Genomic DNA, 65,882 nt, shown 5'->3' with positions numbered 1-65,882 from the left:
CCAATATTATGTTTTGTCTTTTATTCCCTTGTCCTCAAACTTTGATGAATTGGTATAGCCTATTTTCCAAGAGTGATTGGCCAAAGCTGGTGGCTGTGGGCAAATTGCTTAGCCTCATGAGAGGGTTGGATTACATTCTCTCTACCTTTTGGCTCTTAAGAGTGATTGCTTCCATTTGTGTTAATTAGTAAGAGCATTGGCTGGGTGCAGTGGCTCACGCCTGTAATCCCAGCACTTTGGGAGGCCGAGGCAGGCGGATCACAAGGTCAAGAGATTGACACCATCCTGGCCAACATGGTGAAACCCCGTCTCTACTAAACACACAAAAATTAGCCAGGTGTGATGGCGCATGCCTGTAGTCCCAGCTACTCAGGAGGCTGAGGCAGGAGAATCGCTTGAATCCAGGAGGCAGAGGTTGCAGTGAGCTGAGATCATGCCACTGCACTCCAGCCTGGTGACAGAGCAAGACTTTGTCTCAAAAAAAAAAAAATTAGAGCATCATCTTTCCAACACAGTTTTGTGTCTAAACTTAATTTTTTTCCCCTACATTATTTCTGGTTACCAGAAATTCATGTTATTGAACCATTATTCATGCCAAGTTAAATTGTCTTAAGATTACTGCCTGGGTCCAATTTAAGTTACCACTTCTTATGCCTGATAAGGATATAAGCGGATGACTTAGATAATAAGTGCCATCTTTGTTTGTATAGTCATTAGTTAGCTTCATTTATGAGATGCAATACTTACTCTACCTTCCACCTCCCTGCAAATAATAACTGGTCTCTCCATTGGTACTGTTACAGGGCTTTAAGGCTTGATCACGTACCCCAAGCTCTCTTTGCTCCAGTAGCTCCTCTGCCCGGGAGATAAGTGTCAGATATTTAATTGAGAGGAAAGAGTGGCAGAGGTATGTTCTGACTAGCACATTCCCAGAGTATCCTTTCTAGAGCTAATTATAAAATGCTATAACACTCACAATGTAACTCCAAAATTAAATACTGAGCAGATATCTACCAATAAAAGGTGAGTAGTAGAGAGCACTCACACACTGGCTTCTCAGACAGCCTTTTTAAGGAAAATTCATGGAGCTGAACAACATAGGTATGTAGTCAGACTCGATGTCAGACCCCAGCCCTTGGGCTATGGGACATTTTTGCTACATAACCAGAGATGTGCCAGTCCCTTTCCTGGTATAAAAAGAGGCAAGGGCCAAAGGGATCAGTAGGTACTTCACTCAATTCGAGGGGCCTCTGATCCATCTGAGGTGAGGCCACTTTTATTTCACTTCTGACACCATTTTGTGAACCTAAATAACGGCAAGAGTCTCTAAAAGAACATAATATTTGAGAATGGGTCTTGCAATGAGAAAATAGTAAACTGTGTGTGTATTCAGGGAGATAAAGGAAGACAAAAGTTTTTAAAAGAAAAATGAAGATGACCTAATTGTATTGAGATAATTAACCTTTACTATGTAAGCCAAAAATAAAATTGTAAGCCCTCCCCATCTCAAACCTTCTAAATGGACACCCCCTCTTGGCCAAGCGCATTCTAAAGTTAACCTGAAAAACTAGTTCAGGCCATGATGGGAAGGGAGAGTTGGACATAACTCATTATACCCTCCTCCCTTTTGGAATTCAGGAAAAGCTGACCAGCATTAAACTTGAGTCTGATAAGAAACATTTACAATCTATTCTCTCTGAAATCTGCTACCTGGAGGCTTCATCTGCCTGATAAACTTTGGTCTCTACAACCCCTTATCATCATAACCCAGGCATTTCTATTGATTCTGGGTCTTTGGATAATAACTTAACTCTTTCAACAAATTGCCAATCAGAAAATTCTTAAATCTACCTATAACCTGGAAGCCCCCACTTCAAATTGTCCTGCTTTTCCAGATTGAACCAGCGTACATCTTACAGGTATTGATTGATGTATTATGCCTCCCTAAAAAATATAAAAGCAAGTTGTACCCTGACCACCTTGGGCACATGTCATCAGGACCCCCTGAGGCTGTGTCATGGGCACATCCTTAACCTTGGCAAAATAAACTGACTAAATTTATTGAGATCTGTCTCAGATACTTTTGAGTTCACAAATTGGTGATGAAGGGATTCTGAGTGGAGGTGCCCCTGACCTTTGATGAATCTATTGGTGCTTGGTACCAGCTTGAGCTATCCTTATGGCTCAAATCAGGAGGACAATTTGCTGAGGCCTGGGAGTTCCCCCTCCAGAGAATCCCTGATCTCTCAAAATTTGGTCGAGATCTAAAGCTTACTTTGCTGTACAACTCCTTTTCTGGAGTTTTATGTGATTCCAACAAGGAAAGCAAGTTTTTCTGCTTCCATGATGATGCATAGCAGGTAACTCGTTTCTGGAGTTTCAGCAATTTCCGACAGGGAAGGCAAGAACATTATGTCTGTTCCTGTGCACATTTCCAGGTATTTTTCCTGCTTCTAAGATGGTAAAGAGCAATCTTGTGCCAGGGCTCTATTCCTAGGTAAGTAGCAAGAATTGGGATTTTTTTGTCTTGGAAATTCTCCTTAATGACTACAAGTTGAAATTGACAAGCAGCTGGTTTTAATTTCTCCTTACCATTAGAGCACTCAGTAATCATATTGTTGGGGTTTTTGTTGTTCTGATCTTTCTCCCATAGGATTTGATCAACTATAACAGACTTGGTCAAATTCCAATGAGAATTCCAAATTAGGGGAAACAAGGCCTCTGAATTGGCTAACATTCCTAGCAGCTGCACAAACAAAAACAAAAACATGTGCTTGGTTTCTGTGTTCACTTCCTTTCTTAAAAAAAAAAAAAATTATTCTTTTGTTTACTTTTGTTCCACCCTATTCTTCCTTCCCCCTTCACCATCTCCAGTACCAAGAAAAATCTACAGGATGGTTCTAACGACTCAGACCCCTTAAAGAACTCAGAACAAAGGCACCACTCCCACCCCCTTTTGGGGTGTTCTGTTTTCTTTGTGGAGTTTTAAGAGTCATGGGCAGATTCTTCCTAGAGTTAAAACTCCGCTTTCCTGTATTGCATTACCTGACCTTTACCTTGTACTGTGAGAAGATTTGACCTTGGAGTGTGTAATGGCAGACAAGAGCTATAAAGTTAGGAGTGGCTGAGGACAGTTTACAGCTGGTCTTAGCTTTTTCCGCACCCCCCACCAATGAAGCTGTTGTTTAGGATCCTAATTCTAGTTCAGAGGTGCATTCTAATTCTCATTGTCTTTTCTCCCAAAATTAATCTCGATTGGCTTGTCTGTGTATTTGTGAGAGCAACTAAACTGTTGTTTTTGTAGATAAATGTCAGACTGAGTTTCCTAAGCTCTGAAAAGAAAGGGAATTTTGCTCCTTCCAGCCAAAAGGCATCCCTGGATGACTGGGGTGGAGCCTAAGGGGTTGACTACCAACCCCATGAAATGCAGCCGCCCTACAGGGAACCCCCAGCAAAATTAGTTTAAAAGGGTTCATCTAGGAAGCTCATATAGGAACTCTGTGTTTTGAGCCCTCGCAGGTCTAAACCTCCAGAGGGAGAAACTGAGATACATAAGAGGGTGGCAATGACTCACTGGTGACACCCTGTGGAGCCCCACCCAGAATCAGCAGATTTTGACCCACTAAACTAAAACCTAGGCCACAGCTCAGTTCCTCCTTTTAAGAAAAAATGTGGGGCACAAATTAAGGATATGGAAAAACAAGGAGAACAAGGCCTCTCAGGCACCTCATTTGGTTTCATGGTGCCTCTACTTGCAAGTGGTTGTGTAAATGGAAGGGCATCCCAGGTTTTCTAATATTCCAGCTGCTTACACATTAGGTCTGTTCCTGTGCACATTTTCAACTGATGGGCAAATTACATCAAGGAAAATTCAGAACCTAAAGTTCAACCTGCAACTCTAAAGTTCCTAAGTTCTCTATCTCTGTTTTCTTTTCCACCTGCTTTGTCTGCTATTATTAACACATTTCTACTGAGATAAAAAATCCACTGTTTACACCCAACCGTTTCTTTTTGTTATTGTTTTTGCAAACTGGTAAGTTTATATTAATATCTCATAGCTAAAATTTTGAAGTGAAAGCAACAGGATCTTTGTATGAGTGTGTATGTGTGTTTATGTGTACAAACACGTATTTTATTATGTGCTTTTGGCCACAAGGTTAAATTGGCTTAAAGTTGAAGGGTACTCATACATTAAACAATAAGCCCAAATGCTTTTCAAGTTCATGTGACAAGTAAAACCTTTTATAAATAAACTGGCTTAAAATTATTGGTAAAGTAATATTAGAAATGTCTTATGAATTGTCAGCATATATTTTTGTTTGCATTTATCGATCAGCAATTTCATACTTATCCCTGCCAAATACTCTGTGTCAAAACTTGGCATAAAGTTTATAAAACTGTTAACCCAACCATTATGGTTGGATCTGTATCCCCATCCAAATCTCGTGTCAAATTGTAATCCCCAGTGTTGGAGGAGGAACCTGGTGGAAGGTGATTGGATCATGGGGTAGTTTCTCATGGTTTAACACCATCCCCCTTGGGGCTGTCATGGTGATAGTAAGTTCTCGTGAAATCTGGTTGTTTAAAAGTGTGTGGCACCTCCCCAACAACCTTCTCTTCCTCCTTCTCCAGCCACGTAAGACATGCCTGCTTCACCTTCACCTTTCACCATGATTATAAGTTTCCAAGCAAAAGCTGCTATGCTTCCTATATAGCCTGTAAAACTGTGAGACAATTAAATCTCTTTTTTTATAGATTACCCAATTTCAGGGTTTTTTTTATAACAATGTGAGAACAGACTAATACACCAACCCAAAACAGAATGATCTTTGCTTGTGCAGTTTTTGACAAACAAGATATCAAATATTGTTGGTTTAATGAAAACAGCTAAACTTGGAATTATTGGTAAAATAACCATATATTTAATCTTGAGGTTCTTACTTAGGTAAACACCTGAACTTCATAGGCCATAAAAATCGTTGACAGGGAAATAACTTTAAATGATGACTATCACATTTTTCATAAATAGTCTATGTAAAATATTAAAATACAATAATCAGGTAAATGTAAAGGGATAAATACCTGTAAACAAACTTGTCATAATTTAGAATATAAAGTTTTATTAAATTCAATAATAGATAATTAAATATCTGGGTATTTTCCAATTCAAAAAATTATATTTTATTCTTTCTTAAAAATATGTTCTTATTAAAAGGTAAATAATTTTTGTCTGATTCAAAGCTTATTTAAAAGTCATGTATAAAAAAGAATATGAAAGGAACCAGGAAATAGAGCAATATAAAGAAAAGTATAGATATAAAGAGGTACTTTGGGTAAGAAAGCTTAAAAGAAAAGTAATTTTATATGAGAAACATATTGTTTGGTGAATTTTTGTCCTAAGATAAAATGACCAAGTTATTCAAGAAAGAGTGACACTTAGGTCAAAGCAGAAAGTCCAAGCATGTTGTGAATGGTCTGTGTAAGTCATAATAAAGTTAGTAAAAAAGAAATTTATACAAATGTTATGTGATTAAGTTGTCTATAATTACAGAAAATTATAATCTTTTTTTTAAATTGAACTTTTATGTTAAAAATACACTAGGCTAGGCACGGTGCTCAAGCCCGTAATCCTAGCACTTTGGGAGGCCGAGGTGAGCACATCGTATAGGTCAGGAGTTCAAGACCAGCCTAGCCAACATGGTGAAACCCTGTCTCTACTAAAAATAAAAAAATCAGCTGGGAATGGTGGCAGGTGCCTGTAATCCCAGCTACTTGGGAGGCTGAGGCAAGAGAATCACTTGAACCTGGGAGGCAGAGGTTGCAGTGAGCTAAGATCGCACCATTGCCCTCCAGCCTGAGCAACAAGAGCAAGACTCTGTCTCAAAAAAAAATACACTAATAAAAAACTAAAGAATTGGTTAGAACAAGATTTTGTTTAAAATATTGAGTTACTCTTAATGCACAAAGTTTTTAATTTTTGAATTCTGTAATGTTTCTTTTTGAAATTATTCAGATTGATATCTCAGTCCCTTTCTCTCTTTTGAGAAGGCCTACAATGGTAACTCTCTCCTTCAACTTCTGTTTGGTCTTATAACTTTTTTAAATTAATAATCTAAAGCAGGGGAGAGAATTTTTGAAAAGAGGCAAATGAAAAATCTTTTGGACCTGCCGTTGTCTATATGTCTGTTATATCTATATGTTTACATGTGTCATGTGGAAGTGATATTTCACTAACAAGTGGTACAAAAGAGCTGTAATCAATTGGCTTAGAGAATGTTAATGCTTATCAGACTGATGGAAGCTAGCTCAGATGCCTTTTAGCTCACACAACTAGTAATCTTTGGTAAGATTAATTTGGTAAATTTAATCTCAATTCTTTCTAGTAATGTAAAATCTTAAAGTCACGTTATGTTTAAATTAAGTAAACCTAGGTTACTTTTTTCCCCCACTGGGGATTTGGGTTAATAAGTCATGTAATATTTAAATTAAGTAAACCTATGGGATTTTTTCCAGTGGGAATTTGAATTAATAAGACTTAAGCTAGTAGGTGAATAAAAGGTGTTTTTGGTGAGGTTTCTGAAAACACAAGGATGTAGTTTTTGCTAAGGAAAATGTAATTTTTTTTCTAGGGACTATTTATGAGTCACTCTAAAATAAAGGAAAAAATTATATAGATAAAACTAAATGGATAAAGAAAAAAATAAAAGGGTGTGAAATGAGAAACCCTGACTCTTGAGTAGCCATGTGGTCACCCATCTTAAGGAGCTGCAGCTGGGCTATAGTCAGTTAGTAAAAGTTACCAGTGGAATTAGAGATGGCTCCTACTCATACTCCCAGGGAGTTAGTTCACTGAATGCATAAGGGAAGGCAAGCTAATAAGGAAAAAAGAAAAATGTTTCATCCTTTGGTTATCATCTGTAAAAGCTGAAACGAGAGTAAAAGAGTGCTGGGTTGGTCCTTAAGAGTGGACCAAGACCAGAAGTGGGTCTGTCCCAGCTCAAGCCTCTAGCCTCCAAGCTACTCACAAAAATTAAAATTAAACTGGGGCAACAAAAGTTACCTCTGAGACCTGTGGTTACCAAGAAGATAGTAAATGTAGGAGAAGGGCAAAACAACTATTAAAACCGGAGGCTATAATGTAAAGGAATTGTTCCATTTTTTAGATTGGTATAGTCAGCTTCCTGAGACACTTTTACTATAATGGATCTAAAAATAACTAATTTAAGGACAGAATCCCTAATTTTAAATGCTACAGAGTGAAAGGGCTTCTTTAGTTTGATCCACGACCCACAGCTCACTATTAAATCTAATGAGTATAAGTGATCCAAATGCATAGGAGGTTATTCCTGAGAGAGAACATCCAACCCTAGTGGACTGGATAAATGCCACTGTAAAGTCTATTTACCCCGAGAAAGGGACTGCCCAACTCTCCCTATAAAATGCCAAGTGGAGTAACCCAGATGAAGCAATTGATATGATTCATAAGCAAGCCATGTGGTACTGGCTTTATGATTACCAGGATATTCTCCCACTGTATATGCCTATTACCCAGGTCATGGTAAATTTGGGGGTTAAAGAGGTCCCTTTTACATAGGCATCCCAGGTGACATTTCTCCAACAGAACCATACAATTGTTTGACAAGTCTTATCAAATTTTCTGTCCCTTGTGGGTCTTACAGATCCTTAATAAAATGTTGGGGTAATTTAAAAAACAAAGAGAAAGGCAAAAGAGAGTCAAAGGAGTTGCCCCAGAAGGGTGATAGAAATCTTTGAATGGTTGTTAAGAAATGAAATAAATAGAATGGAAATTGAGAGGCTTAAAACAAAGGTCTTTTAAACACTATTTGTCCATATTGGAAAATTAAAAAAAAAAATCAAAAGCCAAAAGTTATAATGAGAATGCTGACATTGCCTGGGTGAGTAAAATGTGAACCCAGAACATTTCTTTCCCTTTTGTTTCTGAGCTTTCTTGTCCTCAGGTGTTTTCTAAGGATGGGGGAAATTGCACCCCACCCTCCAACCCCCCATTGCTCTCAGGGGTCAGGAACATTGGCCTCAGTCCAACCCAGTCTTTTCTATGGCATTTTCCTTCTTTTTAGGGGGACCGTAATGGCACCTATCTTTTCTTTTACAATATTAGGGGTGTTCCACTCCCAACCCAATGGCCACAGGCACATGTGTAGGATGGATAGGAATATAGCATCTCCCTATTCCCCCTTCCCTCCTGGCTAGGGCGCATGACTGTGTCTGCTGCATGTGCATGCGGTGTCCAACAGCCATCCAGAGCAGGACTGAGCCACAGCTGCTGCCCCGGCCCCAGGGTGATCTCAGAGGCCTGGGCCCCATGCAGCCAACTGGCCAGTGTCCCCTGCCATGTATCCACGGAGTCTTCCCCACCCCCAGCCAAGGGGTCCAGCTCAGTGCAACAGCAATTAAAAGTTTCTCTGCCTGTTGAAGAAATACGTTTGCACAAGAATAAGAGGTTTCTTCCTCGGGCATCTTTTTCTTTTCTCCTTGTTAACCTTGTCAGCAGTTAACACAGCCCTGCATTTAAGCTGTTGTTGTTGTTGTTGTTGTTGTTGTTATTTTCTTTTGCCCACCAAGTCAGGAGTTAGTAGGCTGGTGTGAAAGTAGTTGTGGTTTTTGCCATTACTTAGAATGATGGGCACCACAATTGCTTTTGCACCAACCTAATAACACAGCCCTGTGGGTAGAGGGGACTTCTCTATGCCAGAAGTTTTCTTCCTTTTGGAAGGCATCTTATTAGACCAGGACCCTAATTCACAGGACACCATTTTCCCCCCCTTGTTTGAGAAGGACCTAATTTCACAGCTGCACCTTAGCCTTCAGCTTATGATAAAGCGGCAGCAGCCAGACGGGTGAGGGACATCTGGGGATTGGTGAGTCCATGCACCCCCCTACTGAGGCAGTTCTTTTGTCCCAAACTAAATTCTAAGCTTCATGTTGAAGCCCTAGGAAAGATAACTGCATCAGAGGGATCCAGAGGCAGACAACAAGAAAAGAAGCACAATACAGGTGAGCATGACTAATTCCTGCCAATTAAGCCAAACCTCTTGTTTCATGGATAAAGGTCATACTAGTATTGATGGCCTAAATGAGGTCTAGGGCACTTGAAGGCTACTGACAGCAGGGGGAAAGGCAGTTTGTGGGGAACAGTGGATAATCCCATCTGCTAGGTCCCCTGTTACCATGGGCGAGAGCCGTATTGGCACCCATGGGTGGCACCCTATCGAGGTTGTCAGGACTTGGGGACGTAAGGACAGAAGGAAAATGGATGCTTGTTCCTACTTTCCCTCACATACTCTGGCTATTTCCTAGAAAGAGAAAGGAACCAGGGATACCTGGCTTCCCTCTTTCTAGATGAGTAGCCATTCATCTTCAATCTGTCCCCATTTCAAATGCACCTGAACCCCTGGGAGCCTTTGAAAAAAAACCTTTTTTACTTTTTCCTCCTTTGTCCTCTCTTCACAGATGGGTGATTGTGTCCCTGTACTAAAGGACATTCCCATAGGATGCATCCTCCAAACTGAGAAAAGTTAATTTCCCAAACTTTAAACTGGTTGGCTTAGAATTGAGCTCAGGGGAAGGGAACCCAGAAGCCTGACATGCCAGCAAAAGGATACAAGTTTTTTAACCAGTCAGACTTTTGGCCTCTCTCTCCCTGTGCAAACTGGTGAAAAGAATGATAAGGATCACTGTTTGTATTCTCTGTAAAGTTTTCACTAGTGAAAAAGGTTTTATGAGGCTAGTCTTAAGGTGTAGCCAATCTGGTGTGCTTTGCGTGTCTTAATTGAGGCTTGTTGGTTTCACCTTGAGGTTCTTTTGATAAACTTCCAAAGCCAGAAATATTGGCTGCTTGGCATGGCTAAAGTCAGGTAATGTGGGATTTAAAAGGACTTTCTTAAAGAGAGCTCAGCTTAATTAAAAGTAGATATCCAAGTTATACATATATTTGAAAGGCCTTTATGTTTTTCTCTTCTTGGATCTTGTTTTGCTGGAAAAAGGTTTTTTTCTCAGTTGACTGAATTACTTTTCTCCACCTTGTCTTGCCACTCTTAATGTACACGAGAGGCCCTAAGATAATTTCTGATGGCATAGGGCTCCTTGGTAAAAGCAGAAAAGGCACCATGGATTCTATTTTGGGAGAAACCTCTGTTTTCCTCATGGAACCCCAGGAATTAGAGGCAAATAGGTCGCTCTCAAAATCCGTTTTTGTCTTCCAGCTATGCCTGTTTATTAGGCCCTAGAAACTGCTTGCAGCTACTCGGGAGGCTGAGGAAAGAGAATCATTTGAACCTGGGAGGCGGAGGTTTCAGTGAGCCAAGATCTCACCATTGCACTCCAGCCTGGGCAACAAGAGTGAAACTCCTTCTCAACACAAAAAAAGAAAAGAAAAGAAAAAGATAAAAAGAAAATAAACTGCATGCTTTCTTAGCCCTGCTCTTAAAGGGTCCCACCCAGAGACCAAGAATCCAATTAGGAGATGGGCAAATGAAAAACCTTATAGCTACTCAATCTTCTTCTCCATCTGTGTAGGTATAAAAAAGAGCTTAATTAATTGGCTTAAAGAAAAATAAGCACTTAGATCAAATATTTTTGGAGGAAAGATAAAAGCTATAATGCCTTTTAGTTCTTGTGACTTTAATCTTTGAGAAATAAAAATAGTCTTAAAGATAATTGATAAAATGCAAATGTTCTTAAAATGTAAATAGGTGGTCTAAATTATGCAAGTCAGGTACTAGGTTGCTAAATGTTTTAAGGTTGTAAACTGCTTCTTTGGCCTTTGAAAACTGTTCAATCTGCCTGCTTTACAACTTGGTAAGGCCTGGGGACATATGGAATTAACCACACCCTTAATTATGCTGGAAGGAATCAAACTTTATCAGCACCTAGTGTGTAATTAAAATGACTTACCAGGTTTTAAACTAAAGTTAAAAAGTGCTAAGAGGTACCATTATAACATGTAATTGAGACCACTGAAAATAGATTTACATGCAAGGTATGTAAGAACAGTAAAATGTGTTATTAGTCAAAGATTATAAGAATGCATGGAAATGTAAATTTTTGCCTAAGGTTAAAGGACTGTTATAAATTAGATAAGATAAAGCTAAAGGTTTAAACAAGTTGTGGAAGGTTTCTAAAAATTAATCTTGCAAAAGAAATTCTGTATGTGAACACTGATTAAATCCAAAACTGTATTATATGGTTTTTCTACAAACTGAGCATTGAAATGAAAGCACAACAAAGTTTTCTTAAGGCCCCAATCTGCTCTTTAGCAGATTAGTAAATTAGTAATTTGTAAAGGGTTATAAAATGTTTATAGGAATCTTACCTCATGATCAAACTGGTTAAGATTGGATAGAATTGTCTATAAGGTTTCATTAAAAAATTGGGGTTGACATTAATAGTAAACTAATGTGAGGGTAAAATTTGGCTTTCTCTCCCTTGTATAAGATTTTCATGTAATAGTAAAGGATAATTAAATATTTCAGTTTGTCTTCCAGATAGACTGCCAAGGAAATGAAAATGAAGACAGGAGACAAATTCTTTGGAAATCTAAGTCTTCCCTCTTAATGAGTAAACGTTTTTGGCTTGTTTTAAAATTTTTGAGTCATCATTTTGGCAAAATAAGTAACTTATGGTAATCTGGAATTCTACTTCATAACGTTTTAAAACTCTAACATATTTAATGGGCTTCCCAAAATCAAATGTCAGCTTCAAGGTTGTCTTTCCTGACCCCTAGCATCCCTGGAGCATCCAGAAGAGAGGTAAACAGGATTACCTGACAAGCTTACATACATGGGATTGCCAAAATGATGTTTAATATTCTTTGGGTTATATTTTAGTGAATAATATTAATATATGTTCCAAAACTGTATGGGATTTCTAAAATTCTAATATCTGAGTATATGCTATCAATCACAATTAATGGTGTTATGTTAGGTGATTATAAGCCACAGAGATAACCAAATTTCTTTGTCAGTTGTGTTTTTGACTGTAACTATCATGGACATTTTGTTATTCACAGACAATTGTTTCGTTTTGATCTTCTTCAAAAGAGGATTTATAATCAGCTATAGAAACTTAACAGGTGTTCTCAAATGCAGGTTTCTGATAACTTTGGAGAGTGTGACATTGGAATAATGAAAAAATGTACAGGACTCATGAAGAGCTGAAATGTTCACGAATATCAAGCAGAACAAGAGTTAACTGAACAGACTGAACTAATAGAAAATTGAAGTAATCTTTTTTAAGCTTTTGCTTAAAACATTGCTGATCTTTTTTTTTTGAGCTATTCACAATCTTTAATGATTGAGTAATGTCGACTCCTGTGAACAAAATTTGGCATGTTTTTTTTCTCTCTGCCTGCTTCCTCCAGAATTTGGAAACTATCTGTGAGTATTCTTAACTTAGGGCAATACGGTTATTTGCATCAGTGCAGTAAGGATCCACTTTCTTTTGCAACAGGATGCAACTGGAGAAATTGGTTGCTTTACCAACCAGTAACTGTAACTTTAACTTTACCAACCAGTAACTATAACTTTGACTGGAAGGGTATGTTTCCCTTTAAGGAATCAAGCTCAACTTGCAGAGACAATAAAAGTCCCTTGGGTAAACCAGCCTCATACTTTGTCTACACAGTCCCCATACAGGATTTCTAACCTGTAGTGAGTAAAGAATGTCACTTTCTAACAGGGCCAGGAACCCCATATTCTTGGGACCTCAAGAAGAGAAGAATTCACCCAACTCATAGGTATTTGAGAGTAGAAACCCATGGCTGGGCTCATTTTTATGAAGTCCTATCTGAAATTCCTTGTGGAACAGAGTTCCATCAAAGCCAATTTTAAAAGCCTATGTAAAAATAATTATTCTTGTACTTTGTGCAAATAAGTAGACCAAGTGTAAGACTAAAGTTTATTTTACAAACAACTCATTCCTATTATGATTTGTTTTTAACAAAAATGAGGACTGGGGAGAAAGAAATTATGTTGCAAAACTTATCATACATTTGTCATTAAATTCTAGACTCATTAGTTGTTTTTAAGTTTTTTGCCTACATTTTAAATTAACCTTGCTAATTCCTGTGAACCAACCAGTGATCTCTGGCTGCAGCTCAGAAGAAACAAAAGGCATGGTAATGTAAAAATCTGGAACAGAACATTATTCTAGCTCTGAACAATTATCCTACAAATCCTGCCAGATAATGGGAGTAAATAGGGTGCCCATAACCCAGAGGTTTCTTTTTTGGGAAAATAAACTATGGGAGCTAACCAAAGCCAAGTACCATGCACCCAAATATTAGCAGGCACAACTATAGCCACCAGTTATCTGGGCATGTCAGCAGCCTCAGGATTTTTGAACTGTCCTTACCCTTCCCCCATTTCATTTTGGTACACATCTTCTAATAACCTGGTTTGTCTCTTCACACCTTCAGGCCCTCAAATTCCAAACAGTTATGCAACTAGAGCCTCGAATGATGGTCCCTTTTACCAGATACCCTTAGATAGGCCTCTGAGGGAGACCCAACTGCTGTCTTTCCAAAACAGTGCCCCCTATCAGCAGGAAGCAGTTAAGATCGGTCTTTGTCTTTCTCCTTATCCTTATTCTAATGGCAGTTAGATGTACTTCTTTCGAGCAGGGAATGATAGAGGCAGAAGACAGCCAAATGCCATCCAGGACATTGTGCACAGGGACCTTGCCTAAACATGCCCATGGTGAAAAATTCCATCCCTTAACACATGCTCAGTAAGGGAAATAAATCAATGTAGAGTGGGTTCAGACTAAAGGCCTGCATGTGCACTGGGAGAATGGGGTGGAGCCACTGGGAACATGCAAAAAATCCTGTATTGCAAGCGTCCTCCCTCTAGGCCCAGGGACTGTTGCAGAAGAGGTGGGCACATGAGATTGTAAGGACTGATTTGGAAGGATAGAATTAACTCAAACCCTTCAAATCAAGGATGAGTACATAGATGCCTAAACAGCTGGTAAAACAAGGGACTTTGCCTTCTGAGCTATTACATGGCACCTCTTCATCCACTCCAACCATAAAGAATTTACTGCTTCCTGTAGAATTAAAAGAAAATGATAAGTAAAAGGATAAAGATACCAAGTGACAAAGCCTCCTGGTATAATATTTCCAGTTATGAGTCATGCAGGTATATATTTTTTAATTTTTCCAGAACAATTCTTATGTTTTGTATAAATAATTGCTATGTCAATAACTAAACCCAAGATTACAGTAGCATAGAAGTTAAAGAAAAGTCAGTTTTGTAACCTCACCTTTGACTTTTTGTTTGTTGACTTTTTACTTAAAAAATAATTTAAAGGCTAACGAATGTCTGTCCGTGCCCATTTAATTGAGCATCTGGACTAGAACATTTAACTGGCTATAAGTCACTTGATTCTGAGTCCCTGAGCCATAGGGAGTCCCACTTAGGGACAGGATGAACCCAGGGCAGGCAGCCATGCCACCCCAGCAACACTATGGGAAAAAATAAAATTTTGGTGGCCATTGATCTTGCCTCTTATCATTATTATTATTTTTTTTTGCAGGGGGCCGAGGGGAAACAGAGTCTTACTCTGTTGGCTGGAGTGCAGTGGCACAATCATGACTCACTGCAACCTCCACCTCCCAGGTTCAAGCAATTCTCCTGCTTCAGCCTCCCAAGTAGCTGGGATTACAGGCATGTGCCATTACACCTGGCTACTTTTTTTGTATTTTTAGTAGAAACGAGGTTTCACCATGTTGACCAGGCTGGTCTCAAACTCCTGACCTCAGGTAATCCACCCACCTCAGCCTCCCAAAGTGCTGGGGCTACAGGCATGAGCCACTGAATGGACAGCACTGATTATTGCTGGAGAAATCCTTTTATGGGACTCTTACATGATTATTCATAAGAGGATGAGAAAAGGTGTTGCTAGTAAGCATGTCCTTGGTGGTCTTCTGGGTGCACACGTGCAGTAGCTGTACATGCTTGTTCATACATCACATAACTCATTAGCATCTTAAATCTCCACGTAGGGGTGTGTTTTTTACTATTATCATGAGAACAGGGTCAGTTTAGAAGTGGGAAAATCAAAGTGCAAATGCTGTCTACGGGAAATATTCCCTGCAGGAGATAGCTGTGCTTGCATGAGCTGGATTACAATGCGAATGCTGGGGCTCATTGTGTTAACTGCACTTACTTCCTTGACTACCTGTCCTGCCTCATCGTCACTCCATTGTGACCCTAACAACTTTCACATATAATTACTCTCACTTCCAATTTTTTCTACTTAATGCCTTCCAGTGGCTTCCCCTTCCTCAGAACGCACCCAAAGTCCTTCCATCATGTTCAAGTCCCCCGGATCAGGCTGCTGGGCCCCTGACCTCACCACCAACACTCTGCCCCTTGCTCCCTCCTCTCCAGCCACATCGCCTCCTGCTCCTTCATCTGGCCTCAGCCTTGGGGCTTTCCTGTGCCCTCTGCTCAGATTTTCCTCCTCTGATGTCTGTGTGGCATCCTGCCTCACCCAACTCAGACCTCTGTTCATATGGCCCTGTCCAGCAAGGCTATTCCTCACCCCCTACCTGCAATGGTATCTTCCCATTATTCTCCCTCTCTGCACCTACTGTTTCTCCATGGCACTTAGCACCACCTGACAAAATAGTGATGTGTCAGTTTATTATCTGCCTCCCTGCCACAGGCACTAGGATATCAGCTCTATGAGAACAAGAACTTGTCTAATCCCTGTGTATTCCCAGAACTTCAGACAGTGCCTGGCACAGGACAAGTGCTCAATAAATATTTGTCAGCTAAACATACTGTCTACACAACCCCCTCCATTTCACTTATATTCATGTCAGTTTTACTCCTCTATTATGGTTTTACAGTTTACCAATAAATATGTACTTATAAAAATAAAAAATATATTTCTATATATATTTATTTATGTTATTATATATAACCTATAATATTAATATAATTTATTTTATGTATTAGAGAGAAACATGTCTGTTTTCTGTGATTCCAGAAATTTTGAAAACTTCTACAGAAGAACTGCAGAAATTCTTACAAGCCAGAACTGATTGAAAGTCAATAAAATATATGGATAAATGTACAGGATTATAGTCAGATTGCAAAAAGCTAGATAAAAATCAAAAACAAAAAACCAGCTATAACAGCTTGCCAAATTCAGTGAATTGACTTTACCTCAACAATTCTACCTATGTTACTGCATCTGTAGAACTGCTCATTTCCCATTATTTTAACTTCCCCTCTGTAGGACTGAGAATCAGGTATGGCTCCCTCCTGGGACCTATGGAGACTCCTCTCTCTCCACACACCTTGATTCCTGCTTGCAAGTTTGGGAAACATGAAAGCAGCTATGGGTAGCCTGGGGACATGCTCCGGCAGGAAGAGGAAAGAAATGGGAGGGAGAACTAATGCGCATGAGCCTCTACTATAGGCAGATGGTTGGCAAAGTTTCTCTTATTGACACTCCTAGCTATCTGGTAAGGCTAGTATTATACGTTTTTTTCAAGTGAGGAAACTGAGGCACGGTGTATTAGTCCTTTCTCACACTTCTAATACATACCCAAGACTGGGTAATTTATAAATAAAAAGAGGTTTAATGGATTCACAGTTCCACATGACTGGGTAGGCCTCACAATCATGGCAGAAGGAGGAGAAGCAAAGGCACATCTTACATGGTGGCAGGCAAGAGAGTGTGTGCAGGGGAACTGCCGTTTATAAAATCATCAGATCTTGTAAGACTTATTCACTAACATGAGAACAGCATGGGAAAAAAACACCCCCATGATTCAGTTACCTCCCGCCAGGTCCCTCCCACAATATATGGGGATTATGGAAGCTACAATGCAAGACAAGATTTGGGTGGGGATACAGCCAAACCATATCACACATGAAATTTAGAAGTTGTTTTGCTGTAATTTAGAAATTTAGAGAGATATGTCTTGGGAATACAATATAGTAGGAACTCAGAATGCAAATAAAACATTGAGGAGGCAGGGCTGGGGTCTTGTGGATGAAGGGTGGGAGGGAGGGATGCCTCAGGCTGGAACAAGTGCAGCTCAGAGGACAAGGAGCCAGCTAAGGGCCTAGAGGGGAGCCCAAGGCCCAGCATGGCCCTTGGGCAGGAGCCTCTGCCAGGGTCTTTTTGGGCTAAGCAGGGAACATGGATGGGGAAGATGGTTGGAATCCTTCCCATGGCTGAGGTGGAGCCCCTATTTTAAGGCATATGGGATGTCTAAGTGGATTCAGTTAAGGAGTCCAGAGACCCCAGAAATCAAATGAAGTTTGTGAGTACTCTGGGTTTGTGTGGGAGCACTTGGGGGGAGTGAGAAATGGCATCTTACATGCCTTTAAGTACCAGGATGGGGACCCCAATGCAAATGGATGAAGCTCGAAGTACGTTTTGAGAGAATTGAATTCAGGTTTCACCTTTCTCCAAAGTGCATGCTTTTCCACTGTTGCCTGATGTCTCCAGTTTCCTATATTTCAGAAAGAAACATTAGCTCTTCCACTTGCCTTTGGACAATATGCGTCACACTTTATTTAACTTTGACAAACCAGCAGCCACATCCAAAAATAGCCTTAGGTGAAGCTAGAAATGCAAAATAAGTTAGTTATGGTGGCTGCTCACATGCTACAGTAAAAAAAAAAAATTAAGTCACTGTTTTAAAACGTAAAAGGTATTTTTCTTATTCTAAGGCTCATGAAGATTTTTAAATTTTGTTTAGAGCTCCATGTACATCTTGTTGGACTGATACACTCCTAAGCAGTTGTCTGGCTACACTTTATCTTTGTTCTTAAAGAGTAAATTAAATAGTGAATCTAATAGTAAATGCTAATCCACCTCCCAGAAATCAAAGGAAAAAGAGAGGGTATTTCCAAATTGAGCATGGTTACGTAAGTCAAGCATCTTTTTTCTTCTTCTCTGGATATCATGAAAAAGCAACAATGAGAATTAAAATTAAACAGCCCTTCCATTTGGAATTTTTGCTTTTCATTCTTTCCTTAAAAACCCTTGGGTGAGAAAAAGAAATCTAAATTGCAGAATTGCTAAAAAAAAAAAAAAAAAAAAGAAAGAAAAAAAAAGAAAAGAAAAAAAGAAAACATCACATTTTAGAGCCAATGAGGGAGCTTATACATTTCAGAGAAATTCCTAGTGTAAAAATTTGTATTGGTATAAAATAAAGAATAAAACAAACAAAACAAATATCTGACTTAGGAGATTTTGTTTTTTGAAAAATCTAACAAATTAAATAGAAGAAAAACAAAAGGAAGGAAGTTTTAAAGGTAAAGGAGATAAAAATGAGACATGACTTTTTTTAAGTAGAATACAAAACTACAAAATTTAGTTCCTTGAAAAGAAATTTGAAGATAAATAACCAGCCAATTTACTAAGAAAAAAATAAGAAAAGAAGGGGAAAATCATTACTCAAAACAGGAAATTATAAAAGGGAAGTCACAGAAACAGGAGAATTAAATAAATCATAAAGGAATAACTTGCACAACTCTGTACCAATAAGTTTAAAGGCATGAATAAAAAGGATAGTCTTCTACAGAAAATATACTTTGTAGAAACTGAATCTAGATGAGATAAAAAAAATCTAAACACACTAATTACCATAGAAGAATTAGAATTAGAAAATTGTCAAATAATACTATCCTGTATTTTCTGCCCCCAACTTCCAAAAGCACCCAGATGATTTCTCAGGGAAATCTATGTATCCTTAAGAAGCAGAGAATTCCTACGTCACTCAGATTAATTTATCCAGCTGATGAGTTGACTGCAACATTGCATGATTTTGCAAAAGTCATTGTTGCCCATGAGTGTCTGAGCTCGTGAGTATCTGACCATAGTAACCTCACAGTAAAGAGAATCTCAGCCCCTTCCCCTCAGGACTCCTACTTCAGACTATAAAAAGCAGAAAAGCACCTTCCGCTTCCTTTAGCTTAATTCTTGTAAATTCATGGCAGTTGCTAAAATCACATTCCTTTTTATTGATTCACTAGACATGTGATAAGTGCTTACTGTGTCCCCAGCCTTGTCCTAAGTGCTGGAGTTAAAGCAGTGAACTAAACACATAACATCCCTGACCTCGTGGAGCTTATATTCTAGTTGGGGAGATAGACAGCAAGAATAAAATAAAATATAGCCTGCCAAATGATGATAAATGTTTTGGAAAACAAACAGATAAAGGTGCCAGGGACAGCTGGTGGAGAGAAGTGCTGCTATTTTGGGTGTCATAGAATTCACTGATAAGGTAATATTTGAGCACAGATATGAAGGAGGTGAGGGAGTGAGCCTGGACATCTCAGGAAGAGCACTGGAGCAGAGGGAACCTTGCTAATGTGGGGTGCGCCTGATATGTTTGAGAAACAGCAAAAAGACCACCCAGGAGGGAGTTAACATGGGTTGGGAGGAAAGCAGTAGGAAATAAATTTAGAGGTAACGGGACCTGGTTATATAAGGCTTAGTAAGGGACTGTAAAAATGTTGACTTTCATTCTGAGTGAGATGGGAAGGCATCACAGGGTTCTGAATAAAATGTTCTATTCTGACATTTAATAGGAACACTCCACCTGATGCAGAGAACGGTGACAGAGGCAAGCAGACCAGTAAGGAGGCTGTGGCCACAGTCCACACAAGAGATGATGATAGCAGGTTACCCAAATGGGTACAGTGGAGGAGGTGAAAACTAGTTGGATTCTGGTTATGCCATGAAGATCTTTTCAGGATCAAACAATACATAGAAACATACTGGTGCATGGGCATAATGATTGATGATATCTGGTAGGGGTTTCAAGGTGACCTTAGGTGAAGAATAATCAAAGCTACATATTGGGTACAATGTACATTACCCGGGTAAGAGGTGCAATAATATCTCAGACTTCTCCACTGTGCAATTCATCCATGTAACCAAAAACCACTTGCACTATTGCACAGCTATATGAAATAAAAATAAATAAATATTTTTTAAATGTTACCACTCCTTCATGTTTTGGTTTTCAGAAATAAATTTAAAAAAATTTTTTAAAGAATAATCAAAGCAAAATCAATAGCATCTTTTATCCAGAAAAATAAGAGTGAAGAGCAGGAAAGGTTAACCTCATGAAGCCCTATGTCCTATGAGTGGAGATTTGAAATAATGTATTAGCGATCACAGTCCAAAAACTCAGATTAGTCACTGTGCTTATCACCTGTGTTTGAACAACAATGTTTCTTTTTCTTTTCTGAATTCAAGTTCACAAACCATTTTGAATTTTTGCATGCCAATTATTTCCAGAATGCCGAACTGCTTAAAGGACATGGATATTACTCGGTGGAGTTATTAAGGTCCCAGCAAATAAGAAAGAACAAGTTGTTTCCCTGTCGTTGGCTCTACAGCTCTATAGTTTTCCAGAGAGGGAGAAGGGTGGTGTTCAGATTATCATTCATGACGAAACTTTTAAAAGATGCTCAGCTGCCCACCAAATCATAGGATGAAGGAACGGGCCTAGCAGAAACAACAGTTGCTCTGACTTCCCTTCAATGGACAACACCAAAGTCATACTGAACACCAGTTTTTAAACACTTTTCTGAAAAACAGTAAGAAACACTTAGCCCTTTGCTACCAAGACCTGGTTGAAGAAAATGCTGTTGGTTCCCTGAGGGCTGGCTCTGCAGTCTTGTTCATTTCTGCATCCCTGATGTCTAACACAGTGCCTGGCATATAACAGATACTCAATAAACATTTGTTTGAGTGAATAAACAATTCGAGAAGCCAATGGACAAATGTTCTTTGACATCATTCTATCCCTTTATGGAATGTCTATTACAAGCGAAGAATAACACAAGAGGAGTTTTATAATACTCCCCAGGCCCTGAGGCTAACCAGATCTGATTTCAGCCCTCACTTTACCACTACTCGCTATGAGCCCTGGTCAAGTTCTCTCCACCTCTCTATCTATGTCTCAGTTTCTTCATCTGTAACATCAAATGAATAATAATACCAATCTCCTAGACTTCATAAGAGGATTAACAAAGACAATATATGGGAAAAACGTAACATGGTGTCCTATCATTATTAGATCTTATTTTTGACACTAAAATGGCATTAAAATTACCAAAAGGAAGACAGCGTCTTGTAGGTAAACTTTATTTGTTTATTTATTTATTTATTTATTTATTTATTTTTTTGAGATGGACTCTCACTTTATCGCTGCCCAGACTGGAGCGCAGTGGCACGATCTCGGCTCACTGCAAACCCCACCTCCTTGACTCAAGCAATTTTCCTGCCTCAGTCCCACTGGGTAGCTGGGATTACAGGCGCACATAGTCACACCTGGCTAAGTTTTGTATTTTTTTAGTACAGACGGGGTTGCACCATGTTGGCCAGGCTGGTCTAGAACTCCTCACCTCAAATGATCCACCCACCTCCGCCTCCCAAAGTGCTGAGATTACAGGTGTGAGCCACCGTGTCTGGCCACATCTTGTAGGTAAACTTTAACAATCTTTTTTCTTTGTTACGAACAATTTTAAGTATATACAAAAGTAGAGTATAATAAACCTGACACCCAGTTTCAACAATTATTGGCTCATGGATGGTCACCCCCTTTCCCAGGCCTTTGTATTATTTTGAAGCAAAACCCAGACATGACGCCATTTCCTCTGTAGTACTACAATAGGTAGCTCTAAAAAAAAATAAAAATAATAACCAAAATTCCATATCACACCTAAAAATAATGAATAATGATTCCTTAATTAGATAAATGGTTGGTCTGCTGGAAGCCACAAGAAGAAAGGAAGAAGAGAATCAAGTCTGTTCAAGACAGGGGCTTAAGCAAGTTCTCTCCAGAGTCAACAAGATGATGGAAATACCCGTTGTCACCGTCAAGGTGGACTCTCCCTGCTGCGGAGTGGGGCTGAGGTTGGGGGAGGGCAGGGAATGAAGCCAGCATTTCATGCCTGAAAGGAGGCAGAGCGGAGATCCCCTAGTGATTAAAACTTTCTTAATTCCCAAACAAAACAGCACTTCATTTGAAACAATTCTGTACAAATTCTTCTGCTTCCAGATTGATGGGAAATTAGAATTGAATTTTATCTTTTCATCTACCTTGAGGCCTTGTTGACAGTGTTGGCTTTTATGCAGGTTCTATTACACAACTAGAGCTAATTGAACAGTGCCAGAACTGGTCTGGTTTGTGAAATTTAACAGAGCACCAAAGCTCGCGTTTTGGGGAGAATTCAGTTCTTAAATATGTTTTGCTTATCCCACTTCCCCTAATTTCCCCTCATTTGTTTGACAAAGTCAGCGACCCAGTGGAAACCTCAATTTCATTCTCTGCTGCTCTCATCATAAAACCTTGAATTTAAATATTTTCCTTTTATTCTTAGCTGGAACTTGGAGCAATTTGGTTGCTTCAAAATGAGGTCTATTGGTATTGAAGCTATTGAACATCAATAGTTCAAACCCAGATTATCATCCCCCATTTAAATACCAAAGTCAATGCGAAGTGGGCAACATTAGCAAGGAAGTGAATAACAATGCTGAGAAGGTTGCAAGCTAAGGAGCATGAAGAGATGAAAAGGGAACGTAAAATGTGCTGCATGTTTCTTCTTTCAAAGCAGAAGCTACCTTATAAGCACCAAAAACTTCAGTTGGAGGAGATAAAGCCTGGATTCAGAAGACTGCCATAGAACAGAGGCACTGGGAAACCTGATGTTATCCGCACAAACCTTTCCATGTAGGGCTGGCCTCAGAAAGCATGCATCGCAACTGCCCTCCAATAACTGAAATTTGTTAAATGACAAATGAGAGTGGCCTGGTCCACTGGGATCTGGTTTCTGAGGAAATTTCTGATAGGCTGTCTTCTAAGACCTTTGATTAGGAATAAGGTTTTCCCTGCATGGCCCCAGCTCCACTCAAGGCCTCACAGTCTCAGGCACCCGAGTGTCTAGAAATGTTCACAGGTGCTGGGCCATGGGGTTGGGATGGAGGGTCTACACTTGAGAAAAACTCCTCTGCTCCTGTCTGGATGCGGAAGGCCATCCTTCCCTTTCTCTTTGAAGACTCTGCCTCCTCCACATCAGTGGCACCCAACCCTCTCCTTTTAGCACTTTCATTTTACCCACTTCCCCTCCTACATTCTAGTCTTGGTTAATGGCTGTGATGGAGGGTGGGAGGCAAAGTGGCTTCGCAAGCCGGCTTCTGAAACTTTTCGTCTCCCATTTAAGAAGGAGAATAAAAAGACAGAGAAGTTTAGATGAATAGAAGATGTGACCCTATTGTAGGTCCTTATTGTCTACTTTTCCTTTGAGGAGAAAGCTTAAGGAAGGCAGGGGCAATGTCTGTCTTATCTGCTGCTGCATCCTTGCTGCTGAGACTAATTCCTAGTTTATGGTGGGACAGCAAATATTTGTGAAATGTTATTGGATAGGTGCACGGATGGCTACTGCTTAGCAGCCATCATCATTCCTTACTAAAGGAGCTATTCTACCAAGAACTTGAAAGAGACTATACAAGAGAAAATAGAAACCAGGATACATTTCCCCTTTTGACCTAAAGAGTCTCTCTTTTTAACAACAACAAAAAAAAACCTTTATGACTTGTGGAGGCCGAAGCAACTTCATTTTTAGATGCTAATCTGCCATGTTGTCTTCTGATTAATCCTTTTCCAGGAAGGCTTCTAAGATTTCTAGTTTATCTATTGTTCCTTGTATGAGGACACTTACTTGTCATAAGTCCTGTACGTCAAAACCTGCCTGTACGTCAAAACCACCTTGATGTTATCATACTTCAATTGTCATATACATCCCTTCTGAATCACGCAGGCCCTTTCCCGGTGGTATGTAAGCCCTGGGTCTGTTGTGGGATAATCAAAGACTGGAGAGACCAAAAAAGGTTCAGGAAAGTTTATTAAATTAAGGTGATCACTGGCTCAGCTAGTCTGAGCCCCAAACAAAGGGCTTTTCCTACTTTTAAATATCTTAAGGTGGGAACTACGTGAGGCGGGAAGCGAGTTAGAGAAGCAAGAAACAAAGGCAGCATTACAACATTTGTTACATTTTGAGAAAGACATGTCTTGCAACCTAAACTTATCAGTCTTGTGACCCTGCAGTCGTGCAGGAACTCACTGGGCCTGTAATAAACTTTGAGGAATGTGGAGTTGGGGAGTATAGATAAGGTCCATTGTCCACAGAGAGAAGACAGGCTGTTAATATTCCCTTTTAACCTGAGTGTAAGCGGGGGGTCACATTTTGCAGTAACTTTAAAAGGATTTTAAAATTTCTATTACTACTACTATTAGGTTATAGTTGATTTCATTAATTCCTTCTTCATTTCCCCCTTTTGGTGCTCTACACAAATGTAGATTAATAAAGAGCACCACAGTGAGCTATTTCTTCTTGAGGGGGTACATACTCATCTTGGGATACCGGTTGGTACTTTTGCAGAGCCGTTATTTGGGTGGTGGTATGTCTGTCTACCATTGAGTCTATGGTGGATTGGATGCTTCCGATTAGAAGTGGCAAGGGACAGGGAAGCAGTAGGCACCCAGCTATTATGGCCACAAAGCCTATTATTAAAGTTTTAAAGCCTCCAAACCATGAAAACCATCCTCCAAAGAGTGAACTCGGGTTCCAACCAGACCATGTCTGGACCAGAACATGAGCTAACTTCTGCATCCTGGCAGTGATTTCCACGACAGCTTTTCCATTGTTATCAATTTGTAAGCAGCAATTTGTTAAATTAAGTTTTCCACAAACCCCCTTCTGAAGCTAAAAGATAATTCAGTACTAACCTGTTCTGATAAATGGCATCTCTCATCTGGGTCGCCTGTATGGCTAGCAAGTCTAAGGCTCGGGCTGTTTCATTGACTATCATTTCCAGAACTGCTTGCAACCTTATGATGTGGTTTGACATATAAATAGGAGTACAGTATCCCCATGACTCATCTTGTGCCCAGGTGGCCAGTCCGTAGTATTTGACAATTCTTTCAGGTGGCCATTCATTATCTTTCCAGCCCCCTATTTCAATGTCCTTTTTAATGTTAGTATTTATTTTTTCCTCAGTACTTATTTTTGTAAACACATTTCTTTTGACTCTTTTTCTACCTTCATCATAGACCAGATAGCTTAGATCTTCCCCTTACTGCAGGGGGAGTAGCAAAAAGAATGGCCTTATTGTTCCTAATATACATGACCCTGTCCATTTATCGGTTAGTAATTGATAAGCCTTTGTTCCACAGATCCAATATAACCCTGCAGGTGCTCTCCAAACAGTTGGAGCATCTAATTGGTACCATGATTGATTTAGTGTTGGGAACTGCAAAAAGGGATTAAAGTGACACAGAGGAATTGTCTATAAAGGTTCTCCATTGTGTTCTGTTCTCAGATTCTTAAAAATATTGTTGACCTAGGCAAGTTGTTTCCCCTACCTGGTTCTGAAAGGACTTGCCCCAACAGGCGATACAGTATTTTCCAATGATGGGGTTCCTTAATAGCCAAACACTTGGATTTGCATTGAATTTTGTAACAAATTCAGGCAAGGTAAAATTGTCTTGTGGCATCAATTCTCTGGCTTCCCAGGGCCACTGATGTCCCATATTAGTACCTCCACATACATAACATGAAGTAATTCCTAAATTGTTAGCAATACTTTGGGCTAGCTGGACAAACAGATTTTCAGTTGATATAGGAGGAATTTGAATTTTTGATACTTCAGGATTATTCATTGAAAGATTTATAAAACCTGAACTGTTGTATTGGGCTAAGTTGAACTTGAGTCCTTTGGGTTTTCTTTGTGATGACCAGAGGAATACCAAGTCCTAGGAGAGCTCCCGCCTGATCAAAGTTTAGTAATCCTTTATGCCCTTTAGTCCAGAAAGGCATATTTGGCTTTAGTATTGTCAGATTGAGCTGGTAGCTCAATTGTGTACCTTGTCTTCTCCTCTTGGCTGGCAAACAGAGCAACCCTTCCTGTGTATAGGTGCTGATTAAATTCATGTGTGGTCCACTGATTATCAAAATCAGGGCACTCTTTTTCGGACTCTCCTATTATGGCCTTGGTGGCTCTGCTGCTGACTCTTTCTTGTCCTAAATTTTTACAGATGGTCTAAATATTATTTAGTTTACTGAGATGTGCAGCTTGGCAGGCATCAAAATATACGGAGACAGGCCCTTTACGCGAGTGAGTGAATACTTCCATTTTGTTTACAAGTTTACTGACCCCAGTTTCTGTAGGGTTTGTATATGATGGCGTTAGGGGTTCAACAAATTTGGACTTCAAATAAGAAGTCATAGGGCAAGAACTCTGGGTCATAACATATTTGGGGCTCCCCGTTTCCAGGATCACAGACCGAGTAACTAGTCTGGTTGTAAACACAGGTTCCTGTACGAGTCCCTGTGCACTCACAGTAGGTCTGGTATAACAGAGTTTTAGTCACACCTTTTCCAGACCAGGCTTCTATCATACAGTGATGACAGTCATCCTGGTCCCCTTTTATAGCCATAGGTGAAAGTGTCAGTGGCTTCAGTATTACTAATATTATTAAACTTATACTATGCATGGGCACCTTTCTGGGCAATAAGCTTGGCAGCATTTGCAAAGATAACATGACAGCAAAATAATTACCACAAGTGAGTATAACTATGTTTGTAAGTTTAATCTACATTTACTTATGTATCGTTGACTTCCTCAGGCTTCAGCCATGCATAGACTAGTCAGCTTCTGTTTGTGTGACTAGAACAGGGCTCAATGTTTCCTCAAGCTTCAGCCGTGCATGGACCAACAAGCCTCCGGTGTGGTAGGAGCAGGGCAGTTGTCGTTGTCAGCAGTGGCTTGGTTTCACCACAGGATCAGCCATGTTGGGTGGTCTGGGTTTTGTTGACTGGTCCACTGGTCCTGGGCGGTGGCTGCTGCTGGTTTCAGCCAGCTATGATGAACCCAAGGTGTGATACCTGCAACTTTAACAGCAGTGGGGGTAGACAAGTTCACAATATGGGGACCATCCCATAAAGGCCCTAAAGTGGCTGGGTTCCATCGTTTGACCCAGACAGAGTCTCCAGGTTAGAAGGGATGTACTGCATCTGTGAGGCTAACATGTATTCTTTCTCTTACCCACCCTTGCATTTCCTGCATGGCCTCACCTAAGGCTTGCATTTGCCTTCTTAAGCTTAATTCCCCAATTTTTTAAATCCCCTTTTATCTGAGTTATGATCAGGGTGTCGGCCAAACACTATCTTATAGGGTGAATACCCAGTTAATTTAGTAGGAGTGCACCTGACTAAGAGAAGGACCATGGGCAGCGCCTGATCCCACCCTAGATGAGTTTCACGGCAAAACTTTTTTAACAGCTGTTTGAGTGTCCGGTTTATTCTTTCAGCTGTCCAGAACTGTGGGTAATAAGCTGTATGCAGTTTTTATTTGATTTTTAACCTCTGTGTTAGCTGTTGTACTATTTCTGTCACAAATGCTGGGCCATTGTCTGATCCTAAATTTAGAGGCAGTCCAAATCTAGGAATGATGTCCTTTGTTAAGATTCTGGTTACTTCCTGAGCTTTCTTTGTCCTGGTGGGAAATGCCTCGACCCACCCTGAGAAAGTGCAGACAAACACTAGCATGTTCTGGTAGCCTCCAGCTCGAGGCAGCTCAGTAAAGTCCACATGCAGGTTTTCACAGGGTGTAGCTCCAGTTTCTTGAATCCCTGGGGGCCATGTTGGCCCCTGCTGTGGATTGTTTGGGGCACAAGTTAAACATTACTAATAAATGGCTTGCGTGATGGCAGTTAGGCTCAGCAATAGAAATGCCGTCCTACAAGAGTCTCTAATGCAGTTTTTCCCATATGTGTTCCTTGATGAAACTGTTTTCTGAACCGGGTGCTGTTGCTTCTGGGATGGCTGGTGAGCCTCCTGTTTGAGAACTTCCACCAACTTCCTTTCTGGTAACTTCCTCTTTCCTGTTCAAACCAAGCCTTTTCATTAGAGGAGTAGTTAGGGGGTTCTGTAAAGGGAAGCTGCAATAAGGGCATGGTAAGGGTTTCCTCTTCCTTCTTAGTTACCGCTGTCATTGCAGCTCTTTTGGCTTCTCTGTCCACCTTTCTATTTCCTCTAGCCTTGTCACGTCCTCCTGTTTGATGCCCTTTGCAATGGATGACTGCTACTTTTTTGGAGCCCATACAGCTTCTAAGAGCTGCTCTATTTCCTTTTTATTTTTGATTTCCTTTCCATCAGTAGTTAACAATTCTCTTTCCTTATATATGGCTCCATGGGCATGCAAAGTGGCAAAGGCATACCTTGGGTCAGTATAGATGTTTACTGACTTTCCTTTGGCCAAAAGCAATGCCCTAGTGACAGCTATTATCTCAGTTCTTTGGGCCAAAGTTCTGGCCGGCAGAGGGCAGGTTTCAGCTACTGAATTCAGTGTTACCACTGCATATCCAGCCCATCTGATAAACCTTTAGATGTGAAGCTGCTTCCATCAGTCAAGTATTTAACATGTGGGTCTTTTAAGGGCTAGTACTTTAAGTCTTTTCAGCTTGAGAAAACTTCATCCACAGTTTCCACACAACAGTGATACCCTGGGCCACACAATGGGGGCTTTCCATGCTCCACCCATTCTACTGGCAGCTGTGTGGCTGGATTTAGAGTATTCACAGTCTCCGAGGTTATGTAGGGGATTTTACACAAAAGTCCTTTATATCTTAACATCCTAGGGTTAGAAAGCCAGCGATGCCCCCTCTGCTCCATCAGGGTGACAACCGTGTGGGGCACCCGACTTATTACCATTCCTCTGTTGTTGGGACAGTAAGGGTCGTTATCGTGGCTTTTCTTTGACCTAGATTTAGAGTCATGTCCACTTCTGGTGTAAAGGAGATTTGTGCTTGCAATTTCTGGAGCAAATCTCTTCCTAACAAGGGCACCAGAAAATTTGGCATTCATTCTTCTAGTGTCCCACCTGCTTGCATCTCACACATTGATCTCTCTTAAGCCTAGGTTGGCCCTCTTGTCCTGGCTTAGCTTCCTGGTTTTGCCTAGTTTGTCCTCTATCATGACCGCGACCATGACCACATCCTCTCACAAAACCAGTTTCTCTTCCAACTAACGCTGCCGCCAGCAAGTCTGCGTTTTCCTTAGCTCTGCATCTAGTTTTGCTCTTGGCCTCCTCATTCTGATTTACAAACACCTTAGTAGCCACCTGGATAAGCCGGGTAATATTCACGCCTTCAAACACTTCTAACTTCCAATGTCTTCTTGCGCCTGGCTTACAAATGCCACATTAACCATACACTGATTACCTGCAGCCTCTGGGTCAAGTGGCACGTAAAGCTGGTAAGCCTCGCAAAGCCTCTCATAAAATTCACTGGGACTTTTATCTGGCTTCTGGCGGACCTCTGAGACCTTTCCGATATTGGTGGCCTTTTTCCCTCCAGTCTTTATTCCATTTAGGAATGCCTCTCAATACCGCTGCAAACTTTGTAGCCCTTGAGCCTGGTTAGGGTCCCAGCCTGGGTCAGCCTCTATCAGGAGTGCTTGTTGTGTATACTGCCTGATATCTCCTGTGCCTGCAGGTGCATTTTTCTCCAGCCACTGGAGAGCAGCTTGTATAACTCTATGGTGCTCTTCCATATTAAATAATGACAGAAGAAATTGCAATCAGCCCAGGTAGGATTGTGAGTTAGGAAAATGGACTGCATTAGATCTATAAGAGCCTGAGGCTTCTCTGTATAGGAGGGAGTATGTTGTCTCCAATTTAAGAGATCAGTAGTAGAGAAGGGCTGATAAACGAAGAGCTGTTCTCCCCCTTGGACTTCATTCTGTGCATTCAAATAAATTTGTCCCCATGTTTCTCAGAGTGGCATCTGCATTGCTTGGGCACGGACCGATCTAAGGCTGCCAACCTCATCACCCTGGAGTTCCTCCCTTGGCTTTTCAGGCAAGGGCTCTGGCTCCTCTCTGCGTGGTGTTGCCTGAGGGGTGCTTTCTTCTGAGTCTGAGGCTCTGGAGGCAGCTGGGGCAGCCTCCTGTCTAAGCCTTGCCAGGGGTGGATTAATTGGTGCATAGGGGGGTGGAATTTTTAACTCTTCAGGTGGGGCCTGTAGGACAGGTTTTTTCTGCTTTTCCGGTGACTTTTCTTTTTCTGATGCCTTGCACTTTCTTTCTATTGTTCCTGGTTTTGTCTTGGTCGTTAGAGTCTTACAGTAGATCTCAAAGCAGAACTGCAGCCACTTAGGGTGGGTCTGAATTACGTTTAGCCAGGAGTCAATATACAGAAACTGATCCAGGTGCCCGGGCTGTTCTCCAAGCCTGGTGACCACCCAAAACACTCAGCCAATTATCTCCCTGTCTATTGTCCCCTCGGCTGGCCACCCTACATTAAAAGATGGCTATTTTATCTCAAAAAAGGTTCTCAGTATCTGTGGAGTTAGCTTAACCCCATAATCACCATTAAAACCTTTTTTTAAAGTTTTTCAGCACGCACTCCAGTGGAATAGGCTTTGACGCTTTTCCTCCCATTTCCTCCCTCACGCCGCGCTTTCACTCTCACTTTCACTCTTGGATCCACCAGACTGAGTCCTATTACAGAAGGTTTGGACACTGCTTAGCCAGGAGCATGCCTTAATTCCTGTCACAGCTAGCTGTGGCTGTGGACCTGGTCCTATGGGCCGTATGCAGTGTCCTAGGTCTGGTTTTTCCCACACTCACCTGGGAGCACACAGTCCACACTAAGAGATCTGTGCCTCCCCACATCAACCCCGCCTTGGTCTCTCCCGAGACCATCTCTTTCACACACTTTCACACACCTCCCTTGTCCCCAAAATGGTTTTCCTTTCTGACTGACTCATGAGCCCCACCTACATCTGGTGTCAGTAAGGGTGTGAGTTTCATCTGAATCAACGGGCCTCTCCCATTGTCCCAACCCCCTTGGGTCAGACTAGTTGTCATGCCCTTGGAGGTGACCAGGCTCCCCTTCCATCCTTATGGGACAGGTCTTGCCTTAGGGCCCAAACCTTACCGTGGTACATATGTCTACGTGCTGTTCCTGTGACTGTCCTGCAACCCTTTCCACTGGTTCCATTTGCACTGTTGGAGGAAGGCTCCAGAATGTGGAAGGGCTGTTCTCCTTCTGGGCTAAAACTCTCCCGGTGGCACCAAGGACCCCAGATTTCCCGCATCCTGGGTCTCTAGCCCACAGGCAAAGGAGACAGAAAATCTGCCATCTCCAATCCCGGACTGGCCCCCAGAAATGTTGTGGGACAATCAAAGATTGGAGAGACTGAAAAAGGTTCAGGAGAGTTTACTAAATTAAGGTGATCAGTAGGACATATGTCCAGAAAGTCTGAGCCCTGAACAAAGGGCTTTTCCTACTTTTAAACATCTTAAGGTGGGAACTACATGAGCCAGGAAGTGAGATACAGAAGCAAGAAACAAAGGCAGCATTACACCATTTGTTATATTTTGAGAAAGACATGTCTTGCAACCTAAACTTACCAGTCTTGTGACCCTGCAGTCGTGCAGGAACTCACTGGGCCTGTAATAAACTTGGAGGAATGTGGAGTTGGGGAGTATAGATAAGGTCCACTGTCCACAGAGAGAAGACAGGTTGTTAATATTCCCTTTTAACTTGAGTGTAAGGGGGTGGGGGGGGTCACATTTTGCAGCAACTTTAAGAGGATTTTAAAATTTCTATTACTACTACTATTAGGTTATAGTTGATTTCCTTAATTCCTTCTTCAGGTCTACAGGGTAAAGGCATGAGGGTCCACCATATTGTCTTGCCATTGTCCAGGACGCACACATGGCTCTGTTCATAAGTCCCTATTAAATGTTTCTTTCTGAGAAACTGGATATGTCAGCCTTTTTCTTTGGCCTCTCAGCTTCCTTGGACTTTAAGGGTAGGTTTGCACAGACCTGCTCACTATGGAACATGACTTTTTTGTTCTTTCATGTATAATTTTAGTACCTCTAAACACATGTAGTAAAAAAAAATGGTAAGAAGAATGATATAATGAATCATAGACAGAGAACAGATGAGCTGGTTCTATCAGATTTCAAAGACAACGTGAAAATATCTAATGTAGCTCAAAAGGAATGTCTTCCCCATTCATCTTTTTAAGGAATCATGTGGTTTGACAGGCTCAAAATCTTTTTCCAGCTTGCTGGAGACTGGGTATGAAAATGGAAGAGGAAGAGGCATTAGCTAAATGGAACTCAGGACCACTATGGAATGGGGAAGGCTGAAGAGTATGGCAGGGAGCCCCGTGAAGAGCCAGAGGCAGCAGGAGGGTATAGGGCATAGCAGGGAGATTAATTGGGGAGCTACCAAAAAGGGAGGAAAAGAGCGAATCAACGAGAGAACCCTCTTGCTTTGAACCACTGCCGGGGTCCCGATAGCTGCAACTGCCAAGCATATTATTCAAAATCATCCTGGCAGCCGAGTCCTAGTCCTTGGCAGCCTCTCCGCCTCCTGGGGCCAGATTCCCTTAAGGCCCCATGAGTCGTTTCATTCACTCACCTGCTTGCCACTTGCACAATCCCTGCACTGCCCTGCCCTTCGGGTCTGCCCATCCTCAGTGTTTTGCCTTTCCGCAGCTAATGAAGCCCCAAAAGAAAAACGAGCTTCCACATAAAAGTGACAGCAAATGCTTTTTGAAGTGATTTTTATACTTTCATATTTCTCCTAAAATAAAATAATATAATGTAGTATCGAAATAAAATTGTAGTTACTTCAAGGAACCATCTGCCTTAAACCCAGGAGTGATTGTCTGTTTGTGGATTTTACAGTTTCCTCTTTGGTCCTGAGCTGGTTAAAGGGAACACTGGTTGCCTGAACAGTCACACTTGCAACCATGATGCCTAAACATTGCTTTCTAGGTTTCCTCATCAGTGTCTTCCTTACTGGTGTAGCAGGTAAGTGCTTTGTTTCTTTTTAATTGCTCATAGCTTTGTCATCTGAGTCTGATCAAGGATCTGTTAAAAATGGCACTGGTACTTTTTTGGACTTTATAAAGGCTGCAGCTTTTGAGGTCACTAAGTGATCACAGCAGGCATGGGGTTAGTGTCTATCTGCAGCTTGAATGACCCCACATGTACTTAATGAGTACCCACTAAAGAAAAGGCTCTCTGGAGGGTGCAGAGACTTCATACAGAACAAATATACATCCATTTCTCTCTGTCTCTCTCTCTCTCCCCCTCCCTCCCTCTCTCTCCCTCTCTCTTTCTCTCTGGCTGTCACTCACCTTAGAATGTCTTTTACCTTGAAGGAACACTATATCATGGTGGTTACCAGCACAGGCTCCTAAGCCAAACTGTCATAGTCTGGATTTCAGATCTGCCACTTACCATCTAGGAAAACTTGGGAAATTTACTTAACACCCTCAATTTCCCCATTAGTAGAATGGGGATTCTAGGGCACTGTGAAGATTAAATGAATTAATACATGCCAAATGCTTAGAGAAGTGCCTGGCACAGGATAGGGTCCACAAACAACAGGTGAGAATTTGCTTCTTGTATTCGTGGAGGAAACTGCAGGAGTGTAGAGCATCTTATTACCACCGCATACTTCTGAGCAAGCCTGTAAGAATCCAAGTTAACAGATGGGTACCTCTCAGTGTAAGCAATTTAAGTAACTTGCCAAGATGGTGCAGTTGTCCAGTGACTAATACATAAAAGCAATTCAAGCCTTCATCTTCCAGAAATGTTTGGATTTGAGAAGACTCTGGTCCTTGGTAACAGCAAGGGCACATTTAGCAAAATATGGCAGGAATTCAAATGCTACCAAAATGTTCCTGGCTCTGCATCTTACCAACCCTGTAACCTCAAGTAAGAGATGCAACTTTTTAAAGCCTCAGCTTCCTCATCTGTAGAATGTGATAATAAATATATTTACCTTCCTTGGTGGTTGCGGGAATTAAGCAAGTTGTAAAGCTTTGAACATAGTGCCTAATACAAGTTAATGTTCATATATGTTCAATGTTTGATGAATGGCAGCCAGAAGGAGGAGGAGGAGGAGGGAAGAAGGAAGAAGGAAGAAGATAAATTATAGCCTCAGCTTCTAATTGGTCTGCCTCTTTCATTAGCTCCTCTCTCCCAAGGCTTTGCTCTTGGTTTTCTGCTGGAGGGAAACGGCCGGCTCTGCACTCAGATTGTCTGGGTACAAAATCAGCTTCACAATTTTCTGCCTAGCAATCTCCTTCAGGTCTCCAAGGCTTCATTTTTTCAGTCTGTAAGAGGAAGACCATAATGCACAGTACCTTCCTCATAGAAGAGCTGGGCAAATTGAATGAGTGAATGCAGATAAAATCCCTTAGTGCCTGGTGCAGTGTTATTACTGTTGGTGGTGTTAGCACTGATGTTACAAAAATGAGAGAAGAAATCCATAGACAGAGAGATAAAGGGCATTAAGCCATCTATCTTCATGTTAGCAAATCAATTCTAGGCAGACCTTCAGGAAATTGTGCCTGTCATCTCCTGAAAACTTCTGGAATTTTTATGTTCTAAAGATGATTGATCAGGCAGTGATTTTTGTGATCAAAGTCAATTGTGGCTATAGACTCTTTCCAAGAACACGACACCATTTGATGCACTGATGGTGGTCCAAACAATAAAAGTGAAAACAAATTAAAAAACAAATAACAGTATTCACACGATTTGGTTGGTAAGAAGAAAGGCCTGAGGAGATAGTCTTGTTCATTTGAAAATAACAAATCTTGAAAGTTCAGAGCTGAGACCAATGGGCTTGGGAGTATTTTTTTAACCATCTCAATAACTTGATACATTTGAGCAAAGACTTGAAGGAGGTGGAGAAATGAGCCATGTGAAATCCAGGGGAAGAGTAGACCAGGAAAAGGGAAGGGCCAGTGCAGAGGCCCTAAGGCAGAGTCATTGGGGTCATGGTGGAGCAAGTGAAGGAGTCAACACTGCAAACACAGGGGTCGGGGTGACAGAAGATGAGGTCAGGGAGAAAACAGAAGATACATTCCCTGGCCGGGTGCAGTGGCTCACGCCTGTAATCCCAGCACTTTGGGAGGCCTAGGCAGGCAGATCACTTGAGGTCAGGAGTTCAAGACCAGCCTGCCCAACATGGCGAAACCCTGTCTCTACTAAAAATACAAAAAATTAGCCAGACGTGGTGGTGGGCACCTGTAATCCCAGCTACTCAGGAGGCTGAGGCAGGAGAATCACTTGAATCCGGGAGGTAGAGGTTGCAGTGAGCTGAGATCATGCCACTGCACTCTAGCCAGAGTGACAAGAGTGAAATTCCGTCTTAAAAAAAAAAAAAAGATATGCTTCCTGATTCCTTCTCCTTCTGCCCAACTTCTTATCCCTTATAAAAAACCTTGAACCCTAAATAAAATTTTGCCAAAGTTCTCTTGCCTCCATACGACTAAAGGCAAGTGAGGTTGTACCACCCATGTTGCATGATTTGAGGAAGAAAGCACAAGTCATGCCAGTGCAAAATTATCCCATCCCATGCCATGATTAGTCCCTGAAACACTAGCCTCCCAGCAGGGTCTTGGGCAGTTTTCCTCATTTGCATGGCCATTTCATCTGAGGGATTATGCTTGGATACTTGGAGCCAGGATGCAGGCAGGTAAATACAGCCATTCAGGAGTGGGACTGCAAAGGCAGACCTACCCGGAAGCAGGACCCAGAGATGGAGCAAGAACCTGCGAAAGGAGGGACTGAGTGCTGGGCTGAGGTCCTGGAGCCAGAATTGGTCCCTAGCAAATTTTGCTTGAGTAGTACCAATATAGTGGTTCCTAAGATGGTTGGTGGTCTTAGTGTGGGTCCTTCATCTCAGTCATTATATTCCATCACTATTTGGGAATAAAATAAGACCAATATTTTTTTTACTGCAATTTACTTCCCCCACAGCCTTGGAAATAGGATGGGAAGATATCATGTAGATGTTTATGATCTGGAACTCATCATTCTGAGACTTTAGCATGCATCAAAATCATTGCATTGAAGATTCAAAATGTTGATTTCTGGGCTCCACCTGTACTATCTGCACTTAGAGCAACTACGTTAGGGAATCCTGATGCAGGTATTCCATTGAAAACTACTGCTGGGAACAACAGTGCTCCAAGCAACGTTCAATGTTCTTCCTTCTCTTACTATCTTAGGAACTCAGCCAGCGCATGAGTCTCTGAAGCCTCAGAGGGTACAATTTCAGTCCCGAAATTTTCACAACATTTTGCAATGGAAGCCTGGGAGGGCACTTACTGGCAACAGCAGTGTCTATTTTGTGCAGTACAAAATGTAAGTAAATTGAGCCTCCTTCAGCTGATAGAGATGGCACTGGGATAACATGTTCTAGAATGCAATGGAGTGTTAGGATCCGAGCTTTTGTTCAGTTTCAGAGGGGTTGAGAAGAAGCCAAGGTCAGGATAGCAGTGACTTGTCTCCCCTGAAGGCTGCCTGGGGACTCAAAATACATGATGGTATGCAGTGCACTGGGCAGATACTTCAGCCCTAGACCTGCACCAAGACCTCACAGGCTCAGCCTTCGCCTCCATGGTGGAGCCTGGCACATGGTGGGTTCTCAATACAGATTTGTCAAGCGAATGTTGGAAGCAACTTATTTAGCACATAGCAAGTACTCAGTGAGTGAAACTATCGGTAGTTGAAAAAGAAGTTGTGGCAAACATGGAGGTGAGTGTGTAAAATAAGGTTTTAATTTAAAAGTCACTTTCAGAGTGGATTTACTATTTAGAAAATTCCTTTCAAAAACTAATGACTCTCGTAAGCATGAACACAAACTGGAACACGCTGCTGCATGTTCCTCTTGTGTGATCCTCAGGCTACTCCTGCTGGATCACTGCCAAAACTCAGATATAATCTACTCCTTTCCTGGCTCAAGGCTTGGAAACAAACACTCCTGACTTGAAAATGTCAGGTTTTTCCACTCATATATTTCTGGGGGGTGAGGGGGGTTGAGGCTCAATCCTGTCTCCTGACAGTGAGACGGGAGATATTACAGTTTAGCTTTCATGGTTTTTCACTAGAAATTCAGAAAATCAAATGCAGCTATGGCCAAAATAGCAATTTTTATCCCATAAATTCATCCATGTCTCTCCAGCATGGGGTAGGTCCTAGGTCAGATTTTCCTGCTAATTAATTTCAGAAGGAATATCCCCAGAAGCATCTCCATCTTTAACCGCTGCTACTTCTCTCTACATATTTTATGTAGTGATTGTAAAATTTACAAATCTTTACAATGAACGTTTCTCCATTACAAAAGTAGACATGTGCGTCACTGGAGATAATTTCAGCATGTAGGAAGTAAAGATTGGTACTCTTTTTATACTTCCCCTTGAGCAGTATAATTAGGTCAAAAGTGGACCTATTTGTGGTCCGAAGTACTAAGAAGATTAGAAACTGTTTTACCATGAATCTAATGAAGATTAAACTTCAGGACCCCAATGCAAGGATTTTATATTTATAAATCTTTTCCTAAAGAGGACTCCCAAGCTGCTATGGTTTGAGTTTGTCTCCACCAAAATTCATGTTGAAATTTGATCCTTAGTGTGGTGGTGTTGGAAGTAGGGCCTCGTAGGAGGTGTTTGGGTCATGGGGACGGAGTGCTCATGAATGGCTTGGTACCATTATTGCTGCAGTTGAGTGAGTTCTCACTCTTGCAAGACTGAATTTGTCATGGAAATGTTTCTATGAGAGTGGTTGTTGTAAAGCCAGGATGCCCCTTGAGTTTGGCCTCTTCACGGGATCTGTTTTCCCCATTGACCTTCTCCAGCATGTTCTCATGCAGCAAGAAAAGCTCTCACCAGAAGCCAAGTGGATGCTGGCAGCACACTTCTTGTAACTTCCCAGGCTGCAGAACATGGGCTAAGTAAACCTCTTTTCCTTATCAATTACCTAGCCTCAGGTGTTCTGCTATAGAAACACTAAATGGACCAAGATTATATAAATTTCAGACCCCAGAATACCTGAATCCATTCCTGTCTCTAAGGGAGTTTCAACAGCACAAGACAAATTTATAATTTTGAAAACTTTCACTTTGGTGTATCCAGTTCATGGGCTATAATACTGTTATATCCGTCACATTTAGAATAGGATAAACAATGAGATATTATTTTAAAAGAGAAGTCTGCCATTACAGCTAAGTTAAAGACTTATATAAATAAATAATTTTAAAACATCAAATTATACTCAATACTTGTTGTGGTTCTGCTTTAATTGTGATAGAATGAAACTGCTGTCACCATGTAGATTACTGAGTACAGATACCATCGATCTTCCTTATTATGTGCCTAGAAGGCTAGATTTCAAGTCTTTCAATAAATATTTTGGGAAACCTTCCTCCTCACACTCCAATTCCTTCTCTGTTCCCCACCATCACTTTGTTGCATTGGTCTGATTTATGGCAAGTAAGGAAACAAAGCGTGAATCTTCCCTTTGACTATTACACCATCCTGTGGCCTCAGGCTGAGTCAACTTCTCTGCCTCTTGCCTCACTACCTTTTTTCATGGGTTTCCCTCCCCATCTCCCAACCTCTAATTACAGGGCTCCATATATAGTCCTCACTAAAAGTTCCCGTCAATTTTCAATAAAGAGATTAGTCATGTATATTGGGTAAGCAACACCTGAGATGAAAAGTGGTAGCAACTTCTCAGAATCAGCCACATTACTCAACAGCAAGCTGATGAGAAGTGGAGAAAAACCACAAACAGCCAAAACTACAGAGCATTAAGGATGTGGAGAGTGAGTATTCAAAAATGGAAGTCAGTCCACACACCAGAAAGAACATTTTGCCAAGTATTAAAAAATAAATTAAAACCCTTATGTTAGTGATACAGAGAGTGTCAGGGATGTTTATCTTCCAGCAAGACAGCGCTTTAGGTAATGCTGTGGTTTCTATGTGTCCCCCAAAAGTTCATGTGTTGGAAACTTGATCCCCAGTGCAGCAATGTTGAGAGGTGGGACTTTGGGGAGATGATTGGGTCATGAGGATTCTGCCCCATGAATGGATTCATCCATTGATGGATTAACGAATTAATGTGTTATTGAGGAAGTGGGCTAGTTATCACAAAAGTCGGTCTGTTTTATATATATGTGTATATATATACATATATACGTATATATATGTGTGTGTGTGTGTATATATATATATATATATGCCATCTCTCTTGAATCCCTGTGACATCCTCTGCCACCTTAAGTCTCTGCAGAGAGTCTCCACCAGCAAGAACGCCCTCACCAGATGTGGCTCCTAGGCATTAGACTTCCTAGCCTCCAAAACTGTAAGAAATAAATTCCTTTTCTTTATAAATTACCCAGTCTCAGGTATTCAGTTATAGCAACAGAAAATGGACTGAGATAGTTAATAAGAAGGAATTTTTTTAAAAGATTCTGAAGAGTAGCCATAAGCTATCATGGTGGTGTTGCTACTAGAATCAGGTATTAAGAATTATTAGTCTGAAAATACTGAAGACTCCTTGAGTGGAGAAAAGAAACTCAGATCTTTGCCTTTTCCCTGCTACAGATATGGACAGAGACAATGGAAAAATAAAGAAGACTGTTGGGGTACTCAAGAACTTTTTTGTGACCTTACCAGTGAAACCTCAGACATACAGGAACCTTATTACGGGAGGGTGAGGGCAGCCTCGGCTGGGAGCTACTCAGAATGGAGCATGACACCGCGGTTCACTCCCTGGTGGGAAAGTGAGTTCCATGGAGTTTCTTTGCCCTTGTTCTTCCTGCTTTTGGACAGCCCTCCCGGAGCACAGCTAGTGACCAGGCCTTGTGCTTTGCTGAGGTCTCTACATCATTATCTCATCTGGTCTAACTCTCAGAACAGCTCTAGGATATAGCTTTTATTACCCTAATTTTCTAGCCCAGAACATCAAGATGTAGAGGCTTTAGTCATTGCTCCAATCTCATGACCTGTATTATCCAAGTCAGGGTTCAAATTTGCTACATCTGACTGCAGAGCCTCCACTCCATCAATTTGTTACCTTTTGTGTGTGTGTGTGTGTGTGTGTGTGTGTGTCTCTCTCTCTCTCTCTGTGTGTGTGTGTGAGACAGGGTCTCGCTTTTTCACCCAGGCTGGAGTGCAGTGTGTGTGTGTCTCTCTCTCTCTCTCTCTCTGTGTGTGTGTGTGTGTGTGTGTGTGTGTGTGTGTGTGTGACAGGGTCTTGCTTTTTCACCCAGGCTGGAGTGCAGTGGCACGATCTTGGCTCACTGCAACCTCTGCCTCCCGGGTTCAAGTGATTCTCCAGCCTCAGCCTCCCGAGTAGCTAGGATTACAAGTGTTTGCCACCACCCCTGGCTAATTTTTGTATTTTTAGTAGAGATGGGGTTTCACCATGTTGGCCAGGCTGGTCTCAAACTCCTGACCTCAGGTGATCCGCCCCCCTTGGCCTCCCAAAGTGCTGGGATTATGGGTGTGAGCCACCATGCCCAGCCCCCAAAAAAGTATTTTTAGACAGCAGAATTTTTCATAGTGCCCTAATCCTTCCCCAAACATGAGGGTTAAGTTCATGAAAATACTCATTAGAGGAATTTTCTGTTGAGGAAATTAAGACTTTTAGTCACCTCCCCAAAAAGGCAGCCCAAAAGTGCTTTCTCAGTATCCATCCTGAATGATATTTATTCCTCTTTTAGTTTAGTCACAATCATAGAATAATACAATCTAAGATATAGGTGATAAAATTAACCATTACCAACAGACATTGGATAAAATAGTAGAGAAAAGAAACAGAGAGAGAGAGAGAGAGAGAGAAGGGGTTTAATGTATAAAGATGTGCATAAATAGGACAAGAAAGAAAATAAAGATATTTACCACAATCCTCATAATTGCAACTAGTCATGAAGCTGTAGTTAATATTTATGACTTCTTCCTTCATTATAAACTCAACGTTCACTTTCTTTTCAGCCAGCACTTCAGCTCTTTGTCCATGAGGAGTTTGAGTCCTTTTGGTGTTTCCTGTCTCAGCTCAACCTAACCTTACATTAATTTTTAATCACTGAATAGAGAAGCTCTAAGAGGCACACCAGAGGCTACCAAGAATTCTTCCACCTGACCCCATTGTATTTATAACTGTGTTATGCCTTGAAAATCAGAATGAATCACCCTAGACAATATAAGAACCTCATTTTCTTTTTGTTAGTTAAATGGCACGAGGTGCTCCAAATGGTCAGGAGAGAGCCTCGACTTCCAATTTTTGCAAACCATTTTTGTTATAAACCAGAAGAATTCAAGGCCAAGCATATGGGAAACAAAAACACGTCATGAGTTGTTCACTACAGGTAACAGTCGGAGTTGCCCCTCTCACTTCTACTTCTTATATCCTAGACCAGTGAATTCTGTCTATGGAAGAAATAGCACCATATATTGGCCCTAGGCTTAGTGAAGCATTTACCAATTGGAGCATTTACCAATTCATATGCCAATTCACAAGACGTCTCTCAAACTGAGTTTTCAATTCTCCATTTCACCTTCCTATAAAGTCATGGATTTCTGAGTGACAAATATATGATATATATTTGTCCTATGGGTCTTGAGACCTTGCTTCACTCCTTTCACATTAACTTAAGTTCTTTGTCATAAGCAATGTATTGTGGAGTACTATGCTCATGAATAAGGCATTGACTACATCTATGGGTGTATGTGTGGTCCCAGGGGTGGTGAGAGGTCTGCTAATAAAAGCATTGAAGCAGTAAATAAAAATCTATAAACAAAATCTGTAACCAGAATCTATACCCAGCAATAAAGAAAAACTATAACCAATGTCTCTTGCTCCCTCCCTTTTGGAAGGGAACAAAAATAAACCTACCTGCAACGAGATGGAAGATGAGAGCCCCTGGAATATGGCACTATACTAGGGGTTCAACATTGATCTTCCTTACTGGAAAGTTGGACACTCTGCAGGTCAGACCAACTTTGGTAAGAGGAGATCCATATTGTTAAGTCCATATATAGCCTCCATCATGCAACTATTTTGTTCAAGAGCCCATAGAGCAACTATAGGACACTGGGGAAATAGATGGTCACTGCATCCACTTAGATTATTTTAAACAGCCTTATTGAGATATAATTCACACAGCTTATATTTTAAGCATATAGCATACAGTTTAATGGTTTTTACTATATTCACAAATATGTACAACCATCACTCACAGCCAATTTTAGAACATTTTTATCACCTCAAAAAGCAACTCCATACCCTTTGGCTATCACCTTCCAGTCTCGCCATTCCCTTAGCCCTCAGCCCTGGCAACTACTAATCTTTCTGTCTCTATAGAGTTCCCTGTTCTAGATAGACTCATATAATACATGATTTTTTTGACTGGCTTCTTTCACTTAACATGTTTTCAAAGTTCATTCAGATTGTAGTATGTATCAGTACTTCATTCCTTTTTGTGGCCAAATAATAATACCTTATATGGATATACCACATATTATTTATTCCTCAGTTGATAGACATTTGGGTAGTCTCCACTTTTTGGCTATTATGAATAATGCTGCTATAAACAGTCATGTAAAAATTTTTGTGTGGGAGTTTTTTTGTTTTTTTTCTTTTTTTTTTTTTTTTTGAGAGACAGGATCCTGCTCTGTCACCTAGGCTGGAGTGCAGTGGCACAATCATAGCTCACTTCAGTCTTGAACCCCTGGGTTCCAGCAATCCTTCCACCTCAGCCTCCCAGGTAGAAAGGACTATCAGGCCTACGCCACCACACAGAGCTGGGCATACCTTTTTATTTCTCTGCAATATATACATAGGAGTGGAATTGCTGGGTCTCATAGTAACTCTATGTTTAATCATTTGAGGAAATGCCAGACTACTTTCAAAGCATCTGCACTGTTTTACATTCCCATCAGCAATATATGAGAGTTTTGATTTTTCCACATTTTTACCAATCTTTTTTGACTATAGCCATCCTAATGGTATAAAATGGCATCTCATGTGGTTTTTATTTGCATTTACCTGCTAATTAATGATGTTGAGCTTCTGTTTTATGCTTATTGGCTATTTTGTACCTTCCTTGGAGAATTGTCCATTGAGATCCTTTGCCCATTTAAAAAATTTAATCATATCTTTTTATTTTTGAGTTGTAAGAGTTCTTTATATATTCTGCATACCAATGCCTTATCAGATATATGATTCTCAGCTAGCTCCTCCCATTCTGTGGGTTGTCTTTTTACTTTCTTGATGGTATCACTTGATACCAAGTTTTAAACTTGGATGAAATCCAATTTATCTATTTCTTCTTTTGTTGTTTGTGCTTTTGGTGTCATATCTAAGAATCCTTTGCCAAATCCAAAATCATGAAGATTTACCCTATATTTTCTTCCAAGAGTTTTATAGTTTTATCTCTTACAGTTCAGTCTGATTCATTTTGAGTTAATTTTTGTATATGGTGAGAGGTAAGGGTCGAATATTATTCTTTGGCATATGACTATCCAGTTGTCCCAGCACCATTTGTTGAATATTATCCCATTGAGAGTTCTTGGCACACTTGCTGAAAATCAATAGACTATAGAAGTGTGGTTTATTTCCAGACTTTCAATTCTATTCTATTGATCTATACATTTATCATTGTGCCCATACCACACTATTTTGATTATTGTTGCTTTGTAGTAAGCTTTGAAATTGGGAAGGGTGAGCCCTCCTCTTTATTCATCCTTTTCAAGATTGTTTTGACTATTATGGGTTCATTGCAATTATCTAACCACCTAGATTTTTTAAGACCACTTTTCAGTATGAGCCTTTTGCTTTGCATTCATATGGCCACAGAAATTTCACATTCTGTATCTTAGTACTTAGGGATCCATCCATACACCTCTTCTAACTGGTGCAAGGTCCAATTAGATCCAGATTAATTGGATAATGTCCAAAATGCTAGATGCATTTTCCCCCAACTCTCTAATTAGCAGGTGGGTGGAATAGAGTTGAGCAAACTAATTCATGGTAACTCTCACGTTGTTTCTTGGATACATTGAAATTCAAGGCCAATACACTCAACAAGCAATTCTCTAGTTGAGGAAAAGGAGATTTCATGACTAAACTGATGAACACCAGTGAAGGGAATTCACAGATCAGTTTGATTATTATATTCAAGCCTAGAAATAGGGTCACATTCAAATTTACTTATCAAACAAAGCTTCCTTTAGTCTAAGCCATTAGGCCAGTCAGGTAAGAATAGCCAAAGACATTGACTGACACAGCTTTAGCTCAATTCTATTTAAATTGGGATAGTGTTGAGTAAAGAAGGGTTTGTGTGTTTTCTGTATGACCATTCTCCCTAAAAAAAAAAAAAATCAGAAAAGAAAAGAAAAAAGCTTTAGGCTGATCCTTTAAAAAGCCATTTTATTTCAGGGCCTCTTAGTAGAAGAATAAGAAACCTAGTCTATAGCTACTACTCTTGTTGACGCAATAGCGAGAGGAATCACCCACTCATCTGCCTCCTCACCCCCAGGTTTGCGCTCTCCCACCACAGCTCCTAAGAACTTCTGAAGAACGTATTTCAAAAAACATGTTTCTAGGTGCTCAGGACAGCATGTTCGTGGCATCTGTGATACAGACTAATGAGCCAGCTGCATGCATTGGCTCCTCTGACACCTGTTTTTGAGCAGCAGGATGTTATCTTAGATTAATAAGTTCTGATTTATAGTGTCTATCTAGAGACAAAGCAAGATTTTAAAAATAAAATAAAACAAAATAAACTTTCTTCAGTTAAAAGCAGCATTTGATAGTGAGATTTCAGTATTGTTTGACCCTAGAATTGCTTGGATTAAAAATAGATGTGAAGGCCAGGTGTGTTGGCTCCATGCCTGTAATCCCAGCACTTTGGGAGGCCAAGGTAGGAGGATCACTTGAGGCAAAGAATAGAGCATTCCAAGCAAGGGAACAGCATTTGCAAAGGCCCTCTGGCATAGCAAATGCAAGGGACTGAAAGACAACCGGTATATTGAAGAAGAGCATGCAGGAAGGAGTCCGTAATGAGGTGGGACTGGAAAGGTAGGCAGGTACAAGAATTTTTTAAGGAGTTGTGACTTCCTCCAGAAAAATGTAATTTTACTCAGGAGCCAGTGTATAGTGATCAGGCTTGTGTATAGAAAAGATCATTTTCACTATATTTGGGGGAACAGGTTGGATGCAGATAAGTGAAGTAGCAGGTTACTAATAATAGTCTACAGGAGACACAATTTGGCTTATGAAAAGGACTAGAGAAAATTTATTCCTGGAGGGACATTTAGTAAGAAAAATTGGCAGGACCAGGTGATAGATTGGATATAATGGTGAAGAGAACACGTCAAAGATGACCTGTAAGTTTCTTGCATGCGTAATTAGATGAATCGCTGAGATGTTTTTGATGGGGTTTGATGAAAAAGACCAGTTTGGTGGGATGCAAGGTAATACAGATTATGAGTTTGGTTTTGAATATGTTAAGATGTTTTTAAGAGATCCAAGGGACATATCTCTTCAGATCCAAGACTCAAAGTAAAGTCTTTTTTAGAGACAAAAATTTGTGAGTCATTTCATGCATACAGTACAGTGGGCATTGATAGGATTGCCTAGGGAGAGAGTAGTGGGTGAGAGGCAGTTTTGAGTAAGACCAGATATTGCGGGCCTCTCACCCAAAGATGCCTGAGTAAGAAAAATCTTAAAAGGAGACTGAGAAGGAATAGCCAAAGAGGTAGGAGGAAATCTGTGGCTGATATGTTCATGAATAGTGTGGGAAGGTAATATTTCAAGGAGAGAGCTGTTAAAGAGTAAAGTGCTATGAGGTCAAATAATCTTGACTTGGTCTTGTAACACAATCACAATCCAGTGAATGGGTCAAGAAATTTGCAACTGATTGCAGAACTGATTTTGCAATCAGTTGCAAAATCTAGCATCACAGATCATAAGCCAGGAGCCCTGTGATGTCCGCAGCTGGCTCACTGATAGGACAATGCCTGAAATATGTGCCTGAATACAAAAGGGACATGTGTATTTAAAGTTAATTATCACATTATTCCAATATAGTTGGAAAGTGCTTTAAAAACTTATGGTTCCAAATTAAATAGCCTGGGAGTAGGAAACTCTCTTCTTCTAAAACACTTAGAAATTCTGGACAAAATAAAACACATTCTCCAAACTCCACAGAGGGGCAAAAATGAAAATAAAGGGAATCCTTGGGGTCCAAAACAAAGTAAACGGAAATCAAAGGGGAACCAGAGGACCAACACAGTGACTGCCCCAGCTGCCCTGAGGGCATTTGCTGGATGTGGTAACTAGACCCTGAGTGGTAACAGCCACTCCCAGGACAAAAGACAAGGTTTTAGGCCAGCACAAGGCAGGGAGTTAGAACTAATACCCCCACAAAAATCTTAGAACCTCCAAGGGCTACACTGTCAATAAAAAGTCAGACTAGCCTGGGTGTGGTGGCATGCACCTGTAATCTCAGCTACTTAGGAAGCTGAAGGAGAATCACTTGAGTACATGAGTTCGAGCCCAGCCTGGGCAACATAATGAGATCCTGTCTCAAAAAAAACCCAAAACCAAACAACCAAACAAACAAACAAAAGGCGGACTAAGAAAAGCCCTTCCAATAAACAGAGGAAAGTAATTTGTACGTTTCCATCTTTATTCTGCTAAGAATCTAATACCCCCTACGTTTATAAAGGTTTGAGATTCAAATACATATGCAATTTTCTTTTTTATTTTTGTTTTTGTTTTTTGACATGGGTCTCACTATGCCACACAGGTTGTAGTGAAGTGGCATGATCATAGCTCACTGCAGTCTCGGCCTCCCTGGGCTCAGGTGATCCTCTCACCATGCTGATTTGTCATTATAAGTAATGTGTCTGTACATAATACATTCCTTTGATGATTTGTCAAATTTTTATGTTTTTTTCTCCAGCAAAAATAGACCCTCCAGTCATGAATATAACCCAAGTCAATGGATCTTTGTTGGTAATTCTCCATGCTCCAAATTTACCATATAGATACCAAAAGGAAAAAAATATATCTATAGAAGATTACTATGAACTAGTATACCGAGTTTTTATAATTAACAATTCACTAGAAAAGGTAAGTTCAGATGAATAGATATATTTAGAGTTTTTTTCTTTTGTTTATTTAACCAATATTTTGGTCATATGAGATGTCCTCTTCTGCTACTCTGCCTCTTCTTATTTTTCCTTATCTTTAATTCCTTCTTACTCTCAGCCAGCATTGATCCACGGTTGGTGGTGGCATCACCATCAGAATGTGTGTGTGTGCCCTTTCCATCCTTCAGTTTGTCTCCACAGTCTTCCCTGCATATCTAAAGACTGGTATTAACAGTATTTAGTTCCATGTGACTGCCACAAATATTCATTTTTATGGGCTTTGCACACCTTATTTATTTATTTATTTATTTATTTTATTTATTTATTTTTAGACCAGGTGTCACTCTGTCACCCAGGCTGGAGTACAGTGGTGATCATAGCTCACTGTATCCTCTAACTTCTGGGCTTAAGTGGTCCTCCTGCTTCAGCCTCCTGTGTAGCTGGGACTACAAGTATGCACCATCATACCCAGCTTTTTTTTTTTTTTTTTTGTAGAGGCAAAGTCTCACTATGTTGCCCAGGCTGGTCTCAGACTCCTGGCCCCAACCAATCCTCCTGCCTTGGCCTCCCAAAGTGCTGGGATTGCAGGCATGAGCCACCATGCCCAGCCTCACACTTTATTTTAAAATAGCTTTTGAATCACATGATTATTTTTGTGCCAGTTTTGCTGCGATTTTTTTTTTTTTTTTTGAGACAGGGTCTGGCTCTGTCACCCAGGCTGGAGTGCAGCAGTGCGATCACAGCTCATGGCAGCCTTGACATCCTGGGCTCAAATTATCCTCCCACCTCAGCCTCCCAAGTAGCTGGGACTATAGGTGCGTGCCACCATGCCCAGCTATGTTTTTTTGTACTTTTGGTACGGACAGGCTCTGGCCATGTTGCCCAGGCTAGTCCTAAACTCCTGGGCTCAACTGATCAGCCTGCCTTGGCCTCCCAAACTGCTGGCATTACAAACATGAGCCACCATGCCCGGCCTTGCCATAGTATTCTAATCCACCATCAGTGCTTCTGTCTGGATTTGGTGGCTAATTGAATTTGTTCCTTTTTTGGTGTCATCTAAGATGAAGGGTTTTTGTTGTAAGGAGCAGAAACCGTAGTCCAACTTGTTTAGAAACAAAAGAGGAGGGGAGGGATTACTAGGAGATAGGAAAGCAATCTCAGCGACAGAGGCAGGGCGTGGAGTGCCAGCAGGCTTACTGGTGACTGGGAAGGGAAACGGAAGTGAGTTCTGAGGGATCCTCCTCTGTCTCTCGGACTTTCTGTCTCTCTGTGGCCACAGTTGCATGCCTGCAGTTATCTCTGCTCATCTCGCTGCACATCATTCTCGCTGCACACTTCAAATTCTTAAAAAGAAGGCCAGGTGGGGTGGTTCACGCCTGTAATCCCAGCACTTTGGGAGGCTGATGCAGGCAAATCATTTGAGGTCAGGAGTTCAAGATCTGCCTGGCCAACATGGTGAAACTCCATCTCTACTGAAAATACAAAAATTAGCCAGGCGTGGTGGTGTGCGCCCGCAATCCCAGCTACTCAGGAGGCTGAGACACGAGAATCCCTTGAACCTGAGAGGCAGAGGTTGCAGTGAGCCGAGATAGTGACACTGCACTCCAGGCTGGACGACGGAGTGAAACTGTGTCTCAAAAAACAAACAAAATTCTTAAAAAGAAGACTCTGACCACGGGGTCAACCAGCCAACAGCCCTCAAGGAGAAGTCAAGTTGCACCTACACATCCACTTGCCTTGTCCCTTTACCAGGCTATGGCCTAGGACTCTAGAAAAGAAGGGTATGTCTGGGAAGAAACCCCACAACCCATCTACTGCTGTGACCACGTACAACTTGCTAATTTAAACAAAAATGCAGCTGTGACTTAATGGCAGCCATTTACCAACTGATTTTTTTCTCTCTTGTGTGTAGGAGCAAAAGGTTTATGAAGGGGTGCACAGAATGGTTGAAATTGAAGCTCTAATACCACACTCCAGCTACTGTGTAGTGGCTGAAATATATCAGCCCATGTTAGACAGAAGAAGTCAGAGAAGTGAAGAGAGATGTGTGGAAATTCCGTGACTTGTGGAATTTGGCACTCAGCAATGTGGAAATTCTAAAGCTCCCTGAGAATGGGATGACTCCTGTTTGTAGGATCTTATTTAAAATTGTTTTTGTATTTTCTTAAAGCAATATTCACTGTTACACCTTGGGGACTTCCTTGTTTATCCATTCTTTCATCCTTTATGTTTCATTTGTAAACTATATTTGAACAACATTCCCCCTGAAAAATGGAAATGTAAAGACGAGGCAGAGAATAAAGTGTTCTAAGAAATTCAGAACTTTATTTCTGAATGTAACATCCCTAATAACAACCTTCATTCTTCTAAGACAGCAAAATAAAAATTTAACAACCAAGGAATAGTATTTAAGAAAATGTTGAAATAATTTTTTTAAAATAGCATTACAGACTGAGGCAGTCCTGAAGCAATCGCTTTTCACTCTCTTATTGAGCCAATTAAATTGACATTGCTTTGACAATTTAAAATTTCTATATGGATGAATATTTTTCATACATTTCTATTTTATATGAATATACTTTTTATATATTTATTATTATTAAATATTTCTACTTAATGAATCAAAATTTTGTTTTAAGTTCTACTTTATGTAAATAAGAACAGGTTTGGGGGAAAAAATCTTATGATTTCTGGATTGATATCTGAATTAAAACTATCAACAACAAGGAAGTCTACTCTATACAATTGTCCCTCATTTAAAAGATGTATTAAGGTTTTCTTTTCTATGTTTCTTTTTGTTTTGTTTCGTTTTTAATCCTGTCTTAGAAGAATTTATTTTTATTTTCAAAATTGAATGTAATTTTTTTAGTGACAAAGAAGAAAAGAAACCTCATTACTCAACCCTTCTGGCCAAGAGTGTCTTGCTTGTGGCGCCTTCCTCATCTCTCTATAGGAGGATCCCGTGAATGATGGTTTATTGGGAACTGCTGGGGTCCGTGCAGAGAACTCAGCTTGAAGCTGGAAGCACACAGTGGGTAGCAGGAGAAGGACTGGTGTTGGTGGGTGCCTACAGAGACTATAGAGCTAGACAAAGCCCTCCAAACTGACCCCTCCTGCCCACTGCCTCTGCTGAGTAGAAATCTGGTGACCTAAGGTTCAGTGTGGTCAACAGAAAGCTGCCTTATTCACTTGAGGCTAAGTCTTTATATATGTTTAAGGTTGTCTTTCTAGTCAGGAGATACATATCAGAGAACATTTGTACAATTCCCCATGAAAATTGCTCCAAAGTATGATAACAATATAGTCGGTGCTTCTAGTTATATGCAAGTACTCAGTGATAAATGGATTAAAAAATATTCAGAAATGTATTGGGGGGTGGAGGAGAATAAGAGGCAGAGCAAGAGCTAGAGAATTGGTTTCCTTGCTTCCCTGTATGCTCAGAAAACATTGATTTGAGCATAGATGCAGAGACTGAAAAAAAAATTTACTTTGATCTCTGTTTTTGAATTCTTATTATTTATATTTTGCTTACTACCTTTTTTGCCTTTTGTCCTTTTGTGGGGAGGGCGATGAATTAAGAGTAGTGGGGTGGGTGGGGAGTAAGTAAAATTTCAAATAGCATTTTAGTGAATGCAATTCAGTAGTCCTGAAGCCTGACTTAATAAAACAAAATTCATTTATGCTTGTTTCATGAAAGTTATTAAATAGCATCAAGTTTTGTTTGTATATTGTTTGCCTTGCTCTGGTTTTGCTTTTGTGCTTAGGCAAGTGCAAAATACTCTGTGAAAATCATAATTGTCATCTTCTTCATGGTGTTAGGGATATATTGTCACATGATTTCAATAAATCCTTTAATTTTTTGCTTTGCATTTTGGAATATTTGTTATTTGAGCTTTTAAAAGAAGAATACAATGTTTAAGTCTGCCAGATGACATTCCAGTTAAACATCTTAGGCCCACACGAAGTTCCAGCCAGGAAAGAGCAAACAGTGTTGAGCCCGACTGAGCTTGCCCCGTGATCAAATGCAATCCCAGTCTTACAGCTGCTCAGGCCAAAAGCGTTGAGGTTATCTTTGTCTCCCCCCTTTTTTTCACATCATATATATTCAATGCACCAATAAATTATATTGCTCTACCTCCAAAATACAACACTTCTCAGAACTACCTATTCCAGGCGGCCATCATTTCTCCTCTGGATGGTCACTATGGCTACCTCACTGGTGTCCCCGCTCTGCTTGCCTCCCTCCAGTTTTGTCTTAACAGGGTGGCCAGCATGAGCCTTGGAACATAAATCAGATCATGTCACTTTCCTGCTCTAAAACCGCCAATGGCTTCCCATCTCATAAGGGTAAAAACCAAAGTCTTTATAATGGCCTCCAAGGCGCTGTATGATCTGTTTCCTTTCCTTATAATCTCACAGGCCTCACTCCGTAATTCTCACCTTGCTCACTCTTCTCCAGCACACAGACCCCTTGCTTGCCCTCAAATACAAATTCCCTAGGCTTCTGGGCCTTTGCACCTGTTATTTGCTGGAAGGATGTACCCCCAGGTTTCCATAGATTCACTTCCTCACCTCTGTCAGATCTTTGCTGGAAGACTGCCTTATCAGTGAGGCTAACTTCACTATTCCATTTAAAGTTGCAACCTACCCTCTGCAATGATCTATACCACTCAGTTTCCTTCCCAGCACTTAAATCACCTGACATGCTATAGTTTACTTGTTGACCTTGTTTATTGTTTATCTTCCTCCTCTTCCACTAGAATGTAAAGGCAGGTTTCTGGTTCTTTTTCCACAGCCATATCTTCATTATCTATAACAGAACTTGGTACCTAGTAGACAATTAGTATTTGTTGGATAAATTAATGAAGCAAGAGTAGAAGCACTGAGAGCATGAGAGGGGTGGGTCAGGAGATCAGGAGGGAGGCTTTTCTTGTAATTTCTTACAACTTGTTGCCTCATCTTCCTCCATGGGTAAGTGTGGGAAAGTGGGCCATTTTTTACCAGAATACAGACACCAAGATGTGTGGAGACCAGATCTCATGCAGTCCTGGTGCCACAGCAGAGAGCTATTCTAGAATCATCATTCTTCCTCCAACTAAGTGTCACTTCCTAGGTATTGTTTCTTCTCCCTGGCTGGTGGTCAAGTCCAGAAGTTCTGTCCCAGATTTTCTTCAAAAGGAGAGAGGGAGTAAAATTGGGTATGGAAAAAAGACATACTCATATTGACAAAAAGAATTTTAGATTCTTCTCTAAAAAGGCTGTGGCAAGTAGATAAAACCATGAAAAACCAGGATGCCCTATGTGATTGTTAATATTGAGTGTCAACTTGACTGGATTGACGGATGCAAAGTATTATTCCTGGATGTGTCTACGAGGGTGTTGCCAATAGAGATTAATATTTGAGTCAGTGACTGGGAGAGGCAGACCCACCCTCAATCTCGGTGGGCACCATCTGAGCAGTTGCCAGCGCAGCTGGAGTAAAGCAGGTAGAAGAAGATGGAAAGAACAGACCTGCCGAGTCTTCTGGCCTCCACCTTTCTCCCGTGCTGGATGCTTCCTGCCCTCAAACATCAGACTCCAAGTTCTTCTGCTCTTGGATTCCTGGACTTACATCAGTGGCTTGCCGGGCTCTCAGGCCTTCAGCCACAGACTGAAGGCTGAACTGTCACTTTTGAGGTTTTGAGACTCGCCTCTAGTCCCAGCTACTTGGGAGGCTGAGGCAGGAGAATTGCTGGAATCCGGGAGGCGGAGGCTGCAATGAGCCAAGGTCACGCCACTGCACTCCAGCCTAGTGACAGAGCAAGACTCTGTCTCAAAAAAAAAAAAATCTATTTGTCCAGCATAAATGGAGGTACATATGGATGCTCCTCAACTTATAATGAGGTTACATCCTGATGAATCCATCGTAAGTCAAAAAATCTTAAGTCGAACCATATTAAGTTGGAGGCCATCTGTACTCACTAGAAAGAGCTCTGAAGTCTACACAATTACTGGCAAACATTCACTCATTGGTAAGTTCCATATCTAATTAGCTTTTTTAAAAAAATTGTATTGTGTATATTTAAGGTATAAAATGTGATGTTATAAGATGCATGTGTGTAGTAAAATGGTTACTATAGTGGAACAACTTATTAATCTTCTCAGTTACCATTTGATATAGTTTTTCCCCTCCAAACCTCATGTTGAAATGTGATCCCCAGTGCTGGAGGTGAGGCTTGGTGGGAGGTGTTTAGGTCCTGGGGGTAGACCTTTCATGAATGGCTTGGTGTCCTCTTTGCAGTAATGAATGGGTTCTTGCTCTATTTGTTCACATGAAAGCTGGTTCTTAAACATCCTGGGACCTCACCCCTTGCTCTCTTGCTCCCACCTTCATCATGCGACACACCTGCTTCCCTTCACCTTCCACCATGATTGAAAGCTTCCTGAAGGCTTCACCAGAAGCAGAAGCTGCACAGTTTGTGGAACCATGAGCCTCTTGTACAGTTTGTAGAACGGTGAGCCAAATCAATCTTTTTTCTTTATAAATTACCTAACCTCAGGTATTCCTTTATAACAATGCAAAATGAGCTAATATACCATGTTTCCCCTTGTGGCAAACAGCTATAATCTACTTAGTTTAGAAAAAATCCTGTATATAACACTATTATTAATTTTAATCCACATGTTGTTGTACATCACATTTTTTGACTTGTTTATTCTGCATATTTGGTACTTTGTAACCTTTTACCTAGATCTCCCCATTCTCCCCTCCCAGACTCCAGCACTGGTAACCCTGTTTCATTCTCTCTATATATTTGATCTTTTGGGGAGAATGCCACATATAAGTGAAATTATACATATTTTTCTTTTTGTCTCTGGCTTATTTCTCCTAGTATAATGTCCTCCAGGTCAATCCCTGTTGTGGAAAATAGCAAGATTTCCTCATTTTCCTCTTTTTAAAGGCTGAATAATATTCCATTGTATGTTTATACCATAGTTTATCCATTGAAGGACATCTAGGTTGCTTCCATATCTTGGCTATTGTGAATAATGCTGCAGCTAACATAGGAGTACAGATATATTCATGAGGTAATGATTTTATTTCCTTTGGGTATATACCCAGAAGATTAATTGCATGTAGTAGTTCTATTTTTAATTTCTTTAGGAGCCTCCATATTATTTTACATAATGGCTGCATCAGTCTCCATTCCCACATGCACAAGGCTTCCTTTTTCCCTCTCATTAACATTGTTATCTTTTATCTTTTGATAACAGCTATCCTAACAGGTGAGAGGTGGTATCTCATAGTGGTTTTAATTTCATTTCTCTGATAATTAGTAATGTTGGACACCTTTTCAACTAATACTTCCAATGTATCTGCTGTCCATTCTTATGTCATTTTAGATAAATGTCTATTCAAGTTATTTGTCCATTTTTCACTGGGTTATATGTTTTCTTGTTATTGATTTGTATGAGTTCTTTATAAATCTTCAATATAAACTTATTTGATATAAAGTGTGCAAAATTTGTTTTTCACAATCTGTAGGTTGTCTTTTCATTCTGTTGATTGTCTCATTTATTGGGCAGGAGCTTTTTAGTTTAATGTAGACCCATTTATTTATTTTTGCTGTTGTAGCCTGAGCTACTTGGAGAGGCTGAGGCAGGAGAATGGCGTGAACCTGGGAGGCGGAGCTTGCAGTGAGCTGAGATTGCACCACTGCACTCCAGCCTGGGCAACAGAGCGAGACTCTGTCTCAAAAAAAAAAAAAAAAAAAAAAAGAAATCATTACCAAGGCCACTGTAAAGGAGTTTTTCCTCTAAGTTTTTTTCCTAAGAGTTTTTTGCTTTAAGGTCTAGTGTTTAGGCCTTTTATCCATTTTGAGTTGTTTTGTGTATGGGATAAGAGTCCAATTTTATTCTTTTGCATATGGAAATCCAGTTTTCCCAGCACCACTTATTGAAGAGGCTATCCTTTCCTCCATTGTTTCTTTTTCATGTCCTTGCCAAAAATTAGTTGACCATGTATGTTTGGATTTATTTATGGGCTTCCTACACTGTTCCACTGGTCTATGTGTCCATTTTTTCCCAGTACCATTTTATTTTGATTACTATAGCTTTGTAACATAATTTTAAATCAAAAAGTGTGATATCTCCACTTAGTTTTTCCTCTCAGGATTGTTCTGGCTATTTAGGATCTTTTGTGGTTTTACACAAATTTTAGGATTTGTTTTGTCTATTTCTGTGAAGAATGACATTGAGACTGTGATCAAGATTTTTTCTGATTGTCTTGAATTGTCTATCTGTATTCTCTTGTATCTTACTAAATTTTCTTAAGATTATTATTTTGAAATCCTTTTTAGGCTATTTATAAATTTCCTTTGCTGAGGGTCAGTTACTAGAGAATTACTATGTTCCTTTGGTAATGTCATATTCCTTGCTTTTTCATGGTTCTTATGTCCCTGGGTTGATGTCTGCACATCTGGTGGAGCAATCACCTCTTCCAAACCCTACCAAGTGTTTTTCACAGGAAAAGACTTTCACCAGAACATAGGTCTTAGTGTGCCAGCTGAGAAGTGTATGGTAACTTTGCTTTTAAGTAGATGCGGTGGTATAGCCTCTATGCAGCTGCTTTAGCTGCAATCAACATCAATGATAACTGTGGGTACCTCGGTGGCTTAGGCTGTAGGAGTTTGTAGTAAGCAGTGATGGTAGCATAGGCTGTTAAGGTCTTCAGTTACAAGCGCTTTGGGTGGCCTCTTGTTCTTGTTTTCCTCACAATGGGGACTCTTAGTTGAGTGGATCTTTCTTGGTGTCAGGTCTGACACAACCTACAAGCAGCTGCAGTGGCCCTGGGTTCTGGGGCAAACATGCTCAAAGTGACTGTTGCACCAGGGCCCTGGGCTCAGGGTCTCATGAACCTATTAGGGCACCTGGGTCTTAAAGTACAGTTTCTCTCTCTTGAGGCATGGTTAGGTGCAGACTGCCCACAAAGCCAGGGCCTGTGACTCTGAGGCAGGGTAGAGCTACAATTTTGGAACCAGAGCCAATAGGGCACAGTGGCAACTCAGGCCCTGGGGAGGAGGCATCAGGCAGTGGTGACTCTGGACCCTGGGATGGTAGAACTAGGCAGAATCCCAGATCCTGTGAAGCCAGATCCAGTGGCAGCAAAGATGCCAGAACGGTAGAGTATTTGGAGTTGCTTGGGCCCTGGCGGGCAGGGAGCAGCACAGTAATGATTCCATTTCCCTGAGTAGGAGGTGTCTTAGTAGCTCAGATTCTAGGGGGCTAGTCCAGTTCTAGGAAATCAAGGTACTACGGTTGTTCAGCCTATAGGAAAAGACATCTCAGTTCAGCCAATGCTGTTTCTCTGGGACGCAGGTACTGTATCAGCTCAGCTCTGGGATGAGCCACTGCTCTCTGTGGCTATGGCACTGATTCCTCAGGTGGTAGGGTGCTGCTTCAGCTCAGGTGCAGGAGGCAAACTGCTCAGGGCAGCCAAGGCACTGTTTCTCTGGGAAGCAGTACACCACTCCAGCTCAGGCCACAAGGCTGGGGCACAGAAGCAACTGGGAGGGCGGAAGGAGAGGTTCCGAGGCAGCTTGGCCTCACAAGGTAGCATGCAGCAGCAGCTTGGCCCAGGAATGGCAAGCTATCAGGCAGGGGTGATTCAGTGGTGACGAAGCCTCAGGGATGGAAGAGTAGCAAATCCATGGAGCAGGACACACTCAAACAGTGGCTCTGGTTCCAAGATGGCACAGTGAAGTAGCTGCATGGACCACAGGGAGGAGGGCACAGTGTTGGCTTCTTCTCTAGGGGAAGTGCAGCTGTGTGGACTCCAGGCAGCTCTCTCAACTAAGCTTAATATGCCCATGAGGACTGCAGAGACTCTCAGTAGTGAGAACTGTAGGTGTTCAAGGTGGTGATGAAGGCTGCTGGGGTCCTCTTGCTTCCCTTTTCCCTGCAAAGAGATGTCCCTCCTGGTTCCTTGCTGATCCGACTGGGTTATGGGATGGTGGAGGCAAGGCATTTCCTTCCTTTTTCTGTGTGGCCATCCTGGATTTCTGTGTTCCACGGGGTTTCTGCCACTCCCTTGATGTACTCTGGCATTCTCCTTTAGTTATTTTTATCAGAATGTAGTTGTTTATTTGTTGTTTTTGTCTGTCTTTGTTGGGGGAAGGAGTGGGAGAGGCTTCTAATTGGCCATCTTGCTAACATCACTCTCAGCTACTTTTAAGGCTATTGTCAATCATTTTTACGGTATCTTGACCTCCAAGCAAAAAAAAAAAAATCATAATTTTTTTTGGTAAATTAAGTTCCAATGGTTCCAAGGCAAGAAAAGAAAAAGAAAAAACCAGCTTGATAAGCTGAAACTAATTTAGAATAAACTCTATCCAAGCCTTTTAAAATCATAACCATCTTGAAATTCTTGCACCAAACTATATGGTTTCCTTAACTTATGCCATTTACCCAGAGAAATAAGTGAACTTGGTGAATAGAACTTTTCTTTATTGTTCTTGTGGATTTTCTTTTATTTTATCCTGCTAGTTGGGATTATGTTCCCTGGAAAGGAAAGTAGACTTTTGTGTCTAAACAATGACAAAAATCACTACATAGTCAATTGCTAGATGTTGCTTAAGCCGAATGACAAAAATCGATCTCTACAAAATGAGGGTTGCTAAGGAGAAAAACCTTGCTCCTGATGCTCCAAAGGTATCATTTTTTTCAGCTGGGACCTCAATCTCTTCTAGTACTTCTTTGACGATAGCTAGCCTCTCTTTACCCATAGCCCCTTGGCTGGATGTGGGGCAGAGGCTGGTCCACTGGCATTCCTTCCCTCTTGGGAACCATTTGCCTTCCTTCTTTCTGACCCTCAGTCACATACAAAAAGCAGTCAGTTATGCTTGACTGACATTCTCACAAATAAGCCCATCCTGCCAGATTTTTGCATTTGGGGCTTTTTATCTGTGAAAGAATAATTTGGAATGAAATGCTTTGCTCTGAGTGAAACTGATTCCAGGCAATGCTGTGTAACTGGAAATATATGTTTTAAGCAGAAAGGCCCTTCACCCTTCAGCTGAAATGGTACTGTGCCCAAGGATGATGGTCCTGGAGATGGGTCTGTTTATTTTTTTTAGGGATCTGAGAAGATGACAGCTGGGTGAGAAGAGGCAAATGGTAGATCTACCCTATTTCCATACACATCCCTCATTTCATTCACAGCCCCAAGAATGCGACGTGATGGCCCCCAGAGCTCTGCTGACTCTTTCCCTTCCCCGGCCCTGTTTGCCACCTTGTCAAAGAGGTCTTCCCACCTCCCACCCCATCACACACACAGGGCAATCATCTGGTGGGACTTGACTCAGGTGGGTCAATTAGAGCTATTTAAAATACAAACGTTGAGATTGGAGAAGAACAGCCAGCTCTCTCCTCTGGAGTCATGCACTGTAAGGATCTGTTAGGCTTAGAGCTGCTGCAGGCAACTTTCTCAGCACAGAGAGAGCCCAGTAGAGGAGAAAGCCAATGTGAAGGAAAGCAGAGTAAAGATGGGAAGAGACAGATTCCTGATAGTATTCAAGTAAATCCAGCTGTGCTGAAAACCAGCCCACCTTCCTTACTTTGATTTTAAATGAATATATAAATTACTTTTTCCCCTTATTTTACTATTATCTTGAATTTCTATCACTTTCAACCAAAAGATCCTTGACTAATAGAACAAAAAAAAATAAGTGTGTGTGACATGAATTATGTATTGTATTAACAAAAGTAAATTTTCTGTGCTCAATTTGCACTAATTGTATCATCTGCATTAAGTTACAGCTTAAACTTTTTAAACAACTTTCCCAGCAGATGGAGAAAACCCAGTAGAGAATGAAGCCAATGTAAGTTTTGAAGCCAAAGTTACAGTTTCAACTTTAAAAAAAAAAAACTTTTAAACTGTAACTTCTAAATATTGAGAATAACATTGCTGGAAATTTCATCTTTCTGCAGATTATACAATTAGTGCAAATTGAGCACAGAAAAGCCCTACAGAACTATGCTTGGTTATTCTGGTCAGGGTTTTATCAGAGACAATGTCAGCCAACATCTACTGTTGTTAGCAAAGTCTCATTTTGCTGATATCACGTGGTTCAATTCACGGCTTCCTTGGTACTAAATTCTATTTATGTGTTGTATCACATTTATTGACTTGCAAATGTTAAACGATTCGTGCATCCCTAGTATGAAACCTAGTATGTAAAAAGTACATTTTTACGGCAGCAAATCAAGGTCCCATCTGATATTCTTCAGAAGTCATATGGCTGTATGAATACTCTAACCAAAAAACCAATATCTCCCTTTTGTCCTATTAATATAAATTGCAAGGACAAAAGGCAATTTTAGAATGCTCCAAGTTCAGGCCAGAAATATTTACCGACATCCTAATACATGGCCAGTGCAATGCTAGTGATCAAAACTCTGTTAAATACACCACAACTACATCTTTGGTATTTATTTCAAATGCTTGCTGCTCTTGCTCTCTCTCCCTTTCTTTCTCTCTCTTTCATACACACACACACACACACACACACACGTCGTATACATACATAGTTAGCATCTGCCATTGTAGTCTCCTAGCATGCCATCTCTACTGTTTTGAGAACAGGTTTTGTTAAAATAAAATAAATAAAATAAAATACAATAAAATAAAAAATGGCCCTGCCTCTCAATGTAAAATAATAAGGGAGACTGTTTCTTTAGATGATTCCTTAATCTAAATGCCCATTAAGAACAGGCTTTCTTTCCTGCCTAGTAAAGCCAATACCTGATTAATCATTTCCCTCCATATTTGTGCAAAGAACAAAATTTTACATCACTTAAAATTAATCTGTTTTTGTTTTTTCTCAAAATAAGTGGGTTTTATACTAGGGATGTAGGGGACGTTTTAACATTTGCAAGTCAATAATTGTGATACACCACATAAATAGAATTAAAAACAAAAATCATGTGATCATCTCAATAGGCGCATAAAAAGCATTTGACAAAATCCAGTATTCCTTTATGATTAAAACCCTCAGCAAAATCGGCATAGAAGGGACATACCTTAAAGTAATAAAAGCTGTCTATGACAAACCCACAGCCAACATTATACTGAATGGGGAAAAGTTGAAAGCATTCCCCCTGAGAACTGGAACAAGACAAGGATGCCCACTTTCACCACTACTATTCAACATAGTCTTGTAAGTCCCAGCCAGAGCAGTCAGACAAGAGAAAGAAATAAAGGGCATCGAAATCAGTAAAGAGAAAGTCAATCACCGATGATGTGATTGTATACCTAGAAAATCCTAAAGACTCATCGAAAAAGCTCCTAAATCTGATAAATGAATTCAGTGAAATTTCTGGATACAAAATCAATGTACACAAATCAGTAGCACTGATATACACCAACAGCAACCAAGCTGAGAATCAGATCAAGAACTCAACTCCTTTTACAACAGCTACCATATATATATACATATATGTGTATATATATGTATATATATGTATATATATATGTATATATATATGTGTATATATGTATATATATGTGTATATATGTATATATATGTGTATATATATATGTATATATATATGTATATATATGTGTATATATATGTATATATATATGTGTGTATATATATATATATATATATATATAAAATACTTAGGAATATACCTAATCAAAGAGGTGAAAGATCCCTACAAGGAAAACTATAAAACACTGCTGAAAGAACTCATAGATAACACAAACAAATGGAAACACATCCCATGCTCTTGGATGGGTAGAATCAATATTGTAAAAATGACCATACTGCCAAAAGCAATCTATAAATTCAGTGAAATTGCCATCAAAATACCATCATCATGCTTCACAGAACTAGAAAAAACTATCCTAAAATTCATACAGAACCAAAAAGGAGCCCACATAGCCAAAAGCAAGACTAAACAAAAAGAACAAATCTGGAGGCATCACATTACCCAACTTCAAACTGTAATACAAGGCTATAGTTACCAAAACAGCATGGTACTGGTATAAAAACAGGCACATAGACTAACAGAACAGAATCAAGAGCCCAGAAATACAGCCAAATACTTACAGCCAACTGATCTTTGACAAAGCAAACAAAACATAAAGTGAGGAAAGACACAGTATTCAACAAATGGTGCTGGGATAATTGGGAAGCCACATGTAGAAGAATGAAACTGGATCCTCATCTCTCACCTTATAAAAAATCAACTCAAGATGAATCAAAGACTTAAATCTAAGACCTGAAACCATAAAAATTCTAGAAGATAACATTGGAAAAACTTTTCTAGACATTGTCTTCGCCAAAGAGTTCATGACCAAGAACCCCAAAGGAAATGTAAAAAAAACAAAGAAAAATGGATGAAACTTAATTAAACTAAAAAGCTTCTGCACAGCAAAAGAAATAATCAGCAGAGTAAGCAGACAACCCACAGAGTGGGAGAAAATATTTGCAAACTATGCATCCAACATAAGACTAATATCCAAAATCTACAAGGAAGTCAAACAAATCAGCAAGCAAAAAACAAATAATCCCATCAAAAATGGGATAAAGACATGAATAGACAATTCTCAAAAGATATACAAATGGACAACAGACATATGAAAAAATGCTCAACATCACTAAATATCAGGAAAATGCAAATCAAAACCACAATTCAATACCACCTTACTCCTGCAAGAATGGCCATAATAAAAAAAAATAGATGTTGGCATGTTGTGGTGAAAAGGGAACACTTTTACACTGCTGGTGAGAATGTTAACTAGTACAATCACTCTGTAAAACAGTGTGTAGATCCATAAGGAACTAAAAGTAGCTCTACCATTTGATCCAGCAATCCCACTCCTGGGTATCTACCCAGAGGAAAAGAAGTCATTGTACGAAAAAGGTACTTGCACATGCATGTTTATAGCAACACAATTCACAATTGCCAAAATATGGAACCAGCCCACATGCTCATCAATCAATGAGTGGATTTAAAAGATGTGGGATATGTATACCATGGCATACTACTTAGGCATAAAAAGGAACAAAATGGCATTTGCAGCAACCAGGATGAAACTGAAGACCATTATTATAAGTGAAGTAACTCAGGAATGGAAAATCAAACATCATGTGTTCTCACTCGTAAGTGGGAGCTAAGCTATGAGGACACAAAGGTATAAGAATAACTCAATGGACTTTGGGCACTTGGGAGAAAGGATTGGAGGGGGGTGATGAAGAATAAAAGACTACACATTCGGTACAGTGTACACTGCTTGGGAGATGGATGCACCAAAATCTCAGAAATCACCAGTAAAGAACGTATCCATGTAATCAAACAAACACTACCTGTTCCCCAAAAACCTACTGAAATAAAAAATAAAAATTTAAAAAAGTAATACATCTTATTCTTTCAAGGAAGAAGTAGATGTGACTGTGACTCTTGCTCTTCAGTAAAAGGAAAAGTAAGCCCACATCATTCTGCAAGGAAAAGAATTACTCAACGACTAAGATCTGACCCTATTCTCTCAGCAACTATACTCGGAATTGGCATGTATTCCTTTGCCTTCCCCCAACTGAGTGAGGAAAAACAACTAATCTGATAGGAAAGCAACTCCAAGAATTTTCTTCACCACTACAGTGGCCAGTACACCATGGGCGTGCTTTAAGTATTGGTTACTAGTTGAATTACCTCCCCTCTACAGACATTTGTTATTCTTGAAGGATGCTTCATATCACAACCTTCATCTAATGACTGAATCATCCTCCTGGTTTATGAAATAGTAGGAGATGCTGTCTCTCCCTCCCAACCTTTCTTGCAACTAAGGGCAAGTGTTTGCCAATCAGATACTCCTGGCCCAAGCTTTAAATTGCAAGCTAGGTCACAAGTGAGCTGTTCTCTGCAGAATCCATTCTGGCAGGGGTCAGGGAGTGGGAATGGCTCAGAGACAGCTGTGGCTGCAGTTTAAGTGGTAGATTCTGATGTTTAGTGTCAGAGCTCTATGGGACTTAAGTTGCAGTGCTGTGCCCAGTGGCAGCAAAAGGGTCATAAATGGGCAACTCTGTAACACAACAGGAATGTTGTTCCTGACTATGCAGCCTCCAGATCTGGCCTTCTGTGCCACTCATCCTCCAGAAATCCTGTAAATTAACCAAAATTTATTTTTTAAAATTAAGTCTTAACTCGCATGCAGAAAAGAGCACAAGTCTTAAGAATGTAGGTCAATAAGGCCTGGTGCGGTGGCTCACGCCTGTAATGCCAGCACTTTGGGAGGCTGAGGCGGGTGGATCATGAGGTCAGGAGTTTAAGATCAGCCTGGCCAAAATGGTGAAACCCTGTCTCTGCTAAATATACAAAAAATTAGCCGCGCATGCTGGTGAGCACCTGTAATCCCAGCTACTCGGGAGGCTGAGGCAGAGAATTACTTGAACCCAGGAGGCGGAGGTTGCAGGGAGCTGAGATCGTGCCACTGCACTCTAGCCTGGGCAACAGAGAGAAACTCCATCTCAAAAAAAAAAAACAAAAATAATAAAAATAATGTAGGTCAATAACATTTTACATATCTACTTCCCTGTGTAACCACTGCCCAGATCAAGATATAGAGTATTTCCAACATGCAGAAGGCTTGTTCATAGAGCTATCTCACTCAGTATTCCCTCAGGAATGGCAATCCTGACTTGTCTCCCAGAGACAAGTTTTTCCTGTTGTTGAACTTCATATAAATGGAAATGCACAGTATGTAGTCTTCTATGCCCAGCTTCCTTCACTCAACATTATATCTGTAAAATTCATCCATTCATGCCTCTATTGATGCATGTATCAATAGATCATTTTTTTAATTGATGTCTAGATTTCCACTGTGTATTTACAACACAATCTATATAACTTGTTGATGGACGTTTGGTTGCCTCCTATTTTGGGTTATTACAATTAAAGTTTCTACAAAGCCTATTATGTTTTGGTAGACAAAAGTCCAGCTTTCTGTTGGATGTACCCAGGAGTAGGTCATTGGGTTTAAGTATGTTTAAATTTAGTGGCTACTCACAAACATTTTTCCAAAATGATTGATTTATATTCCAACCAGCAATATACAATAATTTTAGTTGTTCTATGTTCTTGTAAATATTTGGCGTTGTTAACATTTTAATTTTAGCCATTCTGGTGGGTACTGAGTCATGGTTCGTTATGGTGTGTTTGTGTGTGTCTGTGCATGTGTCTTTGAGCATGTATTAAAGTAACTCATGATTGAGGAATCAGAAGACAGATAAAGCTTGTTCAAAGGACTAAAGGAAAGACAGAAATACTCATAGTCATTAAAAGAAAGAATGTTAATTTAGATACAAACTTGCTTAATGTCCTACAGGTAATGAAACCATAGGGTTATCTTTTTTACTGAAAATAATTTACATGTCTACAGAAAAAAAATCAGTTACATTGTTCTAGAGAATAATTTACATGCCATTCAGTATACTAAAAATTAACATCTATCTGGATGTACGAACTGAGTGATTCTATCTCTACAAAAGTCGTGTGTTGGAATCCTAATACCCATTGTGATGGTATTAGGAGGTGGGGCCTTTCAGAGGTGAATAAATCATGAGGGTGGAGCCCTCATGAATAAGATTAGTGCCCTTATAAGAAGAGACATGAAAGCGATTATCTTCCTCTCAGCCATGTAAGACTACAATGAGAAGACAGCCATCTGTGAACCTGGAAGTGGGCTATCACCAAACACTGAATCTGCCAGCACCTTGATCTTGGGCTTTTCAGCCTTCAGAATTGTGAAAAACAAATATTTATTGTTAAAGCCACCCAGTTTATGTTTTTGTGCTATGGCAGCCCAAATTGACTAATAAGATTTCTTAATAAATAGCAACTACTGAGTCAAAGATGAACCTATTTGACATGAAAGGACATGCAGTCATCCTTTTCTCTTTACAAGTTATGGACATTTTTCATCAATCATTCTTTCATTGCTATTATCAAGGATCTCATTGTGGTTTAGCCTTGTACACTTACATAGATGTAGCAAGAAGCATTATTTAACATTTAGAAACCAACTTGTGGTGTATAACCAGGAAATTTAGAGCTGTACCTACTTAAGACCAGAAGATTAACTTCTATCTAAAGACTTTGTAGGAACTGTCTTTTCAACAGTCTCCATTACTCCAAGATGTTTTTAGTTACTCTTCTATTATAATGTTAGAAAACCAAGCCCAAGAAATTCATCTCCATTAGATTACCTGCAGTACCTGTAAATGTGGGTAAATTCCTTTGTTTTCAGGGTCTCAAAAGTCTTCTGAAACCATGGGCCTGCTAGAAAGCAACCTTACATCCTGTAAGGCTGGGTCTCTATAAACCATGAAATAGACACCAGAACAGCTTCCTAGGAGGCTTTTTAGCATTGGTTTCACATGTGAAGTACAACTCTTGTTTTTTAATGGTTGACTAGTCATACATATTTAAATAAATTTATTGGCACTCTAAAAAAAATTTGCTACTTGTCAATTAACTTGTAAAATTAATTGTCTGTTAAAAAGGCTTTATTGAATCTATGTAGGTAACTACATTGCCACTAAAAGCAAAGAGATTTGGTAAAAATAATTGTTGCTGATTATTGAAGGATCAATGACCATAAGATACTCTTTTTAAAATGTCCTACTAAAATAAGATTGGAGATAAAAGAGTTAAGAATAGATTAAGTAGCAGTATCCATCATATACCTATCAAAAATACAACATTGATGTGCAACACTTGCAGGGAACTAAAAAAGAATAAAAAGATATAATATCAAAACTAATGCTAA

The 65,882-nt window shown here is 40.4% G+C and overlaps 1 protein-coding gene across 3 annotated transcripts; it reads left to right on the top strand.

Annotated features, from left to right (window-relative positions):
* Window positions 1-20,921: 20,921 nt before the first annotated feature.
* IL22RA2 (interleukin 22 receptor subunit alpha 2) lies at window positions 20,922-50,937 on the top strand. 3 transcript variants are annotated; one of them, XM_003255775.3, is made up of 7 exons: window positions 20,922-21,156; window positions 32,793-32,918; window positions 36,137-36,272; window positions 37,765-37,860; window positions 39,515-39,693; window positions 46,882-47,051; window positions 48,984-49,381. In XM_003255775.3, exons 2-7 carry the CDS (start codon window positions 32,858-32,860, stop codon window positions 49,131-49,133), a joined length of 792 nt encoding a protein of 263 aa, XP_003255823.1. In that variant the 5' UTR covers window positions 20,922-21,156; window positions 32,793-32,857; the 3' UTR covers window positions 49,134-49,381. The 3 variants fall into 3 exon arrangements, with proteins under 3 accessions (XP_003255823.1, XP_003255822.1, XP_003255824.1); XM_003255774.3 differs by lacking the exon at window positions 37,765-37,860 and having other exon boundaries at window positions 48,984-49,801; XM_003255776.3 differs by lacking the exons at window positions 37,765-37,860; window positions 46,882-47,051 and having other exon boundaries at window positions 20,926-21,156; window positions 48,984-50,937.
* Window positions 50,938-65,882: the final 14,945 nt, after the last annotated feature.

The sequence above is a fragment of the Nomascus leucogenys genome, chromosome 3 (genome assembly GCF_006542625.1).
Source record: "Nomascus leucogenys isolate Asia chromosome 3, Asia_NLE_v1, whole genome shotgun sequence".
Taxonomy (NCBI): Eukaryota; Metazoa; Chordata; class Mammalia; order Primates; family Hylobatidae; genus Nomascus; species Nomascus leucogenys.
Note: the sequence above shows the minus strand (reverse complement) of the source record. Positions and strands in the feature narration are given on the sequence as shown.

What these genes read in the sequence shown, in the direction of transcription:
- IL22RA2 (XM_003255775.3), top strand. Translation starts at nt 32,858, where the DNA reads ATGATGCCTAAACATTGCTTTCTAGGTTTCCTCATCAGTGTCTTCCTT. An exon ending in TATTTTGTGCAGTACAAAAT is followed by an intron (nt 36,273 to 37,764) that starts GTAAGTAAATTG and finishes GACCTTCTCCAG; the next exon opens with CATGTTCTCATGCAGCAAGA. An exon ending in GGCTGCAGAACATGGGCTAA is followed by an intron (nt 37,861 to 39,514) that starts GTAAACCTCTTT and finishes TCCCTGCTACAG; the next exon opens with ATATGGACAGAGACAATGGA.